Raw genomic sequence first — 72,089 nt, 5'->3', positions numbered from 1 at the left:
CAGCGCGCCCACTTTACGCAGTTAGTGCCGTGCACGCATGGTGGGCACGCGGTGCGCTACGCGCACCGCGTGCCCACGTTACGCTGGATGGGCCATGTACGCACGATGCGCTTTGCGCACCGTCCGCACACAGAGGACATATTATGCGCTTCGTTGTGAAAGGTAATCTATTAATTGTTCAAAATTATGATATGCCATGCACAAAAGGTGCACTGCGAGCACTTTTTGTACACGGGGGAGGGAAAATGTGGATAATTTTTTTTTATAATTAATTTTTACAGTACGCGTACGGTAAGCGTAATCGGCGTTTTTTCGAAAACAAATAAAATTGAATTTTTTGCCTTGGGGGTGCTTTTGGGACACCTTAATCAAGGCTAGGTGGTTAGGAGCTGTCTAACATGCCCCTTTACATGTTTTCAACCTTTGTTTTTCCTCCCCCCCTCAGAGTGCGAGAGAGAAAATGGCGGCCGCCACTTCCTGGTTTCGACCGATTCGAATGTTTACTAAGATCTAACAGCCAATCAGAATCACGCTCGCGCATGGCACCGTACGCGTACGGTAAGCTTACCGAAAGCGCACGGTAAGCGCACCATAAGCTGCCACAGATATATATATTGATTTAAATGCTATTTTCTCAGGAACTACTGAACAGATTTACACCAGACCTACAAAAGGCACTTCCTTGACCTGTAGACTACCTCTCTGCCAAATTTCAAGTAACTCTGTTCAGCCGTTCGGGCTGTAGCTGTGTCTAAAGGTCCTATGGAAAAATGCATGGGAAAAACGCGTTTTGGGACCCCCCTTTTTTCTAAGCCCCCGCTTGACGAATCCCCCCGAGACTTTCAGGGTAGGAGCGGAGCGTAGCGCCCCATTAGTTTTGAAACTTTCGCGAGGATTCGTCGACCGGCGCCAAAGTTATTCCAAATAGAATGTTGCGGTTTTCCTATGGAAACAGGGTCCTAACTATAACTACCTACTGGCGACCGCCAGTAGGTAATATATATATATATATATATATATATATATATATATATATATATATATATATTATCTACTGGCGGTCGCCAGTAGATAGCTATAGTTACAACGGTGCGCGCACGGTGAAAAACCTGAAAAAATTTTTTTTTCACACAAGTTATAGTTACGAATTAGCATTTAAAAAACCTTGCAAATTCACTTAACAAACCATAGGTTTCACACATTTTATAGTTAGCTGGACATTTCACTCGTAAAAAACCAATGAAATTCCCCCGTTATAGTTAGTGCAGGCAACTATAACTCACGCGACCGCAATCCTCTGCTGATGACGTCAGATATTACATCACTGATGACATATGTGTCTTTATGAAAAAAAATATATTTGTAATATATGTATAGCTAAAGATTAATGGAAGAAGACATGGGTAAATAAGTGTCTAAATACAGTGATGTAATATCTGACGCCATCAGCAGAGGATTGTGGTCGCGTGAGTTATAGTTGCCTGCACTAACTATAACGGGGGAATTTCATTGTTTTTTTACGAGTGAAATGTCCAGCTAACTATAACATGTGTGAAACCTATGGTTTTTTAAGTGAATATATATATATATATATATATATATATATATATATATATATATATATATATATATATTACCTACTGGCGGTCGCCAGTAGGTAGTTATAGTTAGGACCCTGTTTCCATAGGAAATCCGCAACATTCTATTTTGAATAACTTTGGCGCCGGTCGACGAATCCTCGCGAAATTTTCAAAACTAATGGGGCGCTACGCTCCGCTCCTACCCTGAAAGTCTCGGGGGGATTCGTCAAGCGGGGGCTGAGAAAAAAGGGGGGTCCCAAAACGCATTTTCCCCATGCATTTTTCCATAGGACCTTTAGACACAGCTACAGCCCGAACGGCTGAACAGAATTACTTGTAATTTGGCAGAGAGGTAGTCCGCAGGTCAAGGAAGTGCCTTTTGTAGGTCTGGTGTAAATCTGTTCAGTAGTTCCTGAGAAAATAGCATTTAAATCAATATATATATCTGTAAGCGCGCTCCGTGCGCTTACCGTAAGCTTACCGTACGCGTACGGTGCCGTGCGCGAGCTCAAATCTGATTGGTTGTCACATGACTGTAAACATTCGAATCGGACGAAATCAGGAAGTGTCGGCCGCCATTTCGTGTGTTTCACACAGAAAAAAAAAGGGAGATAACGTGAAAAGGGGGCAAGGAAGAGAGTTACAGACCCCCTAACATTTGAAAGGGGGTCAAAGAAGGACACAAAAGTACAAAAAAACCATTTATTAATTTTTTTTAAAAATCGCGGAGTACGCGTACGGTAAGCTTACCGTACGCGTACGGTAGAAAAAAAAAATAAAAAAAGAAATAAAATTCAGATTTAAGTGTTTAGATATTAGGGGGCTCTAAAAAGAGCCGTTGTGTTTATGAAGTGATTTTTTAGTGGTACCTACAACTAAGTACCGATGCAGAGTCTAAGGTTCAAGAGGAAGACTCTGTTCCCTTCATCAGTGAAGTGTACACCATCTCCTCTATAAATGTCTTGCATGTCGTAACGCAAGTTGTTGTGGTAAATGGAACCCATACCATAGTCTCGGAGGAAAGCAGAAACAGATTTGTTGACGTGCTTTCTTGCTTTGTCAATCTGCGGACAAAAATGATTGGACCAGTTCCATTTTTGCCTTTGGCATATGTTAGAATACACAAAGGCAGTTTTAGGGAAAAGTGAAAACAGTTGTGCAAAGGTCTCCTTCATAAGCATTTCCAGACTTACCCCAGTCAAAGTGCCTAGGTCATTGCCACCACAGTGCACTATTATGAGGTCAGGGTGTTGGATTTGCATGAAGGATTTCACCAATGGCATCAATTGGTGCCACTTTAACCCTCTCTGACCAATCCATTTAATGTCTACATTTGGCAAAGCAAGGTCTCTCACCATACCTGTTTTCTCTGCATACTTTTCACTCCAGAAGACATAGCTGTGCCCTACAATCCACACTGTGAACATCTTCAAAGGAGATCTGGATGCACTCAGGAGGTGTATTTCAGTAGAATGGGAAAAAGAAATGAAAGACAGTTTGGAAATGGAGGCATACATATTTTTTTAAAATAAAAAGAACTCATTGGCTGTTTCATACCATTCTACACTAAAAACTAGGCTGTATGTGTCAATTTATAGAAGCATGTTTTGTATTGGTACAGAAAAATGTGTTACCAAAGAACATTACTATGGATTTGCTGTTAGGTTAGAAAAGTCAAGCACTCTTGCTCTTTGGAAATGAAACATTGTGTGGTGAACTTCTGACCTGACTCTACACAGCAGTGTTCCATGAGCAGTTGCTATGGTAGCAGGCAGAAGTCAAGTTGGGGGAAGGGTACTTTTGGAAAAGGGTTGGTTTTCAACCAATAGAAATGTGTGATTACATTTGAAAAAAGGGGGAAGCACTGAGATTTGAAATTAACATGTATATGTGTGGAAAAAGAGAGGGAAACATTGCCATTATCTGGTTCTGCTGAGAGGAGAGAGGTGTACAGAACAGAGATCCTGGCTCTGATAATCTGCTGTTTGAGTGCCACATTTCTTTCACAACTAACTAATTTTAAAGGTGAGTTATGAGTTTGAGAGGGGATGTATGTGGTAAATTAAGAAATGAATAATAGAACTGGAAATCCTTTTGTTGAAGTTGTGTTTATCATTTTGTGTTTTGGGAGAAATTTAAATGTAAGGAACATGTAAAATATTATGGACTATGTTTTCACCATAAATTAAGGTGTACTGGTATAAATGAGGAATACTGTTTTCTGCATAGAATCAGAAGATGACTCTGTGTGCAAAGAGGAATTGTTGACAGACATTTATTGCGTATTACTCTGGTAATTTTACATTTGCATTAGTAGGAAAGGGGCAGCTATTTTTCTGCAGAAGCAGACTCTTAGCACACACACAGCTGCTTATCCTGTAGAATCATGCATAGTATTCACAACCGAGTGGGGTTTGAGGTTGCAGTCAGTAATGCAAATACATTCAGCATCACTAAGGCTGGTTGCCCTTGCTGGAGTGTAGTCAGTCACCCAGGTTACACATGTTCCTGGTCTCAAAAAGCTGTTTGGACATGTGCTGTTTTCAGAATCTGAAAAGTGGATTGAAAATGTGTCAGACTGTAAAAGTACTTATCACTTGCCAAAAAAAGAGTAGTAAGTGTGCTTTCAAATTGGCAAAGAAATTTCGTTTTCTGCCTAATATCAAACCATGACTCTGTGTGCAAAGAGGAATTGTTGACAGACATTTATTGCGTATTACTCTGGTAATTTTAGATTTGCATTAGTAGGAAAGGGGCAGCTATTTTTCTGCAGAAGCAGACTCTTAGCACACACCCAGCTGCTTATCCTGTAGAATCATGCATAGTATTTACAACCGAGTGGGGTTTGAGGTTGCAGTCAGTAATGCAAATACATTCAGCTTCACTAAGGCTGGTTGCCCTTGCTGGAGTGTAGTCAGTCACCCAGGTTACACATGTTCCTGGTCTCAAAAAGCTGTTTGGACATGTGCTGTTTTCAGAATCTGAAAAGTGGATTGAAAATGTGTCAGACTGTAAAAGTACTTATCACTTGCCAAAAAAAGAGTAGTAAGTGTGCTTTCAAATTGGCAAAGAAATTTCGTTTTCTGCCTAATATCAAACCATGACTCTGTGTGCAAAGAGGAATTGTTGACAGACATTTATTGCGTATTACTCTGGTAATTTTAGATTTGCATTAGTAGGAAAGGGGCAGCTATTTTTCTGCAGAAGCAGACTCTTTGCACACACCCAGCTGCTTATCCTGTAGAAACATGCATAGTATTCACAACCGAATGGGGTTTGAGGTTGCAGTGAGTAATGCAAATACATTCAACATCACTAAGGCTGGTTGCCTTTGCTGGAGTGTAGTCATTCACCCAGGTTACACATGTTCCTGGACTCAAAAAGCTGTTTGGACATGTGCTGTTTTCAGAATCTGAAAAGTGGATTGAAAATGTGTCAGACTGTAAAAGTACTTATCACTTGCCAAAAAAAGAGTAGTAAGTGTGCTTTCAAATTGGCAAAGAAATTTCGTTTTCTGCCTAATATCAAACCATGACTCTGTGTGCAAAGAGGAATTATAGACAGAGATTTATTGCGTATTACTCTGGTAATTTTACATTTGCATTAGTAGGAAAGGGGCAGCTATTTTTCTGCAGAAGCAGACTCTTAGCACACACCCAGCTGCTTATCCTGTAGAATCATGCATAGTATTCACAACCGAGTGGGGTTTGAGGTTGCAGTCAGTAATGCAAATACATTCAGCATCACTAAGGCTGGTTGCCCTTGCTGGAGTGTAGTCAGTCACCCAGGTTACACATGTTCCTGGTCTCAAAAAGCTGTTTGGACATGTGCTGTTTTCAGAATCTGAAAAGTGGATTGAAAATGTGTCAGACTGTAAAAGTACTTATCACTTGCCAAAAAAAGAGTAGTAAGTGTGCTTTCAAATTGACAAAGAAATTTCGTTTTCTGCCTAATATCAAACCATGACTCTGTGTGCAAAGAGGAATTATAGACAGACATTTATTGCGTATTACTCTGGTAATTTTACATTTGCATTAGTAGGAAAGGGGCAGCTATTTTTCTGCAGAAGCAGACTCTTAGCACACACCCAGCTGCTTATCCTGTAGAATCATGCATAGTATTTACAACCGAGTGGGGTTTGAGGTTGCAGTCAGTAATGCAAATACATTCAGCATCACTAAGGCTGGTTGCCCTTGCTGGAGTGTAGTCAGTCACCCAGGTTACACATGTTCCTGGTCACAAAAAGCTGTTTGGACATGTGCTGTTTTCAGAATCTGAAAAGTGGATTGAAAATGTGTCAGACTGTAAAAGTACTTATCACTTGCCAAAAAAAGAGTAGTAAGTGTGCTTTCAAATTGGCAAAGACATTTCGTTTTCTGCCTAATATCAAACCATGACTCTGTGTGCAAAGAGGAATTGTTGACAGACATTTATTGCGTATTACTCTGGTAATTTTAGATTTGCATTAGTAGGAAAGGGGCAGCTATTTTTCTGCCGAAGCAGACTCTTTGCACACACCCAGCTGCTTATCCTGTAGAAACATGCATAGTATTCACAACCGAATGGGGTTTGAGGTTGCAGTGAGTAATGCAAATACATTCAACATCACTAAGGCTGGTTGCCTTTGCTGGAGTGTAGTCATTCACCCAGGTTACACATGTTCCTGGTCTCAAAAAGCTGTTTGGACATGTGCTGTTTTCAGAATCTGAAAAGTGGATTGAAAATGTGTCAGACTGTAAAAGTACTTATCACTTGCCAAAAAAAGAGTAGTAAGTGTGCTTTCAAATTGGCAAAGAAATTTCGTTTTCTGCCTAATATCAAACCATGACTCAGTGTGCAAAGAGGAATTATAGACAGAGATTTATTGCGTATTACTCTGGTAATTTTACATTTGCATTAGTAGGAAAGGGGCAGCTATTTTTCTGCAGAAGCAGACTCTTTGCACACACCCAGCTGCTTACCCTGTAGAATCATGCATAGTATTGACAACCGAGTGGGGTTTGAGGTTGCAGTCAGTAATGCAAATACATTTAGCATCACTAAGGCTGGTTGCCCTTGCTGGAGTGTAGTCATTCACCCAGGTTACACATGTTCCTGGTCTCAAAAAGCTGTTTGGACATGTGCTGTTTTCAGAATCTGAAAAGTGGATTGAAAATGTGTCAGACTGTAAAAGTACTTATCACTTGCCAAAAAAAGAGTAGTAAGTGTGCTTTCAAATTGGCAAAGAAATTTCGTTTTCTGCCTAATATCAAACCATGACTCTGTGTGCAAAGAGGAATTATAGACAGAGATGTATTGCGTATTACTCTGGTAATTTTACATTTGCATTAGTAGGAAAGGGGCAGCTATTTTTCTACAGAAGCAGACTCTTAGCACACACCCAGCTGCTTATCCTGTAGAATCATGCATAGTATTCACAACCGAGTGGGGTTTGAGGTTGCAGTGAGTAATGCAAATACATTCAGCATCACTAAGGCTGGTTGCCCTTACTGGAGTGTAGTCATTCACCCAGGTTACACATGTTCCTGGTCTCAAAAAGCTGTTTGGACATGTGCAGTTTTCAGAATCTGAAAAGTTGATTGAAAATGTGTCAGACTGTAAAAGTACTTATCACTTGCCAAAAAAAGAGTAGTAAGTGTGCTTTCAAATTGGCAAAGAAATTTCGTTTTCTGCCTAATATCAAACCATGACTCTGTGTGCAAAGAGGAATTATAGACAGAGATTTATTGCGTATTACTCTGGTAATTTTACATTTGCATTAGTAGGAAAGGGGCAGCTATTTTTCTGCAGAAGCAGACTCTTTGCATACACCCAGCTGCTTACCCTGTAGAATCATGCATAGTATTGACAACCGAGTGGGGTTTGAGGTTGCAGTCAGTAATGCAAATACATTCAGCATCACTAAGGCTGGTTGCCCTTGCTGGAGTGTAGTCATTCACCCAGGTTACACATGTTCCTGGTCTCAAAAAGCTGTTTGGACATGTGCTGTTTTCAGAATGTGAAAAGTGGATTGAAAATGTGTCAGACTGTAAAAGTACTTATCACTTGCCAAAAAAAGAGTAGTAAGTGTGCTTTCAAATTGGCAAAGAAATTTCGTTTTCTGCCTAATATCAAACCATGACTCTGTGTGCACACAGGAATTGTTTTTAGATATTTAATTTGTGATGGTGTTATTGTGATTTTCACTTGTAGGAAAGGGGTACATAGTATTTTAAGATTTGAAAAGATCATAAAAAATATAGTAATATATTTAAATAAATTAAAGGATTTTTTTTTTAGTTTTTTTCAGGTATTGCTGAAGAGCAGTGAACAAAATTTAAGATGCCTACAAAATCCAGACTAAGGAAAAACCACAAAAAAAATCTATATTTGAAGACAACTGGAGGTCCTAAGTTAGTTGGAGATGCTCATGTTGGGAAAAAGAGAAAGTCTTCTGGTAAGCAGACAAAAGATTTTTTAAACAATATCTTCAAAAAAAGGAAAAATTTACAAAATGTCTGTACTGGAAATAATGTTTTAAATAGAAAACAACAGGAAAAAATTGAGCATTTAGTTAATGCAAATATACCTTCAGAAACAATAAAGATTAACTTAAAAAGAAAAACAGCGTTTAAAGAGATTCGTAGAAAAATGTTTCAGAGAAGAGTTATGACCAATTTGATAAAGGATGTGAAGAAATATAAGAAAAAAGCAAAATTTTATAAGAGAAAAAAGAAATTGAAGCCATTGTAGCAAAGGCTTTAGAATTAAAAAGGAAACTATTCATTTTAATTTTGAACAGGATGCGTACATTAGATAAAATGGTCAATGTACTGAAATCACAAAGCAAAAGGAAAAGACTAGTGAAAAGAACAAACTTTTGTAAAGTGTTTTTAGGAGAATGGATGCATAGTTCAAGTAGTGAACCTTTTTTTAATGAAGAGAGTTATCTTCAAAGTAATAGTTTGCTGCATGCAGTTGACACCAGAGGTCGTGCTTATGAAGTGAAAAATGGTTGTATAATGGAGAAGGAGAAAATGGTTCCAAGAGATGAGGAACAAGTGATGGCGGGTGAGGCTATGGGGAGACGTCCTAAAGCCCCAGTGTATACTTGGAATTGTAGTAGTATTTGCACTGTGCGTCAGGAATCTATTGATAAATTTCGTGAGTTTCTAAGAGAATATAATAAAAAAAGTGTTAAACAGAAGATTAAGGTGCTTCAAAGTCTAGATCCATGCAGAGTGAGAGAGAATACTGGTTTGCAGGGACATTCTCTGGCTTGTCTATCTAGAAAAGTGTGTAAAAGTGTTTTTCATCATTTTAGGATGCTGGCTGTTCATCATACTGAAATGAGAAAGTTTGTGAGATGATTGTATTTTGCTAAAAGTCCAGCAAATAAAGTTAGATGAATTGAATAGGGCTCTGTTCCGTGGATCGGTATCAGATGTAGAGAAGGTTACTGATGAAATTCAGTTTAGTTACTTTGGTCCAGAACAAGACAGTGCAGGTAATGACACAGTTATTGAGGAAGAAGTGGAAGAGAATGTAGAACCCTCTGTAAGTAAGAAATTTAATGATCACATGACAAAATTTGCAATAATCTCTAATGAAAGATCAAATATTACTTGTATTTGTTGCCGCAGAACTCATTATAAAAAACAAACCAGGAATGTTGATCTCTACAGAAAAAAGTGAAAATGAAGATAATTATAAGTGGAAGGATTTTGCCACAAATATATTTCTTGAAAATTGTTTTGAATTGGGTGAAGATCAGCGTATTTGTAAATACTGTTATAATAAGTTAGAAGAAAATAGAATGCCGACCAGAGCTGTACATAATAATTTAGAATTGGATGCTATTCCTGCCGAACTTTCTGAATTAAATACATATGAGTCTATACTCATTCAATGTGTTCATCCGTTCCAGACCATAGTACGTATGGAGTCCAAAACTGGTAAATTACCTCCTTCAGATTTACTGAGAGGTTTAAAAGGTAGAGTGGTGTATTTGCCCTTGGATTTGAAAAAAAATATGGAAACTATTGATGCAGATACTTTGGAAACTGAACCATTAGTTATTCTGGTTAATGGTGTACCTACAAAGAATAAGAAGATTTGGCAGGAGCTGGTAGATGTACGGAAAGTACAAAGAGCAAATTTGTATTTGAAAAGGAATAACAAATGGTATGAATCAATTTATATAGAAGAAGAAGAAGATTTACAAGAAGACACAGAAACACCAACTGGACAAATTGAAGAAGTGGACAAGTCAAAGGAAGAAGAAATTTATGAACATTTTAGCATACATCCTCTTCATTCAAAAGAAGTTATGGGAGACACTATTGATCTGTTTCAGATGAAGAAAGCAAAAGGAACTCCTGTGAGTGTATGGGAGGAAAGCTTGGAAGCTCGATGTTTTCCCCAGCTGTTTCCTACAGGAAAAGGAGGACGATACGATGAACGTCCAGAACAGATTCCAGCTTCTGAGTATCGGACTACAAGACTATATGCAGAAGATCCAAGATTTCGACAAAGTATTCCTTATTTGTTCCATCTTTTATTTGAAAGCGACTTGTCTGCATTATCTTATGCAGTAAATCACATTTTAAAAAGTGGAGTACATTTACAAAATGTGTCTGCTAAGGATTTTATGGAGAAAGTGCAGCACCGAGATGATCATTTGGAAACACAACTGATCAATCTGATGGCTTGTCAGCGTGGGACAAATGAATATTGGTACCGACGCCATGGTGAATTAAAATGCATGTTACGGAATTTAGGAACTCCAACATGGTTCCTTACCCTAAGCTGTGCCGAGTACGCTTGGGATGATTTACTGGATTTTCTACGAGAGGCAAATTCAAACATTAAAAACATCGAATACAAGACAGCAGAAGAACTGTGCTCATTGGATCCGGTTAATGTTTGCAGATATTTCAATCATAGATTTGAGGCCATGATGTGCTTCATCTGCAATAAAAAAAATCCACCTCTTGGAGAAGTTGTGGATTTCTTTTGGAGAAAAGAGTACCAAGCAAGAGGTGCTCCTCATATTCATATGCTGTTGTGGATCAAGGATGCCCCAAAATTTGGAACAGAAGCTGATGAAGCAGTGTTATCTTTCATTGAAGAATATGCAACATGTGCTATACCAAAAAGAAAAAGTTAAAGGAGCAAGTTTTACGTTTCCAAAGTCATCGGTGTGGAAAATACTGTCGATGGAAATACAAGAGCAAAGATAAATTCTACACTAAATGTCGATTTGGATTTCCTAGACCTGTTCTTTCAAAAGGAAGAGTAAACAGTTTTATGTCAGCTGTGAGACATACTATTACAAGAAAATCACCTAAGAATACCTACAACCTAAAAAGAAAAGAAGAATCAAAAAATATAAATGACTACAACCCAGTCATTTTATCCATGTGGAATGCTAACATGGATATACAGTATGTAGCTGACAATTCCATTGCTGTTGCTCGATATGTAACGTCTTACATTACTAAATCAGAAAAAACTGAATTGAAAGAAATGTGGGAAGAGATTTCTCACGAGAAGACTGTCAGTAAGAAGCTATACAGTTTCAGTTTAAAGATGTTATCGCATCGAGAAATTGGATCCTACGAATGTTCAGATAGGTTATCTTCTGCAAGTCTCTACTCGAAATCAAGAAGAATAATTTGGGCAAGTTTAGGCCTTGCAGCAATGAGAAATCGGGTACTGAAATCTGTGGGAGAAATTGAATATTTGGCCGAGAATGACCCAGAAAGTACAGATATTTTAAAAACAAACATGTTGGACACATATTACCCAAAAAGAAGTCATCACCTTGAAAACATGTGTCTCTATGAAGTGCTGCAGAACTTCATTTTTAAACGGAATGCCACAGAAGACATCAACAATGGAAAATATAAAGTCAGTGGTGAGGAAGGATGTTTGGTGAAGCAAACAAAAGGAAGTTTGATAAATCATCGGAAGCTGACTTGCGACACTACTGACAAAAAGGAATTTTACTACTTGGCACTTTTACAGCTGTTCAAACCATGGCGTTCAGAGGATGAACTACTTGGAGAATTCCAGAGCTATGAGGACTCATTTAATGCATGTAAAGATACGATTGAATGCAGTACTTTCACAACTTATGTCCAAATGTTAAATGAAGAAATTGAACAGGAAACTACAATTGCAGCTGAAGTAGCTAGAGACAGTTCTCAAGACAGCCAAAGTTCTGGAACACTCAGTCAAGATCCCCTAGGACAACCAATCGTTGAAAATGAAGCTGCAATAGCTATGACTGAAGTGGAAACGGCTATGAATCAAGGTCAAGAAGAATTAATAGACTTACCAAATTTGGAAAGACAACTGAATGAAGAGCAGCAACAAATTTATGAAGAGATCAGAAACAAAATTGATCACGGATTACTACATGAAAAAAAAGAGTGCTCATGCACATCATTTCAACCAATCAGGATGTATGTAAGCGGACAAGCTGGAACTGGAAAAAGTTTCTTAATAAAAGTCATCAGAAGCTACCTACAGCAAAAAACGGATTCAACTTTGTCTTGTGTGGTTACTGCTCCAACTGGGTTAGCAGCATATAACATAAAAGGAATCACCTTACATCGTTTGCTAATGTTACCAGTGGAGCATGAGAACAAAATACAATACCACAAGCTAACTGGAGAAGCATGCTTGGAAGTTTCAAGAGTATTGAAGAAGATGCAAGTTCTCATTATTGATGAGGTGAGCATGGTATCAAACTTAATGCTTGCCTTTGTGCATTTAAGAATGCAGCAAATTCTAAGGACAGACTATGACGTGTTATTTGGTGGAAAACATGTCATAGTTTTTGGGGATCTTCTACAGCTTACTCCAGTTAAAGGACAACCAGTGTTTAATACTGTGACACATGAAGACACAAAGAAGTCATTGGGAAGCATTGGTAATGCAAATATTTGGTCCTTCTTTGAGTACAAGGAACTTACTACTAATATGAGGCAAGCAAACGATGAAGAATATGGAAGTATTCTGAAAGATATCAGAATTGGACTACTCACTGAAGCTGGCACGAAAGCATTACAGAGTCGGTTGCTACATAATTTATTCCCAAAGGAAGAAATAGTTGCAGAGAAAATATACAAGAACATTGCAGAAAAGAAAAGTGTAATCTGCTTAATGCCAACTCTACGTGAATGCTCAATATTCAATGAGGAACTTTTGAAATTGGAAAAGGAAGAGATTAGGAAATTGGAAGCAGTGGACAAAATTCAGCATGAAAGAATTACTATTACATTAACAGGCAAACTGAAAAATAAATTGGATTCACTGGAGAAGAACATTTCCAAAACTGCTGGATTAGAAAAAAATCTATATGTTTGCATGAACTGTAGAGTATTTTTAAGGAGAAATTTGGATGTTGAAAAAGGTTTAGTGAATGGAGCTATGGGAAGAGTTGTGGGTTTTATTAATTACCAGAAAAAAGATGGCATTGAATGTTTAAAAATAAAATTTGATCAGATAGAAGAAGTTATAGACATTTGTCGTTGTACAGTTCGTTTCATGCTTGTGAAAGACTTATATGTACGTAGGAAACAGTTTCCGTTTTCTCTAGCATATGCTGTAACTATTCACAAGTCTCAAGGATTGACTGTAGATTGTGCTTTTGTGAACATTGGTTCAACTGTGTTCAAAGAAGGTATGGCTTATGTTGCTTTGTCACGAGTGAAAACATTATCTGGTTTATTTATGATAGACTTTGATGACTCAAAAGTTAGTGCTGATGCAAATTGTGTAAAGGAGTATAATAGATTAAGAAGAACCTATGCTCCTCATTTAGGTCAGTATCCTGTGTTGGAAAAACGTGTAGTTTCTCGAAAAAGGAGAATTGAGAATATCTGTAATGAGGATGTAGAGAGGAGAAAAAAAAAGAGGAGTGATGTAATTGCAAGCAAAAAGAAAATGGAAAATGTTGAAGAGGTTGTTGGTTGTCATTTTGAAAATAGCTCTGGTGTCAACTGCTACGCTAATGTAGTGCTGAATGTTGTATTTTATCTTGAAAGTTTGCAAGAGCAGATAATAGTAAATCAGAGAAAAAGATTCTGTTCTGAGTTGAGTCTCCTTTTTGAAAAGCTGAGTAATGATAAAACTAAAATAGAAAGTGCTACTGAAATTAGAAAACTTTTAGATGTATGTTCAGGATGTACACAGTTTTCTCAAAATGTACAGCAAGACGCACAGGAATTCTTGATGTATTTTCTTCAGGTACTGGAAGAAGAAGGGGTACAAATTGAAAATATGTTTGGTGTCTCTTATAAATGGGAACATAGTTGTGAAAACTGTTTCAATACCTGTGGCTCTAATGTTGATTCTGAAAGGTTTATTTAGTTAACATTGCCAGAGAGTAAAACAGTCACTTTTGCTAAATTAGTTAAAGATGCTAATCATAGCATGGAATGCGGTGAGTGTAAATCTGACATGTTTTCAACGTTAATTTTAAAGGAATACGGACAGTATGTAATTTTAATGATGCAACGATGTAGAGCTGATGGTTCAAAATTGGATACTTTAATAAAGAAGTTTACAGGACAGCAATTATCAATTTCAGGAAAAACTTTTGTAACAGTTGCAATAATTTTCCATGATGGACCTACTGTAACTTCTGGTCATTACACAGTTTATCTAAAACGTGAAAAAGGCTGGACAATGTGTAATGATTGTCAATTGGTTTTTAAGCAACGTTTGCCTTTTGATTTAGCAAATTCCTATCTAATCTTCCTGAAACCTAAATTTTAGAGAGAATTGGCAACATCTGTACAAAACAATTTTACCATTTTATTGGATTACCATTGGAATTTTCAAATAAAAAGATTTTTAAAATTACCATTTGGCCTAAAGGAAAGGTAACCAATTGTATTGTGGACTAATTTAATTCCTAATTAATCTTTCGGAAACCAAAATTTTAGAGAGAATCGGTAACATCTGTACAATTTGAATTTTGGAATTTTATTGGATTACCATTGGAAATTTAATCAAAAAAGAATTTTAAAATTACCATTTGGCCTAAAGGAAAGGTAACCAGATGTATTGTGGAGTTATTTGAGATATATTATTTTTGTGATTATGCTTCTGAAACAAAATTGTCAGACGGTATTTTTTAGAAATAGTTATTGTTATTAGATGATATTTTTTTTGAATATTTAGCATTTCTATAATGTTATGTTTAAGTGAGAAGAGATTCTGGGCTTTTTTAAAACAATCTTTGAGATTGTTATTTTTTTTTGCCCGCTGTTAAGTGATGAATGCAATTGCTTTCACGATTTATAGTGAAATGCAATATATTCTGAAAACAGCAAAAAAAAGGCAAAAAATTGTTTTTGGAAAATATGTAAATACATGTACTGTATTATAAAATGTTTTATTAAATATTAATACTTTTTTCTTTTTTTTTCAGATTATGAAAGAAAATTTTCGAAAAATAAAACCATTTTTACAAGCAATTTCAATTAAATTTAAATTGATAATTAAATTTTTGGGTGGGTCAGGTAAGTCAGAAATTAGATGGTCCCTTTTTTCCACTTCTCCTCAAACAGATTTTCAGTATTTCGTTATTAATCCCTCAAAGACCTTGTAATGTGATAATTGTTTTTTAGTGTTTTTTAAAAAAATAAATAAAAAAAATACGCTTACGGTAAAAAAAAAAAAAAAGTTTTTAAGAAAAAATTTTAAAAAGTTGAGAGGTAAGGTTGGCTCTTAAAAGAGCCGTTGTGTTCATGCAGGGACAGAGGAAAGGAAGAATGGGAATATTAGCTGGTAGGACAAATGTGCTGATCTATTCTGTTGTTAATTAGGGCAACACTGGTCTCCCCTCGAACAATTAGACCATGGCAATTTGAGCACCGCATTGTAACCCTCGCAAATCGATGGTTAGTTTCCAGAGGACCAGAAAAAGGTGAATCTGCCCCCACAGATGAAGGGCTCAGCTGAGCTGCCGAAGATGGACTCGGCTGAGCTGCTGTGGATGTGCTTGCTCGACTTACTGAAGGGTTTCCTCTAGTATGTCGTGCATGTGTCCTAGGGTGTACATCCTCAAGGTGTCTTAACATAGTGTGATTCCCGAAGGAATACTTCTTGTTAGGATTACCTCTAGAAAGTACACGCTGGCACAGCTTGCAAGTCACTAAAGCAGCATTTACTTTTTTCTCGCCCTCAGGAAAAGTAAAATACTCCCATATAAAAGAGCTCTTCTGTTTCCTCCTTCTCTGCCTGATGGTGGTGCTGCTAGCCTCACTCTCAGAAGAGGAGTGCTGGTCTGCCATCGTATCCCAAAGACAACTCACCTCCTTCTCCTAAGGGATCACAAGCAGAAATGAGGGGAATGGGTGTGGTGTTGGAGAGTTCTAGAACTGAAAGTAGTTTAAACCAATCAAAAGTGTTGTTTCTTGATCACATGACCCACCGTGCGCGTATGTTACGCTTACGGAGCGCTTACGGAGCGCTTACGGAGTGCTTACGGTAAAAGTACGAATGCGCGTATAAAAGACACGCGCACGCGCGCATGCGCATAACAGGCACGCCCCAACACTTCCGCGTAACGTGCGCGTGTAACGTATGCGCTTACGCGCCGCGTATGCAGTACGCACGACTACGTAAATTGCGTAACCATACGCAAAAAGAATAGAAATATTACGTACATTACGCAAAAAGTACGCTTACCGTAAGCTTACCGTACGCGCACACAAAAAAAAAAAAAAAATTATAAAAAAAGAATCACTATGTTATACTAATATATCTTACCTGTTTGGTAAAAAAAAATGAGAAAAAATAATATATTGCAGAATTTTTAACATTTAAGCATAGTGTTTAAAGAGAATATAAAGTAAAAAAAAAATGTTAAAAACCTTGCAAATAAAAAAAAAAAAATCACACGTTTAATATAAGAATTTGTATTTATAAAACCATATTAAATCACTGAAAAAACCATGGGTTTCACACACGTTATAGGTAAGAATTAGCATTTAAAAAACCATACAAATTCACTGAAAAAACCATGGGTTTCACACACGTTATAGTTAGGAATTAGCATTTAAAAAACCTTGCAAATTCAGTGAAAAAACCATGGGTTTCACACACGTTATAGTTAGGAATTAGCATTTAAAAAACCTTGCAAAGTCAATGAAAAAACCATAGGTTTCACACACGTTATAGTTAGCTGGACATTTCACTCGTAAAAAACCAATGAAATTCCCCCGTTATAGTTGGTTAAGCTAACTATAACTCGCGCACCCGCAATCCACTGATGATGACATCACATATTACATCACTCATGACATGGTCAGTGACATCACTCATGACATCACTGATGACATCTCAAATGACATCACTGATGACATCATCCTTGTGATACAGTGGCAGACCTCCTCTCACCCTAATATAACCTTTGAAACACACATTCAAAAATAGAGACTAAAATTTTCAAAAAAATGGACATACCAATACCAGTTACAACAACCTCTTCAGTAATTCTAAGATCCACATACACATCCACACATTCACGAACAGTCCTATACAGTCACTCATACATGTACTCACTCATCATATGTACTCTTACACCTATACATCCTGCTACACAATGCCACTCATCCACAGAGTTACTGACACACATACTCACTCATGAAAATAAAGAATCAAACATAGATTTATTTGCATATACAGTTATACACACACCAGCACACTTACTTCTACGGAAAGTTACACATACTTAGTCTTTTAAACAATCACTTATAGAAACACATACTTATTCATACAGGAACTCTTTTAATCTCTCACTCTCACATATACTCACTTATATACACCAATAGTCACATATAGTAGTTTAAAACATATGTAGTTACTCATAAAGACACTATTGAGACAGTCATTCACTCACTAACACACCCATACACACACTCATCCACCCATACAGTCCTGCACACATGCTGTCTTCAACACATACAACCAGTGAGTCACTCATTCATGCACCTATGCACTACGTAATACCCCCCACCGAACCATGCAGACACTCAGACTGATACTCAAAAAACCACCTAATATCCTATAAAAACAACCATGTAGCTACTCACCAACCCATGCAGCCACTTATACACAAAGTGAGACACTGATACAGATAATTACATATTTAAACATTACTCTGTAAGCCATATATTCACTAAGATACACTTAATCAGTCAGTTATACAATCAATTTTTCAAAAACAAATCATCCATTTAGACACTTATATACCCATTATTATCGACCTTGAGATATACATATATAAAACATATTTAATTTTCAGAAAAATACACATTCACTGGATGATGTCATCAGTGATGTCATTTGAGATGTCATCAGTGATGTCATGAGTGATGTCACTGACCATGTCATGAGTGATGTAATATGTGACGTCATCAGCAGTGGATTGCGGGTGCGCGAGTTATAGTTAGCTTAACTAACTATAACGGGGGAATTTCATTGGTTTTTTACGAGTGAAATGTCCAGCTAACTATAACGTGTGTGAAACCTTTGGTTTTTTCACTGAATTTGCAAGGTTTTTTAAATGCTAATTCCTAACTATAACGTGTGTTAAACCCATGGTTTTTTCAGTGAATATATATATATATATATATCCAAGAAACTCCACTGCATTGCAACTTGTCAACAAAGGAGTACGAACCACAAGTAAGTGCACAGAATCTGGTTTATTTGCCCCGAGCTCTGTCAGCCTTTACGTGTTTCGGCTCCAGGGAGCCTTGATCACATGACACGTTGGCAAGTCATCTGACTGTTTTTGTACCATTTTTTTTCAAAAAAAATTTCAGCAGTGTTAAAGTGACAGTACAATTTGCAAATAAATACGTGTTTGAATACAAGGGGGCCGATTCCGATCCTGTAATTGTTTTTTCTGTACGACTCGTATCCGGATTTTTTTCCGTACGAATCGTACAAGTCACGTCCGACCCGTGAAGTACGATTCGTACGGGAAAAAGTACACACGGATCGGCCCGATCCGTACGAATCGTATCGGGAAAAGTTGTACGAGACGGACCCGGACACTTTTCCGTACGAATCGTAAAAATACAGTCCAAGCGTACAAGTACGATCTGGACCAGCTTTCCGATTTACGATTCGTATGGAAAACGTCCCGTACACGGGGAATGACAATACCCGCTACGAAGCGAAGTTTGTACGACTCGTATCCCGGGAAAAGTTGTTCCCGGGGTGCGAGTCATACAGGCCCCCCATGCATATGTACGGTGCGTATCCCCAGCGCGTATGTACCCCCAGTGCGTATGTATGCACCGTACCCCCAGCGCGTATGTACGCACCGTACCCCCAGCACGTATGTATGGTGCATACCCCCAGCGCGGATGTACGCACCATACCCCCAGCGCGTATGTACGCACCGTACCCCCAGCACGTACGTGCTGGGGGTACGGTGCGTACATACGTGCTGGGGGTACGGTGCGTACATACGCGCTGGGGGTACGCATCATACATACGCGCTGGGGGTACGCATCATACATACGTGCTGGGGGTACGCACCATACATACACGCTGAGGGGATGCACCGTACATACGCGCTGGGGGTACGCACCGTACATATACGCACTGGGGGTACGCACCGTACATACACAACACTCGGGGGTGTATGCCTGTACGACTCGTACCCCTGGGGACTCAGCTTTTACGGCTGTTATTGGCTCCCGTAAAAAAAGAGCTGTACGGAGTGACGTAGGGACGAATCGTACTTGCTGGGCCGTAAAACGCTGCTTCAATACGTACGGATGTCGCGTACAGGCTGTTCCGGATCAGATTTGTAGGTATTTTTTACCCGTACTGTCTTTTGTACGATTCGTATGGAAATAGGCTTTCTGTACGAATTGTACTTCCTAGGTTGTACAGACAGTTTACCGGGTACGAGTCGTACAGAGAAAACGCTCCGTACGATGATTCGTACGGCCTTTTTCCAGGATTGGAATCGACCCCAAAGTGTTAAAACCAGTCTGACTGTATATGTTCGATACAAAATCTATATACACATATATTGTGAACAGTGAGTAGACAATTAAGGTTCGAACTGTATCATGGTATAAATACCCGTTTGGTTTGCCTGGATGTCTTGTCAGCTGTTAATATCAATATTGACCCTCGGTCTATTTACATGTGCCAATTCAGTGCAGTTTACATCCATTCAATTGTTGATAGTAACATTAATTTTAAAATCAATTAAAATCTATGTGGAAGGATGCAATATCTGCACTCAAGATTTACATACCAGTACAACCAATTAACCATGTTCGCTCCTAATCTATTTACCAGTGCGGATCAAATGCAACATTTTATAAATACAATTTATGATATTAAAAAGAACAGATTTTTAAAATCCAGTAAAATCTATATGGGAGGATAAGAAATCTGATATCAGGGTTTGAATACCCAAACATCCATTTTAAGTAACCACTGTATGTCATACTCTTGATTACATTTTGCAGAGTTGTTCTTCCATAAATAAATAAATAGATAAATATCTACATGAATAAATAGTTATTAGACACCAACTTTGATCATAAAATACAGTCTAAAAATTATTCTATAAAATGTAAATAAATATTGATGCTAAAAATCTATCTCCTCCATTGTATTTGGTGTTGCTATTACTCAATCTGGATATATGCGCCTGACTCTAGATGTTGTTGTGTACCTGTATATGTTGTCTTTGCCTGGTTAACACTATGTGAATCCTAATTGTGATATAATCAGGATGTAAAGTGCTAGTGCAATAGCCCCTACTTAATCGACAAAAGCCTTTGTAGAAAAGTAGCGTGAATTTAAAGTGAAAAAACCCCAAAAAAACAGATGTTCTAAAACAAGATAAAAAGCCTTTATCTTGATGTCATCTTTATTCGACCGTGGGGTAACAGATATACTTAATTGTCAAAACCCGTAGCCCTTTTGTTTGTGACTCTTAATACTTTGTTTGCTTGCAACATTTAGATCTTAAAATTTAATATCAAGAAGCCCAGATATAATGCAACTAGAAAACAGACATAAAAGATCATCATTAATGTAATATTACAAACATGTGCACAAGTCTTCAGTTACGTTGAGACCATTGGGGCTTTTGGAATCCAGTTTCAAAATATATCTGGTTTCCATTTTGCGTAGAGCTTTCTCTCTATTGTCCCCTCTTCTGTTAAAGGGTACACAATCAATTATGTAATATTTCAAATTTTTAGGGTCTGATTGATGGAATTCTTTAAAATGTCGGGCCACCGGGTACACTGGATCTTGATTTTTTATTGCTCTTATGTGCTGTAAGATCCTCTTATGCCCCTGCAGCTTGGTACTTCCCACATACCGAAGCTCACAGGGGCACTCGAGGATATACACAACAAATTCAGTTTTGCATGACAGTGCTTTATTGATCTTTTTGTTCATCCCTCCTGAATGCAGTTGTAAAGGTGGTGGTGTTAGTGCCATATTGGCAGGCTTTGCAGGTCTTAGATAAAAGCCTTTTCTTTGGCTTAGCCAGTTACCCTTTGATTGATCTACTGGATTATTTACCACCAACCTATCTTTCATGTGGGGGCATATCTGTTAGTGATCGACAGTCTAGTGGGTAATGTATGACCCAACACCGGATCGTTTTTGACCATAGGCCAATTTCTTTGAATGATACGATTAATTTCTTTGTGTTGTTTACTTGTTTACTGTACCCCACAATCATTCTAAATTCATCATTAGATTGCTTTTTAGCTGTGGCTGGTTGTACAGAAGTATCAATTCTGGTATCTAATTCTGTACCTGAATATCTAGTTTTAACAGGGTATCTCTGTTAGCTGCATTGCTTTTGGCGATGGCAGCATCTATGCATTTTGCTGTATAACCCCGCTCAAGAAACCTACGCCAACTGTCTTGTTGGGCCATTTGCAATTCGTTATCAGTGCTGCAGATTCGTTTGAGTCGAATGATTTCCCCATAGGGGGTACTCTGAATGAGGTGTTTTGGATGTAGACTGGTGGCATGTAGGACTGAAATAACAGCAGTTGGTCTTCTGTGTATTTTTGTTTCAATCCTATCCCTCTCAATATACACCTCAACGTCTAAAAAGAGAACCTTATCTGCACTAATCTCTGCAGTCAATTGCAAATTAATATCATTTTGGTTTAGTTCATAAATAAATGATATTGCTTCTGTCTCAGAACCTACCATATTAAGAACAGATCATCAATATATCTCCACCAACATTTAACATTTTGTTTAAGGGTGTTCACATATTTCCTATGTAGGACCAGTTCCTCCCACCAGCCCATGTGGAGACAGGCATAGCTGGGGGAGAAACTGGCCCCCATAGCCACGCCCCGTAACTGTTGATATAAAACATGTTGGAATAAAAAGATATTGTTGTAGAGGCAAAAGTCAATCATATCAATGAGCATCTTGTGGTGATTTTCAAATACAGTAGGTCTTTGTCCCAAATAGTATTTGACTGCCCTTAAACCGTCTTGATGGCTAATGCTCGTATAAAGAGCAGTTATATCCATTGTTATTAATAGATAATCGCTACGCCACTCAAAGTTATGTATCTTTGCTAAAAAATCACTGTGTCCTTTAAATATGAGGGGAGTTTCTGGACAACATCCTGCAGGAAATTATCTATATACTGTGATGTATGTTCCGTTAGGCTGTTGTTGGCGGAGATAATGGGGCGTCCTGGAGGTTTAGTTGGGTTTTTGTGTAGTTTGGGTATGAAATATAGAACTGGGATTGTGGGTGAATTGTTCCTCAGAAATAGATATTCATCCTTACTTAACAAACTCAAACCCTTCCAGGCCATCAATTAGGTGTAGTAATCCTCATATGTTGTTTTGAGCATCGATTGATCACTTCTGCGGTAACATTGATTATCTGATAGTTGATTCAAAGCCTCTTTGATGTAGTCCGCCTTGCCTCAAATTACCAAATTGCCACCTTTGTCAGCATTTCTTATAATAATTTCTTTATTGTTTGATAATTTGCTCATCAGTTGATGGTATTTTATTTCTTGTTTATTTTTCTTGCTTCCACTAGTTTTGTTGATTTTGTAATTCAATTGTTTTAATCCAGCGATGACCTGTTCATGATATACATCAATGGCATCCCTTGGCATGATTGGGACAAAGGTTGAGCGGGGTTTGAATGTCTTATTTTGAATGGCAATATCTGTGTCAGTGTCCGGTGGCATTTCTTGCTCCTCATATTGTGATCTTGTTTGTGTCAATGATTGAAGATCTCTGAGGAGTGGCATATCTTGGCTTGAGAGGCCAAACAGGGGTGGAGAACATGTGAGAGGAGGTGAATTAACAACTTCTGCACTCTCTGATTGACCAGACGCATTTTTAAGAAGATGGTGTTTTCTGAGTTTTAGTTTTCTGATGCCTTTAAATATGTCCATTATATATATATATATATATATATATATATATATATTCAAAACAAATTTCTCCGTGAAAGGGGGCCCCCAACCCTGGCAGGGCGGCCTCGGAATGCAGGAACGGAGTGTCCTGCTACTTGCATCCAGCAACATAAACAATTCAGCCGAGGCTCGACTTCAGAGACAAAAGTGCTTTAATAGTGCAGGGCGGCAGCCAATCACTTCCAGACGCGTTTCAACTGTTCATTCAGTCTTAATCATTGGAGAGCCTTCTCTGGTAACCAATGGGGATGCACTACCTGGTGTCTCAATCCTCCATTTCCCAGGATGCACTGTGCAAGCGAAATTAAAAATTCTTTTCAAGCTGCCAAGCAATTATCAAATGTAAATATTTCTGTGCAACGCAGTCTTGTAAATACAAATTAATTTATGCACTCACAGGGCATCTTTGCTCGTTGTGCTGCCACAGATAAAATGTCATTAGAAAAGCTCCCGTCTCCATAGTCAGCTTTAGGAAGTGGAACACTCCCCAAGCATCCCTTGCTCGCCTCCATGCGGTAAAATGTATCAGAGAAATCCTTTCTTTTCCGACTTGAAGGCGGGCGGGTCATGCCCCCTGAATTAGATTCCAACACAAATTTCTCAGTGAAAGGGGGCCCCCAACCCTGGCAGGGCGGCCTCGGAATGCAGGAACGGAGTGTCCTGCTACTTGCATCCAGCAACATAAACAATTCAGCCGAGGCTCGACTTCAGAGTCAAAAGTGCTTTAATAGTGCAGGGCGGCAGCCAATCACTTCCAGACGCGTTTCAACTGTTCATTCAGTCTTAATCATTGGAGAGCCTTCTCTGGTAACCAATGGGGATGCACTACCTGGTGTCTCAATCCTCCATTTCCCAGGATGCACTGTGCAAGCGAAATGCAAAATTCTTTTCAAGCTGCCAAGCAATTATCAAATGTAAATATTTCTGTGCAACACAGTCTTGTAAATACAAATTAATTTATGCACTCACAGGGCATCTTTGCTCGTTGTGCTGCCACAGATAAAATGTCATTAGAAAAGCTCCCGTCTCCATAGTCAGCTTTAGGAAGTGGAATACTCTCCAAGCATCCCTTGCTCGCCTCCATGCGGTAAAATGTATCAGGGAAATCCTTTCTTTTCCGACTTGAAGGCGGGCGGGTCATGCCCCCTGAATTAGATTCCAACACAAATTTCTCTGTGAAAGGGGGCCCCCAACCCTGGCAGGGCGGCCTCGGAATGCAGGAACGGAGTGTCCTGCTACTTGCATCCAGCAACATAAACAATATATATATATATATATCATCAAGGTACATAGATGCGGAGTTGAGTATACTAAATCTATACTTACCTATTTGCACTTACCTTCTTGATCTTTTGATTCTCAATATTTTTGGCACAATAATCTGTCCACACAATACTTCTGTTTCAGATATTCAGTGATCTGAAACAGAAGAATTCAGTTGGCAAGAGCAAAACGGGAGACATTATCACATTAATTTGCGTATTGTCCTTGCAAGTATAAGTCGAGCCATAGCTCTTCTTCATCAAAGGGGATGGCGACCATAGGCATGCACTCTCAGGCATCATTGGGCAAGTGGTCCAGCAAGAACAGAGGTTAAGACATTATCACTACTGTTCATTTAAATGAGAATTGGTATGTTCACTGTACAAAGATCCTGAAGGTGGGCAGCAGTCAGGGTACTATTCATGTTTTCACACATGGTGCTTCTAAGAAGAGACACAGACTGAGCCAAAAAAGAAGGCTTGCAGCAAAGGAAATTAGCCAGACCCATCAGAGAATAAAGTAGCTGCCTGGAAGGCTCCCCACTGCTACAAGTTGTACTTGTAAGGCAGAGACGAAAGAGTCCGCCTTCCCTGAGGACTTGGGGTAAATCGCGCAGTGTAAGTGAAGATTAATTTCTAAGGTTTTTCATAGCTCCTGGACTACAGAGGACAGACAAAGTGGGTATCTAAGCCACTACCAATCCAAAGAAGCCCCCCAAACACCGGTAAGAAATACTGTACCAGCCTTTATCCAAATTGAATTGCATCATTGTGTGCACATGGATAAACCTTATTCAAACCTGAAAACACACAGACCAAAAGAAGAACATATATGTAGGTACAACATTTGGGCATCAGGATGAAGTCCACTTGAAAGTGGACAATTGGGCTCCAAGGAGAAGGGTAGACAGTGGGAGAAGTTTTACTTTCTTTCCAAAAGTTATGGGCTCAGCACTTGGCACTATTCTGGGGCAGCTGAAGGGTAAAACATAGCAAATTGTGGATTAGGGTGAAGAAACTACTTGGCACTAACTCTCCTGGTCCCTCCAAACTCCATCAGTATCCCTTTTACAGTTCTCTTTGAAAGGAAAGCTTATTAGAAATAAACATAGCAAAAACAAAAGTCATGACCATAAGTCATCGATCCCAGGCACAACAACAATTTAAACAAGAACTTGGAGGCAGTCACAAATTACAAATACCTTGGCTTACATATAGACAACCAATTCAATTTCAAAACGCACAACGATAATTTAATCAAGAAAGGAAATGGGTTGATATATGCCTTCTGCACCATAGAAAAGAGTTTAAGCGGTCCATCGTTTAAACCATTATTAGCTGTCATTAAAGCGAAACTCCTGCCGATCTTAGCCTATGCCAGTGAAGTCCAACACGGTAAAGATGCAGCAATCCTTGAGAGAATGCAAATAAAGACATAGAAAACAGTGTTTGGATTACCGTGGAACTCCTCTCCAGCACAGATCGGTCTGGAATTTGGACTACTGCAGCAGCATCTAGCAAGAAGGTACGCGACAATAAAACTATGGTACAAAATATGGCCAAACCATCAGAAACCACTTAATAGTGCCATCTGGAATGCTCAGGAGGATGATCCTCAATCAGCCTATAGCAAGTACCTGCGGTTATCAATAAACTCAATGAAGGTGACAGATCTTTGGCAACTGAACTCACCGTACACAACATTTCGACAAACAATGAATAATTAGAAAAAAGGCACTCGCTAATGGAAGACAAAATCATATTCAGTAAGCGCTCTCACGCGTGGATGGTAACGCAATCGTATTCGATTTTAAAACCTGCAGCATATTTGAGAATAACATACTCCATACACTTAAAAAGAAAGCTGCTAGCAATACATCTTGGGTCACTACCGACTAATGCAGATAAACCAACCTGGAAATATAATGGACTGCCGTCTTGCACTCTATGTGGTGCATCAAAGCAGAACTTTGTTCATTTAATCTGCATATGTCTCGTTTTTAAATCAAATCGACTTTTATTTCTAAAAAAACCTTTTAACGCTAGGGGCATTCTTAACTGCAGATCTGCCGTACTAAAGTGTCTTGATCTGAACGACCCGCAACTTAACTGCAACTTGGTAAAATATTAACTTTTATATGAGAAACTAATCTAAACAGGAATCTCAAAAAGCACAATAGCAGTTTATTTATTTTTTAAAAGAGGAAAAACCCATTGGTATTTTTGTTCAAATATTGTCTTGTTTGTCTGTAAATATATCATTGCTGACCAACGACTTTTTAACATGTACACTATATTTGTGACAATTTGTTCAAATATTTCTCTTTCTCATCTGTAAATATTCCACTGGTGACCACTGCTTTTAACATGTATAATATATCTGTTACAACATGTCCGGTTTTATTGAAATATTGTTATGGTTTTAATTCACTTAAACAAGAAAGATTCATCATCATCATCATTGTCAGTTCTCTTTCTGAAAGCCTGCTTCTCTGCCTCCAAGGAACATCCCCACAATTCAGACAAATCTTACGGAGTAGGCATGAGAATCAAACGTTTGAGAGATGAAAAGTGTTACTTCAGGACTCAAAGATAATGCAGCCTTTTTAGCAGTTTGGTGAGCACAGACAAAGACCTGTGTGTGCAGGATGTGACACCGCCGCCCACACAGAATGGCTAGTGAATGGACCTTCACAGCGGTCAGCCTCAAAGGCTTCACCGGCGCCAAGGGACAAAGGAACTTGTGCTCCACTCGAGGACAAAGCCTCCCCCTTCCCCAGGCACTATTTTCCGTGGGCAGGTGGGAAATTAGATATGCAGGAGGCATGCACATCCACAAGGTTGACCACACCTCTAGGGTGTCGTAGCTGAGGTGTACAGTCGAGAATGGGTTTGGCCATCTTGAATTTAGGCTAAAAAGCAGGTTCTGGCTAATTTTAGTGGCATACTCCCACTAGATATGGTAACTACCGGGGTTGATTAGCCGCAGCACTAGATGCCCATTGGCTACTACTCCTTGTTCCCACTAATACCCCCTAAATCCAGGATTTAAGTGTTACCCCAGACACCATAACGTTAGATTTAACTTAATACCAAGAAGAGACCTGTTTCCATGACAAGGCAGGACTCCACGAAGCGAGGTGCTAAGCGCTGCACCTGTGGCAGCCACCCTGCACCCACCGGATTGGACTCGACCAAGGCAAGAGACCGGTTCCGAAAGTAAGGTGACCCCTCTGCAAATTCCAGACTTCACAAGAACTCCCTTGGGCTAGAGGATCTAGTCTCATGTAGGCTGCAAGCACAAACCGCTAAATCCACGACCTTGAAGTACGGTCTACTGAGCAGTCCGACATGGGTGCTCAAAGTCACTAAGCAGGTGTCTTCTGGTTTTAGATTGTGATTTTAGTCATGATTTTGTATCTCTCCAGCCCTGAAGATTCAGAGATTATCTCTCTGATGAAACACGTGTCGGCTGGCTGTTTCTTGAACTTCTCAATAAAGAAGAATTGATATCTTCGATTGATCCATCCTGTTTTTTCTGAACTCTACTTACCATATGTACTATGAATTGTGTGCACTGTTTTGTATCACTTTTCACAGAGTGCCAGGTTTCCTGCACCAATTTAGGGGCTTAGGGTTTTTTCCCCTACAGTTTGCACCTTTCGCAAATATTTCTACAATCTAACTCTATACGTTCACCCTTTGAGCGCCATTACTTCCTGTGTTTCTAAACCCGTTCTGTTTGCTCTTCTGGGAACTGTAGTCCTGACCCTCAGCCAATCGCAGCTTTCTACACCATTCCCCTGGTCCTCTGGAAGATGATTTCCTCAACCCTAGTGTTTGAAGGTACAAAGGCTCGCCGGTGGTCAATCTGACTATTACCTGCTTTAATCAACGCTTCAAGAGGAGAGATCCAACTGCATGTACGACCAACCACCCCTGTGGGTTCATCGTAAAGATCTTGCATTTGTTTTCACTCTCTCTTGGCACACCTGTCAGCACTGCTGGCTGCAGATCCGTTCAGCACCATGGATAGCCAAGAGCACCTCTGCACCAGAGTCCGCTGAGCCAGGCAGAGCTGATCTGCCTGGAGACTCCTGGTCCAGGGCCAGCTCTTTGCTTTTAAGTTCCAAACTCCGCAAATACCTTTTAGCTAAGGTAACGAGCCTGATTGACAGCTCCATTTGACAGCTAAAGTGCACCTCTGAACCCTGCTCACCAGAGCCAGGTAAAATTGTGCTAGCTGTTCTGGACTGGTCTAGGGACACATAAGACCTTAACCGATTGCATATATGTGTTTTTCCCGGTGACCGCAACAATAACGTTTTTCTACACTGCAAAGTGCTGATTTATTTAATGATTTAAAATTGAAAACTCCATTTATCCTGTATGTATCAATTTCTTTTAGGTGTTTAAAAATATATAAAAATCAGAGCTATGTTTATAAATTGTGGTCCTCTTTCTCTTGAGTCATGTCAATTAGTTATCGTCCATGTTGGTGATGTGAAATTCTTTATCAAAAATAAGGGGGACTGGGAGCGCTTATAGGTCCAGCATACATGTCCCTAGGATATATGTATTCAAACAAAGGTATGCAGTTCCTTGGAGGAAAAGAGAGGACTGGTCGGTACAAAAGAGAATCCAAAAGAAGGAGTGGGTGTCTTCCACTTTAGGAACTAGGACCCTCACACACCCGGCTTGGTGTCATGCTTCATCATAGGGCATGCTCCTCGTCAGGCCAGAGCTGCAATGCCTGATGGGCACCCTTTGAGGGGCTCTTTGTCGGAGATCTTTTATTCCTAAAGCCATAAGGTGCAGTGCGAGTATAGGGCCTGGTAGTGTAGATGAGTGTCAAGGGTGTGAGGAAAATGTGAGGGAAATTTAAAACAGGATTCAGTGGTAGTCAAATAAATTTTAATCAACGAGTACAGTTGTGCCAGCTAAAATATGAGATGGCACACCACTACATGGTGGTTAGGTTCTCATTAATATCAGGGGTAACCCAAACATTCTAGCAACCTAACAGTGAGGTACCTTATGGTAATACCGACCCATCTGGGGTGGTTCACCAGCTACATCGATTGCTGGTAGAGGGAACGTAAAAGAGTTTTACGAGAGAGTACCCGGGGTCCATCTTTGTGAATTGTATGAGTATTACATGGAAGGGCTCCCCTGCCATATCACATAATACTTTCACCTTGCAACAATAGGAATGCAGTTCAGGCATGCAGGGCAGGGGTGTCGACTGTACATAATGCTGAAGACATTCCTGTCCCAACAATGGGTGTCACCCTTATTCTTTTTTGAATTTCTAACTTTGGTCCAGTCAGTCTTGATTGAACACACATTCATAACAGTATTTACCAGTGGTTCTCTTGAAGCAATGAAAGCAGCTGCACCACCAAGGTGCTGTATTAGCTGATTACACTTTTCTAATAGACGATCTTTGACTTCACTTGGCACAATAAAATGCAACAAATGAGTCACATTAGGCTAGTTAGGGTTAAAGCATACAACCACAGTTTGAAATTCTTCTCAGAATTTCTCAGGAGGATCACAAATATTCAGAAACTGTAATTTGTTATTCACTAGTTTGGCAGGGGCTCAGAGACATGGATGATGATAGCACCGTTGCCCTGGGGCTTGGGTACTCTGGCAAAGCAGGAGGGCATCCTCTCAAGGGCAGGAAGCTGTCTGTGGGGGAAATGGAAAATCCAGTGAATTGTCACTATGTAGAGCATGTTTGAGGGGTTGTGTAGGACGCTTTGGTGCTTTCTTTAAGTTCTCTTGCACTCTGAACAGTCCTGAGCAAGCACAAGCAAAAGAGCAGGAGTACAATGTAATGGAATCAACCTCCTGCCTCAGGCACACAGCACCCTAAGTGATACAGGTATGCCCAGGCGTGGGTCCCGTACACACTGTGACACGGGAAGCAAGCTCTACCTGGCTCATCAGCCCTAATCAGGGCGAAACCAGTCCTGGGTTGCTTGTGTTCAGGGAGGACATGGCCTGGCTGTTCAGGATGGACTGTTCCCATTGGAGCAGGGTCAAGCCAGATTTGCATATGGCTGGGTCTAAACTGAGGTGGCACGGTTGGCAAAATAACGATGGACTGGGATGTGGCGCTGAGTAATTACCAGTGGCTGAGATCAATTCAAACATTCAATCTATAATTTTTTGTATACTTCAGTCCAATTAGCCAAATGAATGAATGAATGAATTAAATTGTATTTATAAAGCGCGATGGCTACCCTGAGGCCTCCCAGCGCTATGGACAGCACGGCCGGAACCAGTAGGATGCATGTTAGTGCCAGTTTTTATAGAGCCAAGTTTTTAAAAGCCTCCGGAAGACAAGCAGATTGGATTCCTGTCGAAGAGAAATAGAGAGAGTATTCCAAAGAGTTGATGCGTTATGCGTGAAGGACCGTCCACCACTTCTAGCTCTCTTTATTCTGGGGGGGAGAGAGAAGAAGGCAGTGGAGGATCGGAGGACCCTTCTCAGTTGGTAGGGAGTGATCAAAGATTGAATGATGGAAGGGCCAGTCTTCCAGAAAGGTTTCTGGGCAAGACACATGGCTTTAAACTGAATCCTCTCTTTGATCGGCAGCCAGTGTAAGGCCTTAATGGCAGGTTTTGCCGACTGCCACCGCGGGGTCTGTAAAAAGGAGGCGAGCAGCGCAGTTTTGAACAATCTGGAGCTTATTGATGGTTGAATGAGGGACACCCAGATACAGAGCATTGCCGTAGTCGAGACGAGAAAGAATTAGCACCTGGACCATGATCCTTCTGGCTTGAAAAGGGAGGAGAGGGAGGACCTATCGAAGCATTCTAAGTATACCAAAGCAGGAGGCGGAAAGTTTTACCGCTTGATGGCTAAAGGTGAGCGAGCGGTCCAGCCATACTCCCAGACTCTTAATTTGCTCTTTAGGAGCTGGCGCGGGCCCAAGACAGTTGGGCCACAACAAAGAGTTAAATGCGGGGGCATTGCCCAAAAGCATAAGCTCTGTTTTGTCCCAATTGAGCTTGAGGCACGAGTGGTCCATCCATCTGGCTATCTCTTCTAGGCAGCAGCTTAGAGCCTAGAACATCTGCCAGTGGTCTCATGTAAACATTAAACAATGTGGAGCTCAGGGAGGAGCCCTGAGGAACTCCACAGTTTAACGGCATCTGGTTGGAAACTACCTCATCTTCAAAGACCCTAAATGATCGTTCGGTCAAAAAAGATTGCAACCAGTGGAGAGCTATACCAGACACTCCCAGATCTCTTAGTCTACAAATCAGGATGTTATGGTTTACAGTGTCGAAGGCGGCACTGAGATCAAGGAGGATGATGGCAGCATTACCCCCTTGATCCAGGATCCTCCTTGCCTCCTCCATTGCTACAAGCAGAGCGGTCTAAGTCCCGAATTGGGGGCGGAAACCGGTTTGGGAGGGATGGAGAAGATGGTTGTGTTCCAAAAAGTCCACCATAATGGAATTTATGTGCTTTTCCACAATCTTGCTCATCCAGGGTAGAAGAGAAATTGGGCGGTAATTAGAAAAATCGTCCGGGTTTTTTCCAGCAGGGCTTTGACCATGGCGCATTTCCAAGTTAAAGGAACTATGCCAGAGGCAATGGAAGAGTTCGCCAGGTCAAGGATAGTGGGGGAATTAATTTAAATGACTGATGAAAGAATCTGAGGAGGGGCAGGGTCTTTGGGGGAGCCAGATTTAAGTTTTATTATGATGGAATCCAGACTAGTAGTGTAAATCAAAGGGAATTTAACAAGGGAGGATTGAGTAGGGGATAATGACTCTGGTGTGGTTGCACTCTGGATGGGGTTAGGAGAATGGGGAAAGGACTGATAAATGTTCTGAATTTTCTGGGCGAAGAAAGTGGCAAAACTATTACAGCGAATAAGGGCACCATCCAGTGAGGGTAGTTTAACAGGTACTTTTGAAAGGGACTTAACAATACGGAAAATTTCCTTGGAGGAGTTTGCAGAGAGCATGATCTTGTTTTCATAAACGTGGCTTGGGCTGCCCTGAGCTCAGCCTTATAGCTTCTAATAGCTCCTCTGTATTCATTTTTAATGGTAACCGCATCTCCGCACTCATCATTTTGATGGTGGACGATCACAGGGTTCCATTGCTCATGCATTTTTGACCATCTGGAAGAACCCAGCAGCCACACTTGTGGTAGTGAAAAACAAGGCATAAGTCTTTCAGTCAAAAACAAGCTTATTTGATGAGTCAACACTCCACAAATGCACAGGAAAACTAACGTCAGGGTTCCACTTCATCAATGTACATGGTTCCATCTACATTAATCCTGTGCAGTGTCTACCTCATGCAGGGCCCGATTCACAGAAATAACTTAAGACAAAATCCTAAACTTACTACCATTTTGGTATTCACAGAAGGCACTTACTCATTTTGGTATTCACAGAAGGCACATAGGGGCACATGCATCAACAATGCCATTTGCGATTCCTTATTAGCGAAAAATAAGGAATCGCTAATAAGGAATAGCAAAAGGCTATGCATGTAGGAATCGCTATTCAAATAGCGATTCCTTAACTTTCCTTAATTGCTACTAGCAAATTGCGAGTAGCAATTAAGGAATGCCATCCCAATCATTCCTATGGGCCTCCAGGCCCATACGAATGAATTGGAGATTGCATGAGCAAATAGCGAGTACCAGTAGGTTCTCGCAAATTGCTCATGCAATTTCAAGGGTGCAAGGGTGTCAAAATGACACCCTATTGCACCCCTGAAATTGATATGTGCACATATGTTGCACACACACATGCTCTAAGGGCATGTGTGTGCGCAACATGAAACTTTGAAAAATGCACTAAAGTGCATTTTTCAAACTTTTAGCAAATTACCATGCAGTTCATCTTCATGGTAATTTGCTCCCCCTATTGGCGAAATCGCAAATTTTTTAACTTTGATGCATTGCATTTAAGGAATCTCACTTTGGGATTCCTGAAATGCAATCGCTATTTAAGGAATCGCTATTTAAGGAATCCCTATTTAAGGAATCGCTATTTAAGGAATCCCTATTTAAGGAATCGCTATTTAAGGATTCCTTAAATAGCGATTTTTGCTTTTGGGTTGATGCATTGGGATTGTTTTTTTTTAACTCAATACCGGGAGCTATTAGCGATTCGGTATTTTACCGACTGGATTTTGGCTTGATGCATGAGGCTGATAGTCATTTCGGTATTCACATAAGTTAGGAGTCCCAACTTTAGGACTCCTAAATGCCTTCTGTGAATACCGAAAGTCTTAAAGTTAGGATTTTTCTCAGTTTAGGAGTAGTAAAGTTAGGACAGCTTCAGAACTGTGAGTACGGCCTCCCTGCTGCAATGTGCATCTAGCCATTATCAAGCCGACATTCACTGCGGACCAAGGCCTTCTCTCCGTCCCGTCCGCGCCCTGCACGCACAGCATGCTGTGCACCTCCTGATCCTCATAGCGCTTATATACCACAGTAACACTTAGCACTTGGCATTAATTAACTCAAGCAGAGAACCGCTGAGAAGCAGCCAGAGCCTCAGGGTGTGAGAGGAGGCCACTGGTCTGTTTTGCGAGGCCTACCCGAAGTCTGCATAGGAAGGCACAAGTAATATACCTGGTATTACAGCACCCGAAATTGAACTCTTTTCTGACCTGACTTCATTCCACGTGTTCAGTTGGCGGGCGTGTGTACCTTGGCCACTCCTAATTTCTTTGTATTCGGATATAGTTTTCATTGAAAACGCAGGACTACAAGGCCCAGAGTGCAACAGTTAATAAGTTCTGTATCGCCTACACGTCCCTGGAACAGAACAACTTGTCACATTTTCTATTGATGGTGGACGGTGGATATCTGTGACATTATTGTCCTGTGGTAGAAGGCACCCCTAAAACCTAACTAGTGAGAGCGCCAATTCCGAGCGGTTGGAGGACGGGACTTTGTGCACCTTTATGCGCCTCCCGCCTGGTGTTCCCGGCCTTGTCTGGTTGTTGTTCACCCGCAGCGCTGCCCCCGCCACCAGGGAGACGGGATTGGAGTGAGCCACTGGAGTCACTGGAGTTGTTGAGGGATTATCGCATCCAATACCACAATCGGTGCACGCCGCAACGTCACCATCCTGCGCCCGGAGGTGCCTGTCAGTGGCAGCAGGAGGCAGGGCAGGGCCCCCTCTCATACAACTGACAGCGCGGACAGGACCAAGGAGCGAGGACCTTTCTTGCCTGGAACTACAGTGCTATTATATCCTTTGTCATAGCTGGATGTTGTTTCCATCTGTGAAGAGGTGGTATTGATCGTCCTATTGATCCTCCTATTTCCTCATACAATGAGCAAAAGCAAGGGGTCTGTGGGGGTCAAAGGGACACTGGATGCATTTATTATAAGGGCAGAATCACTGCTCAATCATGAAATTGAATTTATGGAGAGGAGGCTATCTTTAGATCCCTCTTCCCTGCAGAGGCGCTCCTCTTTAGGTATTGCTGCTTCAACTACCCCTCTAGCCTGTTTGACAGCTACTCCGCAGGGGACATCCCAGGCTACATATATTTATGAACCGCAGACCCCCACTACGGACATTTCCAACGAGCCAAGAATAGCCTTAAGGACTCGAACCTCCAAATTTCAGAGTGATCAGACGAAAAAAGACCTTACAGCGAAGGGTAAACGGGGCAAAGGCAAGGACATATATAAGAGAACAAAAGGATCTGCGGCATATTTACCCTGCATTGATCCAAACAAACTATATAAGCACACAGACCGATGATCTCTTGCCCCTAATATCCGATATCCCTCTAAATGAGACTATCGAGGCTGGCAAGTCTGCTCTGGATAATGCTTTAAACCAGCTTACAGATCAGATTGACATTAATCTTGCCAAAATGAACGAACGCCTAGAACATATAGACATGGTCTTGAATAACTTGAAGTTGAACGATCAATAAGTGCTTCAGAGTGTGTCTTCTTATATTGCTGATGCTAATGCTAAAGGGGAGGGTTTGGGTGTTGATAATTTATTTTCATTAGTTAAAGTTCCCATCGAGAAAATACTGGATAGGGTTTCTGCTATTGAGGATGTATTGAGAAGAGACCAAGGGGCACGTTCTGCGAATAATTCAAACACCATCGTAATACCTACTCCTATATTGGATAACAATAGGACAATTCTTGCCCATCGTGAAGATATTTCTCATGCCTTAGCAAGGGTACCTGAAGGGCATGAGAATATCATAAATATGAAATACACCGAAACCTCAATAAACAGTAACTCTAGCCGCTCCCAACCACTGCATAGGCCTCATGTAGCCCATACAAATTGGGAGAATAAGGAAGGGGCGAGATTGCACTTGCCGCCAGAAGCCACACCATACATAAAAGTACTGGCAAATGTACCTTCTCTTACTCCCCTAGCCAATGAAACCTGGGAGGCACTAAGGAACAAGGCGCTCTGTTGGCTTGGAAATAAGACTGGGCTAACAGAAGCTCTGTTTGCCGAGTTCAAAATGGTAAGAAGGGTGGGCTGGGTAGGGACAAGGGAGAAAACACTTCCTGGCGATTGTATAGTTCTCATACTTAGATCGCCCAGTTTCATACGGGAGATCTTGTGAAGACTTGGTAGTGTTCATGTGACAACTAGAAGCATAATCGTAGTTCCTCTAGGGTTCTTCTACCCTCCAACAGTTCATGTCCAGCATCAAGTATTACAGCAGAGACCTACACCCTCAAATTTTCATCTTCAATCTAATATCCCACTACACAATAGATTTGGCATCTTCTCTTCCCTGGAGGAGATAGATTGACTCAATCAGACACCTAGACATGTAGTGCAGAGTAAGCCCATTGTAAGCCACCCACATGAGCCAACTCCAACTTCGAGCTCCGCTCCTCCCAAGCAGATAGATGACCAAAAAACCTGCGATGTCATACAAGATGACGGAAATTTGTGCAGTGCTGGGCCATCGGCTGATATCCTTTTAGGGGGAACAACCTTTACAACGCAACTTTTACAACGCACTACCTTTACAACGCATTTTTTACAACGCATAATCCATTACAACGCATGACATTACAACGCATGACACTACAACGCATTTTTAAAAACTACCTTTACAACGCATTCCATTACAACGCATACTACCATTACAACGCATACCATTACAACGCATAATATTACACTACACTATCCAACACTTACCCTACTGTTGCACCCCCTGGAGTTAGAATAGTAATTTTTACCCCTATACTATCCAACACTTACCCTATTGTTGCACCCCCTGGAGTTAGAATAGTAATTTTTACCCCTATACTATCCAACACTTACCCTACTGTTGCACCCCCTGGAGTTAGAATAGTAATGTTTACCCCTATACTATCCAACACTTACCCTACTGTTGCACCCCCTGGAGTTAGAATAGTAATTTTTACCCCTATACTATCCAACACTTACCCTACTGTTGCACCCCCTGGAGTTAGAATAGTAATTTTTACCCCTATACTATCCAACACTTACCCTATTGTTGCACCCCCTGGAGTTAGAATAGTAATTTTTACCCCTATACTATCCAACACTTACCCTACTGTTGCACCCCCTGGAGTTAGAATAGTAATTTTTACCCCTATACTATCCAACACTTACTCTACTGTTGCACCCCCTGGAGTTAGAATAGTAATTTTTACCCCTATACTATCCAACACTTACCCTACTGTTGCACCCCCTGGAGTTAGAATAGTAATTTTTACCCCTATACTATCCAACACTTACCCCACTGTGTCACCCCCTGGAGTTAGAATAGTAATTTTTACCCCTATACTATCCAACACTTACCCTACTGTTGCACCCCCTGGAGTTAGAAAAGTAACTTTTACCCCTATACTATCTAATACTTACCTTAAATGTAATTTAATATTATGCGTTGTAATGGTATGCGTTGTAAAGGTAGTATGCGTTGTAATGGAAATGCGTTGTAAAGGTATTTTTTAAAAATGCGTTGTAGTGTCATGCGTTGTAATGTCATGCGTTGTAATGGATTATGCGTTGTAAAAAATGCGTTGTAAGTGCATGCGTTGTAAAAGTGTGCGTTGTAACGTCATACATCCTCCTTTTAGATGTGGAGGGTGAAGGTGATAGTAATGAATTCTGTTATAAAAAACACAGCTTACATCAGCTAAATATAATGATTTCCTGTGTATCTTTAATTACACCATATAATAACAGTCCTCCACTCAATGCCTCTCCCCCCTGCAATAATTATGACACTTCCAGCAGGAACTGTGAAGATCAGGGTGTCCATAGGTGTAGTGCAGAAAAAATCATTCCCGGCAACTTGGCTTACAATAGTATTGATCTATGTATTCTAACTGCAAATAATATTGTTGCTACTGGTGATGACAATAGGACTTTGATAACATCACCAGGGAATAGCTTTAGTATTGTAAGTTGGAATGTGGCGGGGCTACGCAGTAAGTGCAGTAATCCGGAATGGTTGGAGTTTATGACAGCCTTTGAGATCTTGATGGTGCAAGAAACCTGGGCTAATAACCCTATACATCTTAATGGGAATAAGACCATTCACTCCAAAGCAACTCCATCCAGCCACGGAAGATCTAAGGGCGGCCTCTGTGTTTACGTATCTAATAAACTGGCCTCAACTAGTGCTATCATACACCCACCCAAGTTGTTTTATCAAATAGTCCAGGTCGTGTGTACAACCTCCATTTCTTTGATATTAGTTAATTTTTACAATAATGCTCGTGACCTGGACATAATAGATTCTCTCTGCCAACTTGATGAGGTATTGGAATCTATGCTGGACAAGGGTCCTAATGAAAAAATCCTGCTTTGGGGGGGGGTGACTTCAGCATTCAACCTTGCCAATCTGTGGCTAATAAAGTTTGTGGTATGATTTTTGGAAAGGGTGACAACGTCACCCACTTTTCTCATTCAGGGTACGGAGAGAAACTCAATGAGTTGCTTTTTAAATATGATCTAGGGTTTAGCAACGAATTTGAAGGCAGCCCGGTCATTGTACCTTGTACATTTGATGGTAGCCGAGGAAGGAGTATCATTGATTTTATTTTATTTTCCAATCGCTACTCAGCCCTAGTTTTTAACTTTATACTACATAACATCGCATTAAGTGATCACTTTCCACAGAGTTTCTCACTGGAGATCAGTTTTCAAGGTGAGCCTGGCATAGGGCAACCCACTCTTGCAGCAGAAAATTTAGCCCTCTCTCGTATAAACGGCTTTGCCCTGCGCTGGTCAATGGCTGATCCATCTTGATTTCTACAGAAAATATGCACAAATCAGAGTAGGGCTTTTGAGGTCTGTTTGGACGAAACTGCGGATGCCAACGCGGTTGTGAAGGCCTTTGGTCAGATTAGGGAGGAAATTAGTGCAGGGTTGACTACTAACCAGATTAGTAGGGCCACGAAAAAGCACGGTGGTTTGATTATGAGTGCACTCTTGCGCACAAGAAGTTAAAGTGGGCCTTGAAGGAGGTACCTAGGAATTTCTCCGTAGTACAGAACTACAGGCGGGCTTATAAGCAAGCTTTAAATCATTGCAAAATTATTTTGAAAGAGGGGGCCTGGGATCATCTGCAGGAGGCAAGCCAGAACAAGAACTCTAAACTATTCTGGCGTGTGGTAAATTCACCATTTTTCTGTGACAACGATAAGCCTAGTATAGAGGTAGCAATTACAGAACAAGAATGGATGGCCCACGTTGTGAAACTATATATGGGCCCAACTGAAGAAAGACAAGATAACTCTATGATAGGGACGAATGGTGTCCCTACTGGGCTTTTTTTTCACGGCAATATTTTGATTTGAATTTCACACTGGAGGAGGTGATACGGGCCCCTAGAGCGAGCAAGGGAGGAAAGGCACCCGGCCCTGACGGGATTCCGATTGATATCTTTAAGGACAATATTGATCTCTGGGGTCCTCTTGTGACCCTGGTTTTTAAGTCCTTTCGGGAAGTTGGATTCCCAGCGTCATGGTCGGAATCACATATTGTACCAATATTCAAAAAGGGAGATCGAAACTGCCCCGCACACTACAGACCCATCTCCTTGTTGGATTCTTTGGTTAAGGTGGTGGGCCGTATTGTGTTAGACAGACTACAGGAGTGGGCAGACTGTAATAATATCTTGACTGACTTCCAATATGGTTTCCGCCAGGGTGTTGGAACTGTAGAGCAGGCCATTAACCTGAACACACAAATAAAAGGGGGTAATTTGTTCTTGGCATTTGTGGACTTATCCTCCGCATTCGATTGTGTGGTCCATGATAAACTTTGATCTATTATGACCTCCATGGGCGTTGACTGTGCCATCATTAACTTTCTTAGATATTTATATTCAATGAGTTCTGCCAAGATCAGATATGGTATGAACGGTGAATGTACAAGCCCAGTAGACATCCAAAAGGGGGTCCGCCAGGGGTGTGTGCTCACGCCTTTCTTCTTTTTTTTTTTTAAAACTCTTTTTATTGTGTATAAAAACAGAACAAGGTCACAAAAGAAATTTTGTTTTGCCAAAATAGCAGAGGTGCCGCAGCACCGGCGACATACAGAGACAGTGTAGGACTAGACGTATGCACAGTAGTTCTGAAAGTAGGCTAGATTCAGTCCATGATCTCCAGGCCGGACAGGCGGGCCTGCGGAGGCTCACATATGTCACCTCTGTAGGCGTTCCAAAGCGACCACACCTCCCCCCACTTTCTGGGGCACCCCCGTGCCGTGTAGATGGTCTTCTCCTGCAACATGCACCAATCCATGTCTTTGTGCCAGTCCACCAATTTCAGCAGCGTCGATGCACCCCACAGACGGGCTATGTTTGTTTTCGCCACCATTTGCCCACTTGTGACCCAAAGTCTCCCCCGTTTAGATAAGTCCGTGGGTTCCCATATGTTCAGTATACATCTCTTAGCCTCTGTGCGAAGGTCAACCTCCCACACCTCCCGCATGCAGGACACAACTCGCCTCCAGTACCTCTGCACCCCTGGGCATTCCCACAAGATATGGAAAAAGGAGCCAGTCGCCCCACACCCCCGCCGGCAGAGCCCCTCCCCCCCTCCTCCCATCGCCTGAAGTCTTGTGCAGGAAACGTATACTCTGTGCAATATTTTAAGCTGTACGAGCCGGAGTCTAGCCGATATCGCCACCTCCCTTGGGGACGCCAGAGCGGTAACCCACTCCTCGTTGTCAATCTCAAGTCCATCAGCTACCCACTTCTCTTTCAGGAAGTCGAGTGGATTAGGGGGGTTATTGATCAGTTTTTTATACGTGAGCGAGATGGCATGTTCCGGCATGTGTCCATCAAGCAGCCTGTCTTCAAGCGGGGTGGCCTGCGGGGGTTGAGTCCCCGGGGGAATGTTAGCTTGGAGGGAGTGTCTAATCTGCAGGTATCTGAAATACTCCGTAGGCGCCAGGTCATACGTTTCCTGTAAGTAAGCAAAGGATCTGATCCCCTCGGGCCCCCACAGGGCCTTCACCTGGGAGATCCCAATAAGGTCCCAGCTACAGAACCCCTTCGTGTGTCCCAGGCTACCCAGTCTCTCCGACGCCCACAGGGGGGTGGCCAGGGTCAAAGTGTTGGACCAGCCCAACTTACGATGTGCAGCGTGCCATATTTGCACCGAGTGCTTCGTCGGTCCCGTGAATTGAACCTTGCTGGGTTTAGAGTACAGCGCCTTTCTCATTTAATTTATATATCAATGGCCTGGGTTCTACCCTTGTGGACTCATGTATGGACCTGCCTCAAATTGGCAACAGGCCAGTACCAGTATTACTGTATGCTGATGATGCAGTTCTAACTTTGTCTGTCATGCAGAATTGGGTTTAACCTACCTGGAGGACCTGATTAGGGTGCAGCCAGTCCTCCTATGGCACAAGTTATGGACATCAGATCACACAATTTTTAATAGAGCCATTTTACAGGATTGCTGTGGCGCTGATCATGCAATGAAAATAACATGGTTGAAATACGTAAAAAATTTCATGCATGATATTTGTCACCCTGAATACAATGCAAAGCCTGAATCTTTACTGCATATTTCCAGAGAATCATTAAAAAGAGTATGTCTGAACAACCAGGAGGAAAAAAGATTAACATTGGAACTTGGAAGCCCACCGTACTATAAAATCAAATGATATTGACCTGTTATACGATACAAACGTATTTAATCGGTGTTTTAAATGCCCAACATAGATTTGTTTTGACACGCTTCAGACTGGATATTTTTCATCGCTTGACTAGTTTCCCTAATAGAAACAATTGGTCTCGTCGATTAATATGTTGTCCTTGCGACCAGATCTCCAGACAATCAACCATTCATGTATTGTGTTTTTTGTAAATTTTATTCTGATTTAAGGACTATTTTTATCAAGCCTTAAACTTCAGACAATGTAGACCGGCCTATATATTTTTACAGCTGCTTCCGGATTTGTTTACTTGTGTGGTAGTGGCAAGGTTTTTGAGGTCCGTGATTACCAGAAGGAAGTTTTTAACTGATGCATCTTAAATTTGTAAATGTATTTAATTGAATCGGTTTTTAATGATTTGAATAACTTTCTCTTTTTAAATTTGTATTGAACTGCAAACTTTTATGATTCTTTCTATGAATCGAAACAAGTTAAATTGATTGATTGATATATAAAACCTCTTCTGTTAATCTACTGCGTGTGTCCTGTTTACTTGAAGACTCTTTACTGGCGACGAGCGAGGGACGTCTGAAATATATCAACACCTCAACATCAAGTCGGATTTATTGAAAATGTACAGACGCTGCCGTGAAATGGTGGCTGGTGCAAGGAACGTACTTTGAGGAAGTGAGCCAATGTTTTAGCCCTTCTTCTAAGGTGTGCGGGTGGATCGGACCCGCAAAGGTACTGTACATATCATTTTAATTGTGCAGTTGTGTGCACAGCGGTTATCAGAGCAGCGTGTTAATGCCGAGAGTGCACGGTTAAAGCTAGCGCTGTGTGAGGTCTCAGCACGCGATTGGCGTGTAACTGTTTGCCGCACGGATTAAATGTTTGTTTGAGGTTTTGGTGTTTGGCGCGCGATAGGCACGAGCAAGGTTCGGCGCGCGATTGGCGTGAGGAGTGCTTACATTTAGCGTTGTGTGTAAACATTATTTAAGGAGTTGCACAGCCCATGAAAGCACGACCGTTAAGGAAATTGGAATAAATGACCTTGGTTGTTTGACAAGAGAGCTTCCTCAGCTCCAACAGTCTCAGCTCCAGTGGTCCTGTCTGACTCAGTCTGAGACAACGTGTCAGATCCACGCTCAGTGAGGAAACCAATCAGGAGCGAGCATGTCATCTATACACTTTGGGAGGAGTAGCAACGGTGACACACACACCTGGAAGTGTTTTTTTTAAAACAAAAACTTTATTAATCTTAAAACCAGAACACTACAAGGATTTTCTTTTCTTTTCTCACTGGCGCATTAAAGAAGGTAAAATGAGTCTGTCTCGGTGAAGCACACACCAACCTGTCTCTGGTCTTTATTAGCACAATGTAATCCTTATAGAAAAGGATATACTTTGTATAAAGCAATTTGCCTATGGTGTTAAGCACACGAGTTTTCTATGGTGTTAGCCACATCTTAAAATATTAAATAAATAGATATATATTTATAGCTCAATTCCCTCGCTTCTGAAGAAATGCCGCACTCAAGGGGGGCATTGAAATGGTTCTTTGTTCAACGACCAACAGCAAACAAACGCGTTTTGGCGAAAAGCCTTCTTCGGTGTTCACACATCGAAGGAGGCATGTTTAAAAAGCGTTCACATGGAGCTTCGAAAATCAAGAAGGGACAAGCATTCACTCTCTAACGTGAGTGCCATTTTGAAGTGATGCATATTAGTCCAAATTACATATAAATTCATTAGCTGCACATTTCTTTATAACATACTTGTCTGTATGACATAATTATAAGAAGATGCTAATTGCACAATCGCTGACAGAACATTTATCAATGTTTATTAATCATTTCTTGTTTTCTTTTGTAACACAGCTTCAATCGTATATCAAAGACACTAAGGACTTTTTAAATAAAGTATCTGAGATGAAATGGGATTCAACCTATCTGTTGATGGTATTAGACATCACTAGTCTATACACCTGTATAGATCATGAGCATGGCATAAAGGCTGTACAGTTTTATCTTGAGAAACGTCAACTACGCTATTTGGAACATAATCAAATGTTGATAGAGTTTTTGGAGTTTTGTTTAAAGAACAACATCTTTTTGTTTGAAAATCAACACTTCAGACAAAGATCTGGTACAGCGATGGGCACCTGCTTCGCCCCCGGTTATGCGAATTTATTCATTGGCTGGTGGGAGGAGCGGGTGCCCAAAACCTACACAGGTCAGATTAGTGGCAGAGTGGTGGAATGGTATCGATATATCGACGACCTGTTCATTGTGTGGCAAGGGACAGTGGATTCGGCTCTTAGTTATATCGATGTCCTTAATAACAACCATCTCAATTTACACTTCTCGGGCACAGTGAGTCCGGTGGCAGCGGACTACCTGGACCTGAGGGTGTTCATTGAAGATGGAAATATACAGACTGCATTATATCGTAAATCTACTGCAGGGAACTCCACTTTGCTACTAGTAATTAGGCCTGGGTGAAAATTTGTTCCGTTTGCGGAAATTGCGATAATTTGACATTTTCGCGTTCCGCGGAAAGTGCGAAAATGTCAAAATTTCCGCGTTCCGCAGCTTGGCGATAATTTGTTTGTTGCTCGCACTGTAAAATAACACATTCTCGCGCGCGCGTGATCGCCTTACCTGAATCCCTGCGTTCGCCGACAAGTTTACTTGATCCGGTCGCGTTCTCCATGAGATGTTTTATTGTTTTTAGCCATTTGCGCTGTCTCGCGACAGTTCGCGCCCGCAGTGACGTCATGCGTCGCACGATCATGTCTTTCTTCTCGCGATCATGCACCACGAGACAACTGAAAACAAGATGGCCACGCCCGCGATCAACCACATGGGTAAGTTGGCGAGCCGCAACCATGCAGAAAATCTCGTGAACATGCGGGAAAGAAACTTCCGCATCTTCACGATATTTCCGCGTGTTTGCGATAATTTTTAACATTTTCGCGATAATTTGCGAAAGTGGATTTCGCAAATTCCGCCCACCCCTACTAGTAATCATCCACCTAAACTCATTCAGAGTATTCCTTATGGTGAACTTCTCAGACTAAAAAGGAACAGTACTAGGGAGAATGATTTTGAGGCGGCTGCCACCGAATGTATAGCTATTTATTTTAAGTATTTATAGAGCGCGACTGATACCTTGCAGGCTTCCTGGCGCTGGAGAATAATCTGCTGAAGGATAGACCGGAGTAGTTAGCAGGTGGGCAGAATTTAGGGGAATAGCCAGGTCTTAATGCGCTTCCTAAATGGAAGAAGTTGTGAGATCTGGCGTATGTCAATAGGCAGACTGTTCCATAACTTGGCTGCTGCGACCCTGAAGGATCTGCCCCCGGTTCTGGCTTTGTTGAATCTGGGCACCTTTACCAGACGGGCTGATGATGATCGTAAGTCTCTGGTGGGAGTGTACCACAGGAACAAAGCTTGCAGGGGTCTGGGCCCGAGTCCATGCAGAGCCTTAAAGACGATGCAGAGGGACTTGAATGCCACACGCTGCTTTAAGGGTAGCCAATGTAGCTCGGCCAGGGCTGCTGTGGCCGAAGACCTTCTCGTCCAGCCAAGAGCCAGCTTGGCGGCGGCAGATTGAATTCTTTGAAGTCGGTCCATCAGCGTGACTGGAGATTCAAGGAGCAGGGAGTTACAATAGTCAATGCGACTGAGTATTGTGCATCTGACTATCGACGCCCGGGCTTGTGCTGGGAGGAGTGGCATGATTTTACGCAGGGAGCGTAGCAGGGCTGTGCAGATCCCCACTGTTTTTGCTACCTGGGTTTCCGTACTCAGCTTGTTATTGAGCATGACTCCCAGGTTGCGGACCGAGGAGACTGGCAGAGGTTTATCCCTAGTCTCAGGTGGCCAGAATTCACTCGGAAAGGGGCGGGGTGTGTTGGTGGCCGCACAGAACAGAACCTCTGTTTTGGAGGAGTTGAATTGGAGGGAGTTTCTGTGGAGCCACCCAGCCGTCTCTCTTAAGCAGTCGTGGAAGGTGGTTAAAGGAATGGAGTCTTCTCCTTCCCAAGAGAGAATGAGCTGCGTGTCATCAGCGTAGTTGATCGTTTTTATCCCGAAAGACTTAATTAACGTGATCAACGGGATGAGGTACACGTTAAAAAGAATGGGGCTGATGGAGGAGCCCTGGGGAACTCCCTGAGGCACCGGTGCGAAGGTGGATTGGAATGGGGGGAGGGAGACAGCCTGTCTCCTGTCCCACAGGTAGGAGTGAAACCAGAGCAGCGCTGTGCCATCCACGCCTGCCTCACCTAGTCTCTGCAGCAGCGTGCTGTGGTTGACCGTATCGAATGCGGCAGACAGGTCCAGCAGTATCAGTGCTACTGGCTGGCCCCTGTCTGCACGCATGCAAAGGTCTTCCATGGCTGTCAAGACCGCTGTTTCGGTGCCGTGGGCGGGACGGAATCCGAACTGATGATCGTCTAGAAAGTTGTTCTGTTCTAGATGACAGGAAAGGCAAGAACTGACCCATCGTTCAGCGACTTTCGCCGGAAATGGTAATAGGGAGATGGGTCGGTAGTTAGATAGACAGTCTGGACTCAGGGAGGGTTTTTTTAGGAGTGGGGTGACCAGCGCCTGTTTCCATGAGGTTGGGACATAACCACTGTGCAAGGACTGGTTACATATTTGGCGCATGGTGCCGAAAAGTTCAGTTCCAAAACTTTTCCAAATTTTAGGGGGCAGGGGGTCGAGTGGGGAGCCCGAGGTAATTCCAATCGCCAGTCTTTCAAACTCGGAGACCGGGATAGGAGGAAATTCCCGTAATCTGGCCGTCAGGACGGAGCCTGGAGGCGTCAGGTTTTGAGAACTGGTACTGGATCCCTGAATGTTAGGTGCTCCCAGAGAAGGGGGTGTTTTCAGGTTTTGAATGATGGTGTTTATTTTGTTGATAAAAAATGCTGCGAGGTTATCACAGAGGGCTTGGGTGGGGGGCTGCGAAGAAGTTACACAGTCTGGATGGGTTAAGTTTTTAAGAATCTGGAAGATACTTTTCGAACTGTTGGTGGCATTGGTGATGGTGGAACAGTAATAGTTGGCCTTATTATGGGCAATGGCAGTTTTGTACGCCCGGAGGTTGTCTTTCCAAAGAGATTTGTTGGTGTCAGAATAGCCTTGCCTCCATCTTCTCTCTGCTTGTCTGCAGGCTAGTTTGAGTGCTCTCAATGAGTCGTCGAACCAGGGGGCAGGTGCTCGTCTCTTTGGTTTGCCCTTTTTCTGAGGGACGAGGCGGTCGGAGATGTTGGAAATCCTTGAGCAGAGGGACAGATAGTTGTCCTCTACCGACTGAGCGATGGAGAAGCTGTCTTCCACCTCAAAAACCGGGCCGGTCAGTCTTAGTTTATCCAGAGCTTTCCAATCTCTGAACAAAAGATCGGGGCCGGAGCTGAGTGACGATCTGCTGGCCCTGCTGTCGGCTATGTGAAATTTAATGAGCGCATGGTCGGTCCAGCACATAGGCAGAATGTCGCTCAGGAGTACTAGCTGGGGGGAGGAAAAGATTAAATCGAGCTGGTGCCCTGCGGAGTGTGTAGGCTTATTGACCAGCTGGGAGAGTCCCATACCTTCACAGGAAAGTAGTAGATTGTTAAGAGCGGAGTCTAGGCTGCCGTTGGGCCATAAGTTAAAATCGCCCTAGACGATCAACTTGTTGTGAGAGGTAGCCATATTAGTAAGGGTGGTGAGGAGCGACTGCTGCTGAGTGGAGTTAAAAACTCCCGGTGGGCGGTAACAAATCACAGCCGTGAAAGTTGTTCCGGAGTGGCAGTCGATTGAGAGTCCAAGTATTTCCGTGCCGGCCACTGGGTCCATATCAAGAGTTTTTACGGTCCAGGAGGCTCTATATATTATACCGACTCCACCACCCCGACCCTTAGGTCTAGGGAGATGCAGGATTTTAAAATCTTGAGGACAGGCCCAATCCAATTCAATATTACAGTCGGAGTGGGTCCAGGTCTCCGTCAGGAATAGAGCATCAAGATGGTGATTATCGATCAACTGGGAGATTTCGTTAGCATGTTTAGGCAAAGACCTGACGTTCAGCAGGCCACCCGACAGTAAACCTTTGCAGGCAAAGTCGTGCAGAGGATAGGCGGTGTCAAAGAAGGACAGATGGCCTTCATGAGCGTGGTCTCTGCGTCGGATTAAAGACTCGCGCGCCAGAGGCGAAGGGCTAGTGGTGGATAGGGGGGCTGGAGCCTCAGGGGTCGCTCCGGGCGCTACCGAGGCACGGACGAGCACAGACGAGCTTGCCTTATGCGCGCCTTCGGCGCGCATTCGCCGCGCCCGCTGCGCTCGTCCGCTGCGCTTCCTGCAGGGGCTCATGTTTTATAGTCGATGTCAGTGCGTAGGAAGGGGGCGTGGCCAGCCGCGGTGGGCGTGTCTGGCGGCGACCAGGAAATGGCTGCAGGACGCGATGTGCTCTAAGAGCGAAGCGACAGCTGTCTGCCGCTAAGCTCAGGAGCAGGTAAGGCCAAGGTTTTTTAAGGGTGCATATGGTTTTAAAATCACACACAATACACAAGTATACAAAGTTTAAAATAGATTAGCGACTACCGGCTTCCGCCTCAGTAGTGTTCTCAGGTTGTCAATGAAGCGCTGGCGCTTTGGCGCGCGATTTATACAAACTGGGCGGAGGGGGCGTGGCCAGCCGCGGTGGGCGTGTCTGGCGGCGACCAGGAAATGGCTGCAGGACGCAATGTGCTCTAAGAGCGAAGCGACAGCTGTCTGCCGCTAAGCTCAGGAGCAGGTAAGGCCAAGGTTTTTTAAGGGTGCATATGGTTTTAAAATCACACACAATACACAAGTATACAAAGTTTAAAATAGATTAGCGACTACCGGCTTCCGCCTCAGTAGTGTTCTCAGGTTGTCAATGAAGCGCTGGCGCTTTGGCGCGCGATTTATACAAACTGGGCGGAGGGGGCGTGGCCAGCTGCGGTGGGCGTGTCTGGCGGCGACCAGGAAATGGCTGCAGGACGCGATGTGCTCTAAGAGCGAAGCGACAGCTGTCTGCCGCTAAGCTCAGGAGCAGGTAAGGCCAAGGTTTTTAAGGGTGCATATGGTTTTAAAATCACACACAATACACAAGTATACAAAGTTTAAAATAGATTAGCGACTACCGGCTTCCGCCTCAGTAGTGTTCTCAGGTTGTCAATGAAGCGCTGGCGCTTTGGCGCGCGATTTATACAAACTGGGCGGAGGGGGCGTGGCCAGCCGCGGTGGGCGTGTCTGGCGGCGACCAGGAAATGGCTGCAGGACGCGATGTGCTCTAAGAGCGAAGCGACAGCTGTCTGCCGCTAAGCTCAGGAGCAGGTAAGGCCAAGGTTTTTTAAGGGTGCATATGGTTTTAAAATCACACACAATACACAAGTATACAAAGTTTAAAATAGATTAGCGACTACCGGCTTCCGCCTCAGTAGTGTTCTCAGGTTGTCAATCTTGTCAGCTAGATTTGCTGTGAGAGGATATGAACCTCGGATCTTAGAGAAAACCTTGCAGAAGGTGAGAAAGATCTCGAGGGATAGACTCCTGATGGATAAACATGAACAGGATGGTAATAAAGGTAAGGGTAAATTCCGGATGGTTACCCCTTACTCCTCAGAAGCAAACTATCTAAAACGCATGCTGAGAAAAAATTGGCATATCTTGAAAACGGACAGTGTTATCAGTGAAGATATTCCGGCCTTTCCTTTAGTGACTTTTAAGAAAGCTAGGTCTCTACGGGATATGCTGGTTAAAAGCCATTTAGAGAAAATCCCAGAACGGATGAATACCTTAAAAGAAATAAAGGGATTTTTTCCTTGCAGTAGATGCAAAGCCTGCTCTAACAGCAGAAGAGTCCTGTCGTATAATATACCAGATACAGGGAAGACAAGAACAATAACAACATTTTTAACCTGCAGTACACCCTATGCGATATATTGCTTGGTGTTTCCATGTGGGCTACACTATATAGGTAGCACCATAAACCAATTGAAAATTAGGATTCTAGAACACCTAAGAGCCATAGATAAAGTAGATGCCGCATATCCTGTGGCACGTCATTTTGCAGAGTGTCATCAAAGGGACAGAAACCAACTACAATACTTTGGCTTAGATTATGTTCCAATAAATGTCAGGGGTGGAAACAGAATACGGAAATTACGATGACTGGAGTCAAGATACATTATAGATCTACTTACTAAATATGCGAGAGGATTGAATAGTGGGGAGGAGCTAGCAATCCATATAGGCTCATAGACCATATCAGCTTTAGTGTATATGTAGGCTTTGTGGATACTGACCTGATTACAAATTTCTATTGTTTTTTGTCAATTCTGAAGTCTTTGAAATTTTGAAATTTTTGATGAGATCATGTAAGATTTAGGACATGAATTGTGTTGATAATAAGCGTTATATGAAGGGACGTATGCCGATCCACGGCGAGATTTAACAGTTCCATAATATGCCGATATCCGGCTGAATGCATAGCTGATCCAAAGTGGCAGAATTTAATTGTGCCGATACACGGCTTAAATAGCAGTAATAAGCAATTGTGCAATTAGCATCTTCTTATAATTATGTCATACAGACAAGTATGTTATAAAGAAATGTGCAGCTAATGAATTTATATGTAATTTGGACTAATATGCATCACTTCAAAATGGCACTCACGTTAGAGAGTGAATGCTTGTCCCTTCTTGATTTCGAAGCTCCATGTGAACGCTTTTTAAACATGCCTCCTTCGATGTGTCATGAACACCGAAGAAGGCTTTTCGCCGAAACGCGTTTGTTTGCTGTTGGTCGTTGAATAAAGAACCATTTCAATGCCCCCCTTGAGTGCGGTATTTCTTCAGAAGCGAGGGAATTGAGCTATAATTGTAAGCGGTGTCCACTACCGCTAACCACACACGCCCGAGAGTGCTTCAGTTGGAGTTTGAAGTGGAGACTGAGCGAGGATATATATATATCTGTAGCTCCCAACAGGAATATACAAAATGCTCTAAAGACATGATAGGGCGATTAAAAGAGAGAGGATATAGTGATTCCAACCTTAAGAGAGCACTTAAAAAGACAGACGATAGACCCAGAGAATCTCTACTAGCCCTTAAAGAACCTACTGCTAGTAATGATGATGAATGTCCACGATTTATTACTACATTCAGCAAACAAGAAAGAAAAGTAAAATCAATCATCAAAAAGAACTGGCCCATTATACTAACGGATGGGGTTCTAGGCAGTAGATTACCTGAACTACCCACTATTACCTACAGAAAATCTAGATCCATGAGAACTGAATTAGTAAAAACAAGTCCAGAACTCAATATGGTAACCACATGGCTGAAACCCAAAACAGGTTTTCATAAATGCTTATCATACCGCGCCTGCAAATTTGGCGCCAACACTACTCATTATATAACTCCCTTCTCTGATGTCCCTGTTGCGATTGAGGGTAGTTTTGGATGCAAGACTGAGTATGCTGTATATGTTTTGACGTGCACTTGTGGCTTACGCTATGTGGGTAGCACCAAGCTGCAGGTGCACGTCAGAATTTTGCAGCATCTCAGAGCCATTGTAAACAACGACAGTATATACCCAGTCGCCAGACATTTTAAATCAGTCCATAATAATGAGTTAAGCTGTCTATCGTATTATTTCATCAATGCAGTAAGTCTCTTGCGAAGGGGAGGCAACAGAGAGAAACTCTTAAGGAAGTTAGAAACACGCATGATCTTAGAACTAGACAGCAAAAGCCCAAATGGGTTGAATACCACTGAAGATTTGTATAACTATTTATAAGTTATGCACACACAAGATACTGATGTAATTATTTAAGACAACTAGATGGGCATTCAGTGTATCAGATTTTGAAAACTCAAGGATTGTTGTTTTTTATCTCACTTTATTCATTCATTTTTTCCAATTATTTTAAGAAATTTTGGGATTGTTGGTGCTGTATTAGTCTTTCCCTTTATAAAAACAATCTCTTCACTTTTTATGATTGGCTGTGTCACAAACGATCACAATATATATATTTTTTCTTGTTTGCTGTTTCTGCATGGAAAGGGTATTTAGTATCAAATAGTGAGGGTTGTGTATCAATAAACTTTCTTGATTACACATACAACACCCCACGGTTTTGAGATTAGTCAGAAGAAGTAAACACAAACACGAACTAGGAAGTTGAATTCGCTATAACACATTGGTTAATGAGGTTAAATGTGTCACGCATTTATGCAGAAATAAAATTGTATTCAAGAAGGGAACAAACTGGTGCACAAAGAAAGTGATAGGGGCAGCTACAAAATTTATAAATTTTTGCACATTTGACTACATTTTGCACAAATAATTTGCTTACGTATTTATTGAGTATGAGTATGTTTACAAATGACTATGCCCTACATTACAATTTTAAGTGGTTTTATATTTATACAAAAATATATTTTTATACAGAAAATGCTTTTAGCAATATTTTTATGTATTTATTATATTTATATAATCCACTAGAAATGTATTTTGCAATATTGCATTTTATGCAGTTTAAAATAACAATTCACGAGTGCAACTAGTTTTTGTTTTACCTTATGAATGTTAACATCTACCTCTCAACAGTATATGGTATACAAAGCGAAGTATTTCTACTATGTTTATTTGGTGATGGTCACGTGATTTATGATGCAATAGGTAAAAGCAATGGCGGATGCAATACTCTGTGTGTGATCAAGGGCACTCAGTGCTCGAAACGCGTCGCAGAGGGAGAGTCAAATGAAATAAAAATCTTCCTGCCTGAGCCGTGAGGGTCCGTTTCTCCTTTGTTTTGCGTTGGGAAAGCTGTGAAAGCAGAAGCTACGTGAAGGTGTGGAGAGTGTACTATATATATATACTAAATCTATATTTACCTATTTGCACTTACCTTCTTGATCTTTTGATTCTCAATATTTTTGCCACAATAATCTGTCCACACAATACTTCTGTTTCAGATATTCAGTGATCTGAAACAGAAGATTTCAGTTGGCAAGAGTAAAAAGGGAGACATTATCACATTAATTTGCGTATTGTCCATGCAAGTATAAGTCGAGCCATAGCTCTTCTTCATCAAAGGGGATGGCGACCATAGGCATGCACTCTCAGGCATCATTGGGCAAGTGGTCCAGCAAGAACAGAGGTTAAGACATTATCACTACTGTTCATTTAAATGAGAATTGGTATGTTCACTGTACAAAGATCCTGAAGGTGGGCAGCAGTCAGGGTACTATTCATGTTTTCACACATGGTGCTTCTAAGAAGAGACACAGACTGAGCCAAAAAAAAAGGCTTGCAGCAAAGGAAATTAGCCAGACCCATCAGAGAATAAAGTAGCTGCCTGGAAGGCTCCCCACTGCTACAAGTTGTACTTGTAAGGCAGAGACGAAAGAGTCCGCCTTCCCTGAGGACTGGAGGTAAATCGTGCAGTGTAAGTGAAGATTAATTTCTAAGGCTTTGCATAGCTCCTGGACTACAGAGGACAGACAAAGTGGGTATCTAAGACACTACCAATCCAAAGAAGCCCCCCAAACACCGGTAAGAAATACTGTACCAGCCTTTATCCAAATTGAATTGCATCATTGTGTGCACATGGATAAACCTTATTCAAACCTGAAAACAGAAGACCAAAACAAGAACATATATGTAGGTACAACATTTGGGCATCAGGATGAAGTCCACCTGAAAGTGGACAATTGGGCTCCAAGGAGAAGGGTAGACAGTGGGAGAAGTTTTACTTTCTTTCCAAAAGTTATGGGCTCAGCAATTGGCACTATTCTGGGGCAGCTGAAGGGTAAAACATAGCAAATTGTGGATTAGGGAGAAGAAACTACTTGGCACTAACACACCTGGTCCCTCCAAACTCCATCAGTATCCCTTTTACAGTTCTCTTTTAAAGGAAAGCTTATTAGAAATAAACATAGCAAAAACAAAAGTCATGACCATAAGTCATCGATCCCAGGCACAACAACAATTTAAACAAGAACTTGGAGGCAGTCACAAATTACAAATACCTTGGCTTACATATAGACAACCAATTCAATTTGAGAACGCACAATGATAATTTAATCAAGAAAGGAAATGGGTTGATATATGCCCTCTGCACCATAGCAAAGAGTTTAAGCGGTCCATCGTTTAAACCATTATTAGCTGTCATTAAAGTGAAACTCCTGCCGATCTTAGCCTATGCCAGTGAAGTCCAACACAGTAAAGATGCAGCAATCCTTGAGAGAATGCAAATAAAGACATACAAAACAGTATTTGGATTACCGCAAACTCCTCTCCAGCACAGATCGGTCTGGAATTTGGACTACTGCAGCAGCATCTAGCAAGAAGGTACGCAACAATAAAACTATGGTACAAAATATGGTCAAACCATCAGAAACCACTTAATAGTGCCATCTGGAATGCTCAGGAGGATGATCCTCAATCAGCCTATAGCAAGTACCAGCGGTTATCAATAAACTCAATGAAGGTGACAGATCTTTGGCAACTGAACTCACCGTACACAACATTTCGACAAACAATGAATAATTAGAAAAAAGGCACTCGCAAATGGAAGACAAAATCATATTCAGTAAGCGCTCTCACGCGTGAATGGTAACGCAATCGTATTCGATTTTACAACCTGCAGCATATTTGAGAATAACATAGTCCATACACTTAAAAAGAAAGCTGATAGCAGTACATCTTGGGTCACTACCGACTAATGCAGATAAACCAACCTGGAAATATAATGGACTGCCGTCTTGCACTCTATGTGGTGCATCAAAGCAGAACTTTGTTCATTTAATCTGCATATGTCTCGTTTTTAAATCAAATCGACTTTTATTTCTAAAAAAACATTTTAATGCTAGGGGCATTCTTAACTGCAGATCTGCCGTACTAAAGTGTCTTGATCCGAACGACCCGCAACTTAACTGCAACTTGGTAAAATATTAACTTTTATATGAGAAACTAATCTAAACAGGAATCTCAAAAAGCACAATAGCAGTTTATTTATTTTTTAAAAGAGGAAAAACGCTTTGGTATTTTTGTTCAAATATTGTCTCGTTTGTCTGTAAATATATCATTGCTGACCAACGACTTTTTAACATGTACACTATATTTGTGACAATTTGTTCAAATATTTCTCATTCTCATCTATAAATATTCCACTGGTGACCACTGCTTTTAACATGTATAATATATCTGTTACAACATGTCCGGTTTTATTGAAATATTGTTATGGTTTTAATTAACTTAAACAAGAAAGATTCATCATCATCATCGTCAGTTCTCTTTCTGAAAGCCTGCTTCTCTGCCTCCAAGGAACATCCCCACAATTCAGACAAATCTTACGGAGTAGGCATGAGAATCAAACGTTTGAGAGATGAAAAGTGTTACTTCAGGACTCAAAGATAATGCAGCCTTTTTAGCAGTTTGGTGAGCAAATGCATTTCCCCTAGACTCCAGATCTTAAGAGGATTGGTGTGCAGCTCATTATAAAATTTGGAAGGTAACAAGAGTGCAGCAAGTAATCCTTTAACCTATCCACCGTTCTTAATTGGGGTCCTCACAGTATATATATATGTTAGTTTTTAAATACATGAAGTGTGGGTGGTTTATATATCGCATTTAGCTTAATTTATCACACTTTTGGTTAGTTTTCTTTTGTTTTGGTTTACTATTTTCATTTCTGTGTCTTTACTGATATCTTAAAGGAAAAGTCATGCAGAATGTACCAGCACCTTCATTTTTTTAAACAGTCCAGGTGAACCAGTTGTTAAATGAAACACGTGCAAGAAGATATTTGCGCATTATGCAAGAGTTTGTGGAACTAATTTGAGTGCAGAAAGGAAGCATTCATTACTTTTGCACTGTCTAGGTGGTGAAGGTTAGGAAGTATTAGAAAATTTACCTGAATTATCGGCAGAAGAAAAAAGAGGTTTAAATGAATATGAGATCTGTATTTTACAATTAGACAGGCATAATTTGCCAAGAATGAGCACTATAATGGAAAGATATCATTTTGGTCTAAGGGAGCAAGGAAAAGAAGATACAGTTGAAGATTATTTAACTAATTTGAGAAAACTGGCATCTAGTTGTAAGTTTGGAGCATCTAAAGAAGAACGAATAAGAGATCAATTTGTTTTGAAGTGTAGGGAGGATACAATTTGTGAGGTATTGTGGCTTAAGGATGAACCTCTATTAGAAGAGTTAATTTCTATAGCAAAAATGGTTGAACACATGTTGAAATGTGTAACTGAATTGAAGTGTGAGAAAAATAGAATACAACCATCTTTAGAAGAAGTGCCACCCACAAAGGAAACAGTGAAGGAGGATGTTTCTAATAATTCATTTGAATGTATTCGTTGTGGGAGATTAGGACACAAAGCTAATTATAAAAATTGTCCTGCTTTGAGTGTAATTTGTCATGGTTGTGGTAAAAAAGGTCATTTTTTAAGATTTTTCAGATCTAAACAGAAAAGATTTCAGAACAAAAGTATAAAAGAGGTAATATGTCAAGTCAATGAATCCAAATGCAATGCCCATCCCATGGGAAGAGTAAGAGTTGATGGAGTTGATCTTTAAATGAAATTTGATTCATGCTCCCATCTTACCATTATTGATAAAGAACTCTTCTGCAAGTGGTTTTAAGAGAAAAATCGCTTACATAAAATGGATGTAAAACCGGGGGGTTACGGTGGTCAACATATAAGCATGTTGGGGTATTTTAATGCATCTATTGAAATGGAAAACAAGTTGATTGTGGGAAATATTTATGTGTCAAAAAAGGGTGATGGTTTACTTGGGTGGCCGCATCAACGTTTGTTGGGTGTTACGCTAAATCCTAATGCAGAACCTCAGGTACAGATTCAAGGAGTTGAAAGCAACACTAATGATTTTGTGGCAAAATTTCCAAGGTTATTTAAAGAAGAATTAGGAGGTTTAAAAGGGTCTAAACATTGTATCAGACTGAAAAATGGGGCTATGCCCTCGGTAGCCAAAGTAAGGAGAATTCCTATTGCATTACAGGAGAATGTAGAACAGGAATTAGATAAACTTCTTAAACAAGGAATCATCACTTCTGTGGAAGCCTCTGAGTGGTTGGCACCAGTAGTCGTTGCCAACAAACCAAATGGTGACATAAGACTTTGTGTAGATCTCCGGTCACTAAACAAGGAGGTTGTAGTAGATAAGTTTCCACTGCCAAATATAGATGAAATCACGTCTACCTTAAGCGGTGCTAGTTTTTTCACGACTCTGGATCTCACTCAGGCGTATATTCAGATTGAGCTAACTCAGAACTCACAAGACTTGACGGCATTCATCACTCCCATGGGTGCGTTCAAGTATAAAAGAATGCTGTTTGGTTTAGTGAGTGCTGCCTCAGTTTTTCAGAGAGTAATGTCTACTATCTTAAAAGGTATCAAAGGGGTCAAATGCTATCAGGATGAACTATTAATATATGGTTTAACTCTAGAGGAACACGATATCAGATTGAGGGTAGTCTTGGAGGAACTTGAAAATGCTGGCCTCACATTGAAATTTGAGAAATGCACGTTTTCGGTTCAGGAGGTGAACTATTTGGGTCATCGCATCACAGCCATGGGTGTTGTTCCCAAGAAAGAATTGGTGGATACCATTCTCAAATTGGCATTTCCTAAAACAAAAGAAGAAGACATCTCATTCTTAGGAATGGTTAAATGTTATGGAAAGTTCATAAATAATTTGGCAAGCAAATCCAATAATATGAGACAGTTGCTTAGTAAAAATAAACAGTTTGTTTGGTCTCATGAATTTCAAAAGGAGTTTGTAGAGTTGAAGGAGAATTTGAAAGATGCTCCTAAATTACAGGCTTTTATTCCAGGTATGGAAACTACTGTGGTTACAGATGCAACCTCTAAAGGTTTAGGAGCAATTTTAAAACAAAGAAGGGATGGTAAGAAGCAACCCATTGCTTGTGCATTGTTAGAAGGGCTAGCTCAGGGAAGGACAGAATGTGTACCTGACCACCCTGCGCCCCACCCTTCTGGGAGAAATAGCCGAGCACTGGCCGGAGACCCCCTCAGGGCTGGGTCTCGTACCTAGGATCGTACACGCTGATTTAGCACCAGGCCAACACAGAGACACCACACCGTATATTCTGGAGTACGTATGCTTTATCTAGAAATATCAGGACCTTTATGATCCGCAGAGGCGTATGTACAAGTAGAGCAAAGTCTCGGTTGGGGTAGGGGTAGCGGGACAGTCTTAGGGTCTGGGTCAATGCGGGAGCGTATCCGGCGCTCGGCTCTCAATCCTCGAGCCGGGGGATACGAGACGATCTTTGGGGCCCAGCCGGACCGGAATGTCTCTTGAGTGTGTCCAAATCTGCAGGACTCGAGTCCGGGTGTCGGAGGTCGGACAATCTTCCAGGAGCGCCGAGTCGCTCAGCAGGGCTCAGAGTTCTCTAGGGTGCAAGGTGAGCCGCGACCACGTCAGCAGGGCTAGGGTGTTTTTTAGGCAGAAGTCCGTCTCTGCCAGGTGGAGCCGCGACGCTGTCTGCAGGGCTCACCGAGGTTCCACGAGTTCCGTCGGATTTTGGGAGGATGTTCTTCAGCCGCGACCACGTCAGCAGGGCTCGTTTCGTTACAGGATTCAACTACCGAGGGTCCCAGAGCGCCCCTTGTTATAGGGTGACTCCTCTTTGATGTCCGGAGCCCTCATGGGCAGGGGTCTTAGCACCTGGGGGTCGTTTGTTGGGGGTTCCTGCCACGCGGCCCTTTGATCCTTTCAAAGCGGGGTCGGGAGGGACCCCAGACACGCAGCAGGCGTGGAGCCAACCCTCAGGGTGGCCGGAGGGCCAATCGAAACCATCTCTTGGGAGGAGGCCAGGTGTGAATGAAACTACTCCTCCCTCTCCTGCACACCAGGAGCTCTCTCTCCCCCCAGCCGGCATGGCGCGACTAGGCCGGGGTTGCGCTTGTGTCGAGGGCGGCCATCTGGGGTTCTGGGCCGGGTCGCTGGAGGCCGCGAGGCCGATGGAAGGGGAAGGGTGCCCGGTGTCGGGAAGATGGAGGAGAGGACGTGGGTAATCCCCGGGTCTGGGTCAGGTAGGCTGCGCTAGTCAGTGTTGTGTGGGGTGTAGAGGTTAGTCTGGTGTCGCTGCGGGTCTGGATGGGCCACGCCACGAGGCCAGGTCCAACATGCGTCCCCCCCAGCTGAAGGCCGGAGAGAACTACCCATCCTCTTGGGGGTTCTCTTCGCAGAATCTGGAGAGGCCGTCAGCGTTGGCGTGGTCGTTGCCAGGGCGATGCTCTACTGTGAATTCCATTCCCTGGAGGGAGATGGACCATTGTAGCAATTTGGGGTTCTCTCCCCTCATCTGCATGAGCCACCGTAAAGGTCGATGATCCGTCTGGACTCGAAAGTGGGTTCCGAAGAGGTAGGGTCGCAGTTTCTTTAGAGCCCAGACTACGGCGAATGCCTCGCGTTCAATGGTGCTCCATCGTTGCTCTCGGGGCAGTAACATTCGGCTAATGAAGGCCACGGGCTGATCTAAGCCCTTCTCATTGAGCTGGGATAGAACGGCTCCAATGCCATGCCCGGAAGCATCCGTTTGTACCACAAACTCTTTGGAGTAATCGGGGGCTTGGAGTACAGGGGCTGTACACATGGCGAGTTTCAGGGCGTCGAACGCCTTCTGGCAGGCAGGGGTCCACTGCACCTTTTTAGGTTGTCTTTTGGACGTGAGCTCCGTGAGGGGTCCTACGAGGCTGCCGTAACCTTGGATGAACCTCCGGTAGTAACCAGTGAGACCCAGAAAGGCGCGGACTTCGGTTTGGGTGGTTGGTGGTTCCCAGGCCAGGATGGCGTCAATCTTAGGTTGGAGGGGGGCGACCTGCCCGCTGCCGACCTGGTGCCCCAGGTAGACCACCGATCCTTGCCCAATCTGGCATTTGCTGGCTTTCACTGTGAGGCCGGCTTGGCGCAGGGCCCTCAAGACCCTCCAGAGGTGCTGGAGGTGCTCTCCCCATTCGGAAATGAATACCGCAATATCGTCCAGATAGGTGGCGCTAAACTCTTCCAGCCCGGCCAGGACTCTATTCACCAGTCTCTGAAAGGTGGCCGGGGCATTTTTCATCCCGAATGGCATCACTCTGAAGCGATAGTGCCCATCCGGGGTGGAGAAAGCGGACCGCTCCTTGGCGCCTTCCGTGAGGGCAATTTGCCAGTATCCGCAGGTCACATCGAAGGTGCTGAGAAACTGAGCAGACCCAAGGCGGTCAATGACCTCATCTGCGCGGGGGAGAGGGTGAGCGTCGGCTCGGGTGACCGCATTGAGCCCCCGGTAGTCCACGCAGAACCGTAGTTCGGGGGCCACACCGGGGGCAGCTGCTTTCGGGACTAGTACCACTGGGCTGGCCCAAGGACTGTCTGTGGGCTCGATCACCCCTAGAGATAACATCTTCGATACCTCCGCCTGGATGCAGGCCCGTACTCGGTCGGGGACACTGTAGGCTCGGTGCCGTACCGGTGGGCTGTCTCCGGTGTCCACGTCATGGATGCACCAGTCAGTGACCTTGGGGACGAGGGAGAACAGGTCGGAGAACTGGCCCAAGAGCCGGCGGAAGTCCTTGTGTTGTTGGGGTGTGAGGGAGGGGGAGAGGATCACCCCCTCCACAGAGCCGTCCTTTTCTTTGGCCCGCAGGAGGTCAGGAAGAGGCTCCGTTTCCTCTTCTGCCCCGTCGTCTGTGGCCAGGAGCAAGCTCAACTCCGTCTGCACGAAGTGAGGCTTGAGGCGGTTCACGTGGAGGACCCGAAGGGGGTTCCGAGGGGACTGGACGTCCACCACGTATGTCACCTGACTTTTCCGTTCGACCACTTTGAAGGGCCCGGTCCATTTGTCTTGGAGGGCGCACGGCTTCACTGGGCCATCACCCAGACCTGCTGGCCGGGCTGAAACTCGACCAGCGTGGCGTTCTGGTCGTACCAGCGCTTCATTTCTTCCTGGTTCGCCTCGAGGTTGGCCTCGGCCAGCTCTCGGAACTTCCGAGTCTGGTTCCTGAGAGTCAACAGGTACCGGAACACGTCCTGCGGGGGGTTCCGGGGTGCCGTCTCCCATCCCTCTTTGACCAGGCTCAGGGGACCTCTGACTGGGTGCCCATACAGTAATTCAAACGGGCTGAATCCCAAGGACTTCTGGGGGACTTCCCTGTAGGCGAACAGGAGGCAGGGGAGAAGGACGTCCCACTTACGCCGCAGGGGCTCCTCGAGACCCATGATCATTCCCTTCAGAGTCCAGTTAAACCGCTCCACTAGGCCATTGCCTTGGGGATGGTAAGGGGTAGTGAATTTATAAGATACTCCACATTGTTGCCACAGGGATCTCATATATTTGGAGATAAAATTGGTACTTCGGTCGCTCACGACCTCTCGGGGGAACCCTACCCGGGAGAAGATCCCCATTAAGGCCCGATCCACCACAGGGGCCGTGACGGTACGGAGGGGGATGGCCTCCGGGTATCGTGTGGCATGGTCCACTAGGACGAGGATAAAGCGGTGACCCTGGTCGGTCTTGGGATCCAGGGGCCCCACGATGTCAATCCCGACCCGCTCGAAGGGGGTTCTGACGACTGGGAAGGGTTGGAGGGGAGCCTTGCGCTTCCCTCCACTTTTACCACTGGACTGGCACGTGGGGCAGGACTTGCAGTGGGCCTCTACGTGGGCTCGCATTTTTGGCCAATAAAAGTGCGTTACTAGGCGGTGGTAGGTCTTGTCCTGGTCCAAGTGGCCGGCCAGGGGTACATCATGGGCCAAGCCCAGGAGGAAGTCTCGAAAGCGTAGGGGTACCACCAGCACCCGGGCTGACCCTAGCTCGGCAGCCCGCTGTTCGCTATACAGGAGGTCATTCTCCCAATACAATAAGAGGGTTCCTGTTTGGTCGCCCGCGGCTTGGGCAGCGGCCTGCTGCCGGGGTCCGACCAGGGAAGGACAGGTCGCTTGTTCTCTGCAGAACTCCTCTCGGGAGGGGCCCCCTTCGTGGCGCCACTGGGCCAACTTGGGCAGATCACCTAACTCCGTGATCTGCGCGTGGTCGAGCTGGACGAGCCCGTCGTCGGTGGGGGGCTCTTCTCCTGGGATAGGGCGTGAGGTTCAACAGGGTCGTCTCCGGTTTGGTCAACGGAGGGGGTGCTGGGGGTTTCGTCCTCGACTCCCCCGCGGGGGGGTAGTCCGGCCGCCATGGATCGGGTGGTTGCGCACACTCATTCTGGTAGACCCATCATCCCGAGGTGGGTCTTGCGCTCGACCTGTCTCCATGGAGAACTTTCCAGGTCGTTTCCCAGGAGGCAGTCTACAGGTTGTGCGGTTCGGACAGCTACCCGCAATGTTCCGGTTACTCCCCCCATTCGAATGGTACCAAGGCCACCTTACACAAACTCTCAGTGTTGTCGGAAGCTATCACAGGGCAAAAGACATTTGGGATGATCTGGTCCGCCTGGACTAAGTGGCTGAGGACACCAGTGATGCTCGCCCCGGTGCCGCGAAGGGCCTCCACCGGGTGGCCGTTAACCTTTACGAGCTGGCGGTACTTCTTGGTGTTTGCGGGTAGGGGTGCCCCAGGAATCATATCTCGATCTCCTAGAGAGACTAGGGCCATTGCTGCAGGTTCTCATCCCTCGGGGTCCTCAAACTCCTCCCCTAGGGTTACAGTGGCCATGTGTCGGGCTGGGGGAGCTGTCGAGGGGGGTTTCTGGGCCATGGGGCACTGAGGGTCGCTGGCGTAATGCCCTAGCCGTTGACAGCGGAAACATGTGATATTCACCCGGGGTCCTTGTCTGCCTGGGGTGGCGGTACTGCCTGGCGGAGGAGCTGGGAACCCCGGGGGTGGGTTCCTCGGGGAGCTACGCGGGGGCCCGGATGGGAACTCCCTCTGTTTCCCTTGATTTCCCCCCCTCTCTGACGGGGAGGTCCTTGATGGCTGCGGGTCTAGTCTCCTACGGGGTTCCGGGGGACCCGGGTGTTTACCCAGCGATCTGCTTCGACGGCCAGCTTCCTCGGGTCTTCGAGCTTGCTGTCGAGCAGGTGCTGGCGTAGTTCTACAAAACAGTTGGTGGACAAGTGTTCCCAGGCAATGAGGTCGGTCAATTCTTCGAAGGTGGTTACCTTGCTGCCCTTGATCCACCCTTCCATCGCTCGGCTGTAAAAGTTTACGTATTCCACCCAGGTGGTGCCTGGGATCTTTCGGCAGTCCCGGAACCGCTGCCGATACATTTCGGGGGTAAGGCCGTATTTCGTGAGGAGGGCCTCCTTTATGTGGCTGTAGGATGTTTGCATAGAGGCCGGTAGGTCGAGGAGGGTGTCTTGTCCTTCGCTCAGGAATCGCCCCCACAACCCGGCCCCCCAGTCCTTCTGTGGAACGCGGTGGGAGGTCATGGCTACCTCGTAGGCTTTGAACCACTGCTGGATGTCATCATTTCGATAGTACTCTTTGACCACATCCTTAGGGATGTGGACTTACGGTTCCCCCAGGGGTGCGGGTTCTTGGCCCCCCGAGGGTCGAGCTCCCTCGCTCCTTGCTCGGAACTCTATTTCTTTCAAGCTGCGCTTGTGCTCCAGTTTTTTTTCCTCGTGCTCCCGTTGCAACTTCTTTTCTTCTAGCTCTCCTTGTACTCAGAGTTGTTCCACCGCTAGCTTTTTTTCGGCTAGCCTTATCTCGCCTTCTATTTTCAGTTTGGCCATTTCTAGGTTATGACTTCGGTCCCTTTCCCTGTCTGTGACGTCTTCCGGGGACCAGCCCCCACCCGCTGCCTTGCTTTGCGCTTGGGGGTTATTACTTGTTCTCGGGAAGTTCCTGAGCTCGTCCGGCCGCTCTGTCTCCTCACCGACTTCGTCCAGTCGGGGAAGGGAGGCTCCGGACTCCACCCAGGCTTTCAGGGCTTGTTGCATGTCTTCCTTGGTGTTCAGATCAGTGGTAGCGATCTTCTGTTGTTTGCAAAAGTATCAGCTCCTTGTGTGTGTATTCTTCTAACCGCTGTACACAAAACGTAGCACTCGCGTCGGTTTCAGTGGTGCTCATGGTGGTTTCTTCTGCCGTCTTTGTTCGGTAGTGCGTCAGCCGTTCGTTGTACGATCTCTAGATTGTGGGCTCAGATCCCGTCGCTTGCCACCAGTGTTAGAAGGGCTAGCCTAAGGGAAGGACAGAATGTGTACCTGACCACCCTGCGCCCCACCCTTCCGGGAGAAATAGCCGAGCACTGGCCGGAGACCCCCTCAGGGCTGGGTCTCGTACCTAGGATTGTACACGCTGATTTAGCACCAGGCAACACAGAGACACCACACCGTAGATTCTGGAGTATGTATGCTTTATCTAGAAATATCAGGATCTTTATGATCCGCAGAGGCGTATGTACAAGTAGAGCAAGGGCTCACAAAGTCTCGGTTGGGGTAGGGGTAGCGGGACAGTCTTAGGGTCTGGGTCAATGGGGGAGCGTATCCGGCGCTCGGCTCTCAATCCTCGAGCCTGGGTATACGAGACGATCTTTGGGGCCCAGCCGGACCGGAATGTCTCTTGAGAGTGTCCAAATCAGCAGGACTCGAGTCCGGGTGTCGGAGGTCGGACAATCTTCCAGAAGCCGCGAGTCGCTCAGCAGGGCTCAGAGTTCTCTAGGTTGCAAGGTGAGCCGCGACCACGTCAGCAGGGCTCGGGTGTTTTTTAGGCAGAAGTCCGTCTCTGCCAGGTGGAGCCGCGACGCTGTCTGCAGGGCTCACCGAGGTTCCACGAGTTCCGTTGGATTTTGGGAGGATGTTCTTCGGCCGCGACCACGTCAGCAGGGCTCGTTTCGTTCCAGGATTCAACTACCGAGGGTCCCAGACCGCCCCTTGTTATAGGGTGACTCCTCTTTGATGTCCGGAGCCCTCACGGGCAGGGGTCTTAGCGCCTGGGGGTCGTTTGTTGGGGGTTCCTGCCACGCGGCCCTTTGATCCTTTCAAAGCGGGGTCGGGAGGGACCGCAGACACGCAGCAGGCATGGAGCCAGCCCTCAGGGTGGCCGGAGGGCCGATCGAAACCATCTCTTGGGAGGAGGCCAGGTGTGAATGAAACTACTCCTCCCTCTCCTGCTCACCAGGAGCTCTCTCTCCCCCAGCCGGCATGGCGCGACTAGGCCGGGGTTGCGCTTGTGTCGAGGGCGGCCATCTGGGGTGCTGGGCCGGGTCGCTGGAGGCCGCAAGGCTGATGGAAGGGGAAGGGTGCCCGGTGTGGGGAAATTGGAGGGGAGGACGTGGGTAATCCCCGGGTCTGGTCGGGTAGGCTGCGCTAGTCAGTGTCGTGTGGGGTGTAGAGGTTAGTCTGGTGTCGCTGCGGGTCTGGATGGGCCACGCCACGAGGCCGGGTCCAACATACATCATGAAGTTTATGAGGTGCGGAGTTAAACCACTCTGTAATTGAAAGAGAAGCATTGGCCATTTACTGGGCGCTTAATAAGTTTCGCAATTTTATTTGGGGAATTCATTTCAAAGTATTTTCAGATCACAAACCTCTGAAAGAAATATTTTTAAAAAAGGGTCTTGATTTTATTTCCTCAAGTATAAGGCGTTGGGGGATTGGCTAACAGGATTTTAACTTTGTTGTTGAGCACCTGCCAGGTGTTGATAATGTAACAGCAGATTGTTTGTCCCGTTTGGTATGTGATGTAAAAGAGGAACAGATTTGGGAAGATAATCTAGAGGATGAAGTCAGTGTTTGCGAAACAACTTCTGGTATTATAAATGAAAAGGAATGGAAACAAGAAGTACAAAGCGATAGTGAGTTGATGAAAGTAATAAACATGTTACAAACTAATAATATGTGTGATAGATCCTTGACAAAAACTTGGCGTATGATTTCTGACGAATTGTCTGTTGACAATGGTATCTTGTTAAGCGGTACAAAGTTAGTCTCTCCTTTGTCTCTAAGGAAGAAATTAATCGAGGAAGCTCATCAAGGACACTTGGGCATTGTGAAAACCATAGAAAGATTGAGAGCTAGTTTCTGGTGGCCTGGAATGGATTTGGAGATTGAGCGTGAAGTCAGAGAGTGCATGCAATGTAAAGTCAGTGATAAAATTCTTGTCCCTCGGACTTTACCTATGGTCTGTCGAAGGTTACCAAATAGTCACTGGGAAGATTTCGCTATAGATATTATTGGACCACTTAGTGGTGAACATGCTACACCTTATTTGATAGTTTTGATTAATCTTTACTCTAGATGGGTGGAGGTCTCCTGTGTGTCAGATGTGACTTCTACATGTGTAATTTGCTTTTTACAAGATGTATTCGGAAGAGGTTTTCCTAAAACTCTTTTGTCAGATAATGGTCCTCAATTCTGTTCAAGACAAATGGATGATTTCGTGATGACATGTGGTATTCTACACAAAAAATGCTCAATTTATCATCCAGAAGCCAATAGTGCTGTTGAAAGATTTAATAGGGTGATAAAAGAAAATATTCAACTGTCTAGAGTGAATTCCTTAAATTGGAAGGAAGAATTACAAAAATGTATACTGGCTCATCGTTTTACCCCTCACACCTCTACTCGGAAGTCTACTTTTGAGTTGTTTAAAGGTAGGACTCCCAACACCAAGTTCTGCCCAGGTTGGATGACTTGGAGTAAAGGTGTCAAGGATAACAGTGTGGGAGTTTGGAGAGAAAGAGAAGAAAGATTACAACTCAAAAATAAAAAAGATTATGATGAAAGAAAAAGGGTTAAGCAGATTGTTGCAAGAGTAGGTGACATTGTGCAAGTCAAGGCTCCTGTAGGTGCATTGTCATGGTCCAAATTCACAAAACCCTTTCGAGTAATAAAGGGTTTTAAAAATGCTGTCAAATTGTAGGATGGAAGAATTTGGAATCTGAGTCGTGTGGTTATTCTCAAGTCTAATCCTGAAATGGATATGGAAAAGAAAGATAAACTTGAAGACTCTCTTAGTTTGTCTTGTCCGGATCCTAGACAAAGTGGACGAAAAACAACCATGCCATCGTATCTGAAAGATTATATTAACTAATTGTTTTTTTTGTGTTTTGTAACCCTATGTTTCCCACACTCTTCATTGTTGGAAGGGAGATGTGTGGTGTTCTCCTCTTTGGCATTCTTTTGGTGTGAGTTCTATGTTCCATAGAACTTAGAATGTATTTGTCTCTGTGCCCCATCTGGCAGTTGCTCACCGGCTGCTGATGGATGAGGTTTTTATATTAAACCTCTTCGTTAATCTACTGTGTGTGTCCTGTTTACTTGAAGACTCTTTATGTGGGGCGCCATCTCCCACCCAGCCTGAGGGCACAAGGGGGAGGTCTCCCCACAGAGACGGGCAGAGCTCTCCCTATCTTAGGAGGGGGAGAGAGGGGAGGCGAGGCCAGGCTTCAGGAAATTGACTTCAGTTCAGAATGACAGAACACTGGCATTTCTCTCCTCTCCCTGGTAAAGATACAAATGTCTTTAAAATTACTAATTTTAATACTTGTCCTTTTGTTTATTACTGTAGTTGTTCATATTCAGCAGAGATGTGCATTACCTTAGCTGTATCGCCACCCAGTCTGATTCTGTCTCTGCACTAACCTTTTCTTCTTTTGATTTTAGCCCAGCTGTTGGAATATTTTACTAATAAATATGAAAAGGGAAATGAGGATATTTCTCTTATTTGAAACAGGATGTGTGCCGAAATAAGAACAGCAGCGTCTGTTGGGGTTTACTTGAGGTGAGGAAGTTGCTTTATAATGCTATTGTTGTCTTTGCCGATGCTGTGATGAGCTCGTGCAAAGGGAAATCATCTTGCTGCCACTCTCTTGGTTGGATTGCCAACAGATATGCTTCTAATGCAGCGGCGTAGGGACAAATAGTGCAGCAGGTGCAGTAGCACCGAATGCCAGAGAGGTATAGAGTCAATTGCACCCCAGGTATGTCCCTTTATGCTCAAGGTAAACGTTCTTCTGACTAAAAGGCGGTCTTTTTTGCAGCAGTGCAGTGGGATTACAGGCAACTTTAGTAAGAACTCTAGTAACATAACATGTGTATTTGTAAAGAACATGTTCACCCAGAAGGGTATCTTGGAGCTGAATAACAGATGTTTTTTGTTACTCCACTCAATGGTGCTCATTTTATCGACCTCAGAAGGATGAAAGGCTGAGTGGGCCCACTGGGATTTGAACCTGTGAACATGAGATCGAACACAGGCCCCTACAGTGGAGGCATTAGTCCACCAGACCCAGCAACTAAGCAACTCTAGTAAGATCCTTTGAGGCCATTGGGAAGTTGGAGAAAGGGCAATGCAACTGGGTGACAAATAGTCACACCCAGCGCAAATAAAGAGTTTAATGTGCGCACACATTCTTCTATTGCTCTCTTTATTACAGACCAGAATGAACACCCCACAATAACCAACTAACCTTTCATTCTGCTTTAAAAAACAGAGAAAGGACATATTCAAAGCCTGCTGTGTAATAAGTGTCATACAATTTGAAAAGTAACTTGCCCTTATCCACCATAATGGTACTCGTGTCTTGAAAGGATAAAAGGCTGAGTTGGCCTTGCCAGAGTCCAAAATGTGCCCGAGGTGTGCATATGAGCTTCTGCAACAGTTATTTAAACAATTCAGTGATTTTGAAGGCTTGTAAAATACTGTAAACCACCTGTCCTGGTCACCTGTTTTACTCAAAGGCAAGACTCTTGCAGTCTAGTATGTCTGATTGTGTGTAGGGTTTTTTTTTGCAACTTTCCAAGTGTACTAAGAACTTCACGTGGCAGGATGGCCACTCTCAGCAGCTCCATTGACTTGAATAGCAGTCTTGGGAAGCTTCCACTGCAGGCCGCCAAGTAGAAGAGGTGGATGACTGAAGCGAGCATTTGGGGATAAACAGAAATGTCTTATACTGTGGGGTGGCATTTCAGTCAAGGACTAGAAAATAAGTGTAAATAAACCTGGAGACCACTTAGAGCCTTTGAGCAAACAGTATAAGCAGGAGTTTAGAGATTTGCATGTGGCTAGAAAGGGCAGTGATCCGCAGGGTGAACAAGAACTTCAGAAACCTAAGAGTGAGAGGAGAGTGAGGTTGAGCATGAGTCTCTTGAAACTACAGTTAGCAGGAGCCTCTGCAAAATAAGATTGAGGCTGGAAAACTTAGATATTGATTGTAAGCTTGAGTCTCGAGGAGCTACATTGAGCAGGGCATTTGCTGGGAACCTAAGAGTGAGAGGGAGCCTGTGGGGCTTACGTTTGCGGAGGAGCTTTGAAGATGTAGAGGTAGGTGGAAACCTCAGGGCCACAGTTTGCACAGAGAATTTCATGGTGAGCATGGTCTGTGACATGGGAGTAAGCAGGAGGTTCGGGTAAGAGTGAGGAAGAGATAGAGGGCCTACGGATGAATGGGGATATAAGCGGACCTGAGGGTGAGCAGGATTGCAAGGGCATGTGAAAGTGTGCAGAAGACTCTTGGCATCTTAGTGTGAGCAGGTGTCTGGGGGTGTGAGGCTGAGCAACAGCAGCGGGGGATGAAATGAGCCTAATGTTCCTGATGGTGAATGGGTAGTCTTTGGACCAAGTGATGATGAACAAGTGAGCAGGGCATCATGTCATTGAAAGGGAATAAAAGCCAGACCTAAGGATTAGAATGACCCTCTGGTGACCTGTTGATTAATGGAAAGTGAGGATTCATAAAAACAAATAGGAGCTTTAGTACCAAATGGCCAGGAAGGAGTCATGGATCTGAGAGCGAGTGGAAGGAGGACACATTAGTGAGGAGAGATTAATGGACCTGAAGATGAGTGCAAGGTGACCAGTGGGCGAGTGCAGTGGAATAATGAAGTTTTCAATCCTGACCAATGTTACTGGCCCTAGAAGATATGAAAACTGCATCTTCTATAAAGCTTTTCTAAAGTTAGCCCCATGATACTAAATATGCAATACTTCATGAAAGGTAGTAATCCAAAAATGTGGGTCACTTTATTTATATGGTGCCCGGACCACTTTTTTGTCCCAATCCAACTCTGAAGGCAGGGAGTCTCCTGTACTGAGAAACCTGGGGAGGGGCAGACAGCTAAACAAGCCTTCTTGTCGGAGTGTCTGCTGACTGAAATAAATGTAAATGTGTGCAATTGCTTAACCTGTCCATGTAAAGGGTGCTTTAATTAATGGAATCACTTACAGCTTCCTGATGACAGATTTATTATTTTTGAGCGGTATTGCAAGAGAGTTACCAGCTGAGCGGTAAAGTGTGTGCTTTTAAAGAACAGTTATAAATAAAATTGCACGGGTATTATTAAAATCTATATTTTAGAAACACTTTATCCTAAACTTTTTTGTGCGTTTCATTGCAGCCTATCTTATATTGTGTGTATTTCAAGTTTAAAATAATGACTTACATAATCACAGTGCCTTCTGTCATAGACTGGGACCTCGTAGCACTAAGCATACACAAATCACTATTCTCAACCAGGGTTCAATTCTGTGGCTCTCTGGTAACAGACACAGACCTCTGCCGGAGGCGTAATGAAACTTGAGCCCCGCCCCCTTGCAGAGTACAGAGGGGCCCACACTCCTGACCCCATCAGGAGCTCTCAGGCCAGGGGCCCACCTCCCCTGCACAGTGGCGGAGGGTCCCCCTGGATCTTGGGGGGCCCTCAGCACCGCAGGAGCTAATGTTATGCCACTGACTCTGCAATGTATTGACTAATAAATGTTTCATAATGTGCGATTGTACATTTCCCACTAATTAACTTAACTTGCACTTATTTTTCATTGAAGCTGTGTTTTTTGTATGTAGTGACAGACCGAACAAAAGTTACAGAATATTTAGGGGGATATTCACAAGGATCTATCTCCGATTTAACTGCACTTTAGCGCAGCCAAAGTCGTGAAAAATGTACCTCCCATTCACAAGCCGGTGCAAACAGCCGACAGCACCACTTTTCCTGTGTTAGCATCCGCAACAAACCTCGCCACGGATGACCCCGGCAACTATCGCTAATGAGATGCAGAGTAGGCATTCCTGAGAAAAAAGCAGCGACAACATCTCTCCGCAACATTCTCAACGACCAGACAGATATGCGATAGGAACACAAAACAGTCAATAAGGCGTGTTAGCAGCAAGAAATTAACTCCTGCTCAGACCTGGTGCAAATTCGGACCATAACCTGCACCAGACAAGGGAGCATAGCCCAGAGCCACACATGAAGAACAACAGATGCACCCAAGCAACTGAACATGCAGCACGGACACCCAAGAGGGTCACAACACCCACCGACACCACCCCCAGGCCCGCCAAACCCTTCCCCCGGGCCCCCTCAACCCCAGACAAGGAAACTGCACACCAACACAACGAATCCCAAAACAAATATTTTGCCTGATGTCGCACAAGCAGGAAAATCCACATACATGCGTGGCCAGAAAATGGAGAATCAGTCATACAGCAATGCAATCACCAACACAAAACAACATTCAAACAAAAGCAAAAACAACCATTCAGATGAGTCCTAGCGGGTCCTCGCTGGACAACCTGTAGGACACAGCCTGGAATGCAAAACCCAAGAAAAGAAGGTGTGCCATGCGGCCAACAAAGGAAAGAGAGGGAGAGAGGGGGTGAGAGAGACGGAGTGAGATTGCACAAGCAGTGCAAGGCCTCTTGGGCACCTGGCTCCACATGCCAACATGTGTGTGTGTATCGCCATCTGTACACCATGAGCCCAAGGCCTTGTCCAAAACCCAGCACCAAAGCCACATCACATTCTGAAAACGCAAGTAGCAGTCAGACAAACATCAGGGATGAAAGCTCCATTGTTCCAATGCAGAAGGCGGGAGGACACCTGCACCTCCGACCTTGGTCCAGAACGTGGCTGGAACACCCTGAGAAAGATGCCATGGCAGATGGGGATGACTCCCACACCACGCATTGTGTCAATTAACTATCTGACTTATCCACACCCCACACACAGAAGCCCCTGCCTGATGTACCCCCGTATGGGATGCCCTTGACACTCACGGAAACAGCAACCCATTCTCCCCAACTTTGCACACGCATTCAAATCATTGCTCAGAGCTGTGGCATATCCTCCACACAACTGCCGCAGTACAGAAGAGTGCCGGTTCCACGAGACGCACCAACGCAATGGCAGGCCATCTTGGGCACATGCTCAACCCCCGTCATGTGGAACAATATCGTGCACGTATGCTGAATTTACTGGGCGCACTGACACTGGCAGTGCTGCGGATCAGTTACTGGCTGAGCTTCCGCCTGGCCTGCGTCACCTGCATCCAGCCCTGGTTCCACTGCCAAACATGCACTTTTTTGATGTCTGCCTATCCAACACAACCGTAGATGAATTGGATTATGACTCCTGTCTGCGCCCCCTGTTGGATCACGAACAGGAGTGTAACCAAGACAGCCGTCCATGGGAGGCCTTGACACACTGCGTATGTATTGGCAGTTGTGCATGGGAGATTGCAAAATTCCTCGTGTGCAGTGACCACATCGAGGTGCTTCCCTATTGGGCTGTGTTGCGGATCGTTGAAACGACGTGGGCTGAGCACACCTGCCCAGACCAGCTAATGGATTGGCTCACCCTGGTGTTCCTTGAACACAACAACAACATACTATTGGAAC

This window comes from Triturus cristatus, chromosome 9 (genome assembly GCF_964204655.1).
Source record: "Triturus cristatus chromosome 9, aTriCri1.1, whole genome shotgun sequence".
In the NCBI taxonomy this organism is placed as follows: domain Eukaryota; kingdom Metazoa; phylum Chordata; class Amphibia; order Caudata; family Salamandridae; genus Triturus; species Triturus cristatus.
Note: the sequence above shows the minus strand (reverse complement) of the source record.